Source organism: Salvia splendens, chromosome 4 (assembly GCF_004379255.2).
Source record: "Salvia splendens isolate huo1 chromosome 4, SspV2, whole genome shotgun sequence".
Classification (NCBI taxonomy): Eukaryota; Viridiplantae; Streptophyta; class Magnoliopsida; order Lamiales; family Lamiaceae; genus Salvia; species Salvia splendens.
Window position 1 is genome coordinate 31,393,014 of NC_056035.1, and position 72,089 is coordinate 31,465,102.

General features: G+C 37.1%; 5 protein-coding genes and 2 long non-coding RNA genes across 9 annotated transcripts; 3 read left to right on the plus strand and 4 right to left on the minus strand.

The window, feature by feature from the left end:
• Positions 1-851: 851 nt before the first annotated feature.
• LOC121799444 (RING-H2 finger protein ATL43) lies at positions 852-2,418 on the plus strand. Its single transcript, XM_042198812.1, has one exon. The coding sequence runs from the start codon at positions 1,279-1,281 to the stop codon at positions 2,275-2,277; it is 999 nt and encodes a 332-aa protein (XP_042054746.1). The 5' UTR covers positions 852-1,278; the 3' UTR covers positions 2,278-2,418.
• Positions 2,419-2,848: 430 nt separating this feature from the next.
• On the minus strand, positions 2,849-6,415 carry LOC121799445 (protein LSD1-like). 2 transcript variants are annotated; one of them, XM_042198813.1, is made up of 7 exons: positions 6,176-6,415; positions 5,964-6,084; positions 4,435-4,545; positions 3,725-3,834; positions 3,456-3,536; positions 3,241-3,312; positions 2,849-3,154 (listed from the first exon to the last, which is right to left on the minus strand). In XM_042198813.1, the coding sequence occupies exons 2-7, from the start codon at positions 6,073-6,075 to the stop codon at positions 3,113-3,115; spliced, it is 528 nt and encodes a 175-aa protein (XP_042054747.1). In that variant the 5' UTR covers positions 6,076-6,084; positions 6,176-6,415; the 3' UTR covers positions 2,849-3,112. The 2 variants fall into 2 exon arrangements, with proteins under 2 accessions (XP_042054747.1, XP_042054748.1); XM_042198814.1 differs by having other exon boundaries at positions 5,964-6,079; positions 6,176-6,414.
• A 10,911-nt stretch (positions 6,416-17,326) lies between these two features.
• Positions 17,327-20,442, minus strand: LOC121800086. Its single transcript, XR_006050428.1, has 4 exons — positions 19,930-20,442; positions 19,497-19,856; positions 18,154-18,566; positions 17,327-18,011 (listed from the first exon to the last, which is right to left on the minus strand). It is a non-coding gene; the product is annotated as an uncharacterized LOC121800086 (long non-coding RNA).
• LOC121800085 lies at positions 19,533-21,174 on the plus strand. The gene is made up of 4 exons (XR_006050427.1): positions 19,533-19,668; positions 19,737-19,796; positions 20,477-20,548; positions 21,023-21,174. It is a non-coding gene; the product is annotated as an uncharacterized LOC121800085 (long non-coding RNA).
• Positions 21,175-24,846: 3,672 nt separating this feature from the next.
• On the minus strand, positions 24,847-29,828 carry LOC121799835 (villin-4-like). Its single transcript, XM_042199337.1, has 22 exons — positions 29,761-29,828; positions 29,409-29,500; positions 29,141-29,240; positions 29,002-29,070; positions 28,670-28,906; positions 28,415-28,592; positions 28,201-28,330; positions 27,941-28,103; positions 27,711-27,855; positions 27,354-27,619; positions 27,209-27,277; positions 27,050-27,118; positions 26,833-26,970; positions 26,621-26,749; positions 26,390-26,540; positions 26,280-26,290; positions 26,048-26,188; positions 25,840-25,965; positions 25,697-25,762; positions 25,283-25,601; positions 25,026-25,198; positions 24,847-24,960 (listed from the first exon to the last, which is right to left on the minus strand). The coding sequence occupies exons 2-22, from the start codon at positions 29,462-29,464 to the stop codon at positions 24,847-24,849; spliced, it is 2,850 nt and encodes a 949-aa protein (XP_042055271.1). The 5' UTR covers positions 29,465-29,500; positions 29,761-29,828.
• A 4,026-nt stretch (positions 29,829-33,854) lies between these two features.
• Positions 33,855-35,508, minus strand: LOC121797927. Of its 2 annotated transcripts, none has more exons than XM_042196710.1 (4): positions 35,357-35,508; positions 35,000-35,249; positions 34,845-34,900; positions 33,855-34,190 (listed from the first exon to the last, which is right to left on the minus strand). In XM_042196710.1, the coding sequence occupies exons 1-4, from the start codon at positions 35,408-35,410 to the stop codon at positions 34,020-34,022; spliced, it is 531 nt and encodes a 176-aa protein (XP_042052644.1). In that variant the 5' UTR covers positions 35,411-35,508; the 3' UTR covers positions 33,855-34,019. The 2 variants fall into 2 exon arrangements, with proteins under 2 accessions (XP_042052644.1, XP_042052643.1); XM_042196709.1 differs by having other exon boundaries at positions 34,845-34,924.
• A 2,410-nt stretch (positions 35,509-37,918) lies between these two features.
• LOC121798700 (transcription factor MYB60-like) lies at positions 37,919-39,317 on the plus strand. The gene is made up of 3 exons (XM_042197831.1): positions 37,919-38,250; positions 38,323-38,452; positions 38,543-39,317. Exons 1-3 carry the CDS (start codon positions 38,049-38,051, stop codon positions 39,072-39,074), a joined length of 864 nt encoding a protein of 287 aa, XP_042053765.1. The 5' UTR covers positions 37,919-38,048; the 3' UTR covers positions 39,075-39,317.
• Positions 39,318-72,089: the final 32,772 nt, after the last annotated feature.

Below are 72,089 nucleotides of genomic sequence, written 5' to 3' on the forward strand. Positions count from 1 at the left end.
AACGAAACAACTCACTTTTTTTCTTGTAGTAGTAGTAATATTTTTCATGGAACAACTTTTATATTTTTAATAATAAAATCTATAAATTTAATTAATAAAATAACTAACTAAAAGGATTAGCAAAAACATTTTAATATACGGAGGAAAATATAACAAAGGAAATCCTATGAATTATACAGTACGCATCTTTATCTTTATGCATGTAAAATCAAAATGTATATCTATGAGTTAAAGAATAAATTTGCATGGGCGGTGGGGAATTAAATAATTAGTAGTGAATCAAATGGATTAAGGGAATAGTATATAAAATGTTTGTTGCCGTTTAATGCATAAACATCTGCGTTTTGGCACACAGCATGTGGTGCTGTGATTTTCACCACCGCATAGGATCCTTCCCCGATTAAGAATATTATGTTAAGTGATTTTTTATCAAGAGTAGTCAATTAATATAATATTAAAACTTTCTAAAATAGATAAATAACTCAACCAATATGAAAAAGATGGAATAGTATATTACACTCGTTTTCTCGATGCAAACTTCATACTTAGTTGTTTCCAAGTTCTCTATCTCATTGAACGTTTCAAGATAATAAAAAAAAATGAATACCAAGAAAGAAAAAAAAAGTTTGAGCCCTCATTAGTATTGGAATGATAAGAGTACATATAATATTTTATCATAAATTTTGACAAAGTTGTAAACAGTACTCCCTCCCAAAAAATACCTATGAATGAATAAAATAGAGATAAAAGGGTGTAATTTTTAAAAATGGAGTAAAATAAATTGAAAAGGAAAATAAGTCATCTTCGATGTGATGAAAGGAGTAATAAAACTTAAATGAAAGGAACACAATAAAAATTGGAATACCCATTTAGAGGAAAAAACAGTAATTGAAATATAATGAGTAACAAACTAGTAGAGCCTAGTTTGCATACCTGGTAGTCGATACACCTAGAATATCCCACCATAACAGTGCCAAGAAAACTACTAAACATGGGAAAGACCAATTCCAACCCTGTCTCACATGTTAGCCTACTCTACTTATTACATACACCTTCTATTATACATTCATTCACACCACCTCTTCTTCTTCTCCATTTTCATCTCATCTCATCTCTAATCAAACACACATGAAAGAAGGTGATCCATCACAAAAACCCACCCCCTACTAGATCCATTCTGCTAGATGCCTTTGTCCTTTTGTTGTTTGTATTTTGGTACTAGAATCTCCTCCTCTTCTCTTCTCTGCTCTGCTCTGCTCTGTTCCTCAACCAACTAACATGCCACTCACTTTTCTCATTCTCTTCATTCTCTCCGATCATTCTTTCCTCACCACCGCCTCCGACGGGAACTCGCCCCCGCCCCTGCCAATGCCGAGGGCGCCTGCGTTGAAGCCGGGGATCGCAGCGGCGCTGGGGGTACTCACCACTATTTTCTCAATTACATTCTTGCTACTTCTATATGTGAGGCATTGCAAAGGGAGCAGCTACGCCAGTGCCTCCCGAGGCTACCCGGCGTCGACGAGGGACTCCGGGATCAATCGGAAGGTCATCGAATCCCTCCCCATGTTCCGCTTCTCGTCGCTGCGCGGCCACAAGGATGGCCTCGAATGCGCCGTGTGCCTGAACAAGTTCGAGCCCGAGGAGGTCCTGCGCCTCCTCCCCAAGTGCAAGCACGCCTTCCACGTCGAGTGCGTTGACACCTGGCTCGACGCCCACTCCACGTGCCCGCTATGTCGCTACCGCGTCGACCCTGAGGACGTCCTGCTGCACACCCCTCTGCCCACGCCGCGCAGCAGCGCTGCCCCCGTCCCGCCCCCCAGGGTCTCGGGGCGGCATTCCTCCGCGGGAGAGAGGGGCGCCGCCGCCGACAGTGATCTCCTCCGGGGGCGGGGCTCCCTGGACAGCTGGAATTCCCGCCGGAAAACTGCTAGGAAGGACGGGCAGCTGCTGGTGCAGGGAGACCGGCATCGGCTAGAGCACCGGATCATAATATCCGGCGGCGGGGAGGAGGAGGAGGAGAGGCTGCGTCGGTGGAGCGACGTGCAAGCGGCAGAGTCGCTGTACCTGAAATCGGAGATGCTGTTGGAAAGGGAGAGTGGCAGCGCCGTAATAAATGGGAGAAGTGTGTCGGAAATAACAGGGATGAGTAGGTACAGGGGCAATAATGGAGGGAAGGGGAAGGAGGAGAGAGAGAGGGTTGTAAAGAGGTGGTTGGCCTGGATTTCACAGTCCCAACACCCAGCTGTACAATCTCCTCCTCCTCCTTTACCCATTTAATACTCTGTTTTTCATACACATTCATATCTCCCATGTATTGCATTTGCATGCACACAAACATTATCCATTTCACATTATTAGTTAGGTACCCTGTCACTCTTTTCTACCAGTACTATAAATATCAATATTTTACATACTAAATTCTGGTATGTAATCAAACAAACCACAATGCACTAGCATCATCATTTACCTTGGGCGTCAAAAGACTTCAAAATCTTGTTTTTTTAACACATCTCTGTCAACACACTCAGCGACAATTTTATTGCAGCTTGGAATTTCGATGCACACACACACATGAAAAATTAGTAAACAAATCAGTCTTTACAATTAGAGTAAAATACAGTGTTGGAGACATCAAATCCCATGAAAGAGAGATTAGATGAGAAAAGTCACTCTCAAGCAGCCTGTTGCATTTGGTGCCTTGGCTATCATCTGACAACCATCTGTTCAAATCATTAGCATGAAAAAATAAAGACACACGCTGTGACTTAGAGGGAAGAAAAAAATACAAAACAAGAAAAAATGTTGTTTATCTTTAGACCATAATATATACTCAATAACTCAAATATGATAATGAAAAATTAATCCTTTTGATCTCTCCAATGGAGGTGTATCCACACAAAAGATGAAATAGATTGCTGTCTACATACACACTATATCTGCACATACGTTATCTTAATAGTACAGAGGCACCCGACTGCGAAGCAGCAACGCCATTAACATACAATCCCGCCAAATATGCACACTCTTCAACATTACCCAAAATGCCAACAATGTGAAAGGACTCCCTGGTTAGTGACATAGTTCAGTGGTCCAGCCAAGGTTTCTTGCAGCCTCACTTTTTGTCCGTTGTTACGCCAACAACAACATTGCTTACCTGCACATTTTACTTTATTCTCAGAATAGTGGTTTTGGATCCAAGAGTTGAACACGATAACAACAAAAGCCAAACGATGGATGTACCAGTTTCCCGCTCTTGTCAACAGACATAGGATTTTCCACAACAACAGTTTGGCTCTGGGGATTGGGTAATGGCTGCATTGAGCCATAATTAGAAAAACTAAGATAAGACGGAAAGGAAATCAATGTTAAAAAATACCATCATAATTAATTTTCACTAGTTAAGCATGCCTAACCACTCAGGTTCTAGGAAGACATGATCAAATATCAGGACTAACCGCTGAACCAGAAGGCATCGGTGCTGGAGAGGCAGGACCGACTGGCCTATGCATGGGAAGTGGGACCCTAACATTTCCCATCTGCCAGCATGAATCAATGAGATAATAGCACAACAAAGGACTGACACTAAGTGGTCTATCGATAAGACCCACAATGAATGCTTAAATATATGAATAGCTGCATTGGGTGGTTCTGTGTATGACTAGAACAAGGATAATAATAGAAGAGGTGACTTTCAATAAATACATAATCATGGCAGTATACTTACATTGACATTCGTGATATATTGACAAACGGCACATTTGATAGATGGAGCACCGTAAGGATACATGAGTGTTGTATGACAGTTTCCACAGTTGATGTGAGCGATATTAGGTGCTAACCAAAAGACAGTCAAAACCCAAACAAATATATATATGAAAATGCACATTCAAGGCTCAAGAAGATGTGAAATTAGACTTGTAATGTTAAAATTGTAACATTATCATGTACTGCCGTTACTGAAATGTTAAATAATGCATTCTGACAATTCCTCCATTATATTCTTTCCTGCTTATGGGACCGCAGGTGTGTTTGAAACTTTGAAAGCAATGTAAAATTGTAGCAGTATATACACACTAAAATTTTAGCAGTATATACATTCCTGATGAATACCCTAAGATACAATTCCAAGGCCATACATATAATCTAACTAGGATATAAGTAAATGAAAGACATAAAAAAGATAAGCTACCGAGATAAATCATACTCTCTTTTTTTTTGTTGGGGGTGTTTGTGGTTTCCTGATAATGGGTAACTGGGTTGAAAGAAAGAAGAAAAATATCATATTTACTAAATAATTAATAACCTCTTGATCAGCAAGTATATAAAAAAGCAACATGCACTCAAAAACAATAACTTTCTCATAGCAAGTACCACAACGATACTGACCTACAAACCTGACAAGTGACAACTATCATATTAACATATTTGTTTTACCTGGTGCTAGGTTTACTGTGTGGCAGCAAGAACATCTCACACTGGTAGCACCCCGTGTATACATCAATAACGTACTGCAGCCTCCACATATCAGTTGGGCCATTTCCATTCCTGAGTATGAGGTAGATGAGTAGCAAATATCCCAAACAATATCCAAATTTGAATATACAACATTGTAAAGTTCATCACGACTAAGCATCTTAGTTATTTGCTACAACAGGAATCATGAAACCACCATCGAGTCACCAGAATAGTATTATAGTAACCACATACTGAAATTGAAATCTAAGAATCATGGTGTTTCCTAAAACGAATATGGGTACACAAGCTAGAGAAATTGGATCATAGACTGCTCTTATAATATTCTAACATCAAACATATGGTTTTGAAAAATACAATGTTCGTAGCAAGGAATTGAAGTCTCATTTAAAACTTAGAAGCACCAATATGAAACTCAGCCTTTTATGAAATCCTAAACAAAGTCAAATTGAAAGTGTAAAGTCCAGGTTAGGCTGTGCACTTTAAGTTCATCTGAAAAGGAACAGGCCAATAAGACACTTCAAATCAACAAAAGCCAATCCCACAAAAAAAGAGTAGCAGCCAGATCAGATATTTTGTTGAATATTTTAACATGCATGAATCATGATGAGTATTGTTGTTACATAAGAACCAGCAAAGGCAACTGCAATTCCATCTTGATCATTGCCTTGCCTTTGAGTAACGACAACCAAAGTGGTAAAGAAAACATCATCATTCCAATATAATTATTTAGATGTTCTCATTTTTTTGCATCTAACTTTACACTTGTGGTAAAGAAAACATCATTATTCCAATATAATTGTTTAGATGTTCTCATATTTATTTGCATCTATCTTTACACTTGAAATGGTGGAGACCACATCCAACACCACATAACTAATGGTTAAATACTCAGCTAAGGTTTTTTCCAATCATAAGGAAAGAGGAGCTCCAATAAGACGGCATCAATATTCTACATAACTTTTGTTATTTCAGAGCTAACTAGAATCGAGATAAATAAAAATTGGAAGGCAAAAGAAGACCAGGCCAGGTTTCGAGGCAAGATAAAAGAAGCACATACTCCATGTATCACAAGATGATAAAATCTTGATAACTAGAAAACTATGAACTACAGGCTATTCGTTGCAGCTGTATGCCACATATTCGGCATTGCATACTCTCTCTTGCTGAATGTATGGTTTCTGCAATCTAAGACAAACCATATTCTCCGTAATAAGTACTCCAGTAATGATGGACATTCCAGTTGTAACATCCTCAATAAGCTAAAATCATTTTCCATTTATACACTTGGACGAAAATGAGATTCAAGACCACAATTCGTAAAATCGGAGAGAAGCATTATCGTATATAATGAAAATCTAGGATCAATTACAATTTACAAATTAGTTCATGATTAGGTTGTTCAGTTATCTTACCCATTACACACACACACACACACATCCAAGCTCCAACAACAGAATTGGATACTAAATTGGAAATCCAGAAATAACCTTGAGGAGGGATGGTGGTGACGGAATTACAAACGGCGCAACACACATTGGTGGCCCCACTCGGGTACATGAGAAGACTCCGGCACCCGCTACAAACTACCTGGCTCTGCATTCCTCTTCTCTTGGCATCGGAAAATAGTGAAATCAGTAGCATGAAAACTTACTCAGAAAAACAAAAAATCCAAAAACAAAGAAAGGTAGGTAAGAGTCACCAGTAAAACAGTAGAGAGTAAAATGAGGTGGACAAATTGAGGCCGGTGGATTCAGAATTCATCGGCGAAGGGTGAACTGAGGGTAGGAATTGGGATAATCCGAAGGGAATCGGAAGTTTAACAAGGAGATGGCGAGAGTGTTGACATTCAGATGGTCCCTTTCATCATTTGTTGGAATAATCAATATAAACATTTTATTTACTGTATATAAACATCATTCTCCTCTTACAGTGCGATCGGGGGTCTGATCAGCACCTGCTGCAAAAAAAAAAAAAAAGAAGCGTCGATTGCTGCCCAACTCACTATATTCGGTCGGCGGTCGATTAGCAGGCCGAATTCCACGAAACGACCTCATGGGAGGTAGTATCCGCCATTTGTACCCGCCAAAAAAAAGTTTCCAGAGAGGGGAAAGACGCGAGAGGTTCTCGCGTGTATCAAATGAAACACGCGTTTCGTTCATGCGTGTTTTAACTAAACACGCGAGAGGAATTAGCGTGTTTTAAATTATACACGCGAGAGGCATTAGCGTGTATCACTTGATACACGCGAGAGCAATTCGCGTGTTTCACTTGAATAACGCGAGAGCAATTACGAGGCAGAAGCCCCTCTTCCTCACTCCCAGCATTCTGCCTCTTCCTCACTCCCAGGCGCGACCTCTCTCTGCACCACCATAAGCTGCGAAATCCTCATCTACCCGACGAAAATCGAAGTGAATCCGACATATAGCTGCTCCCATTCATCTTTTAACTCTCATTAGGTAAAATTTTAACCTTAATTTCGATTTTAGTTGGTTATTATAGATTTAGGGTTCATAGTGTTAATTTAGGGTTAATGGTGTTAAATTTTTTTGTTGAATTTGGTTGAGAGTATATGATGTTTATCGTACTTATTTTGCAGGTTTGATGGTGTTTGTGAGTTTATATTGGGATGGGAAAATTACTCAGCTCCCAGGTTTGGGTGTTGCTTATGAGACCATCCGCAGCGGTGAGCAGCATGCTCACCGCCGTCCTTGCCGCTGGCAAGGACAGAGCTCGTCCGTTGATGCGCCCTGCCGCTGGCAGGGTGGTGCTCTTAGCTAAGAGCACGTCCGTGCCAGCGGCAAGAGCACGAGGTGGCGACGTGGCAGCTTCTGATTGGCCCGTTGATTTATCATTTTTTATTATTATTTTTTTAATAAAATCGAAAAAATCTGAAAAATTCAAAATTAATAAAAAAAATATTTTCTCACTTCCTTATAATATATATCCATTTTTTCCACACTTTTAATTTATTTTTTTTTCATTATTTTTACCCCAAAATTCATACTTTCATCTATAAATACTCTCATTTCAAACACAAAAAATGACACTATACTAAACAACTCTCTAAATCTCAATTTTTATGAGTTTAATTATGTAATTTTTAATTTTTAGGAGTTTAATTATGTAATTTTTAATTTTTAGGATTTTAATTATGTAATTTTTAATTTTTAGGATTTTAATTATGTAATTTTTAATTTTATTTGTAATTTGTAATATTTATTGTGGTTTTTAAATGAATTTTAATATTATGGAAATGTTTTTGTTTAATTGAATTTTATATTAATTGTGCTCGTCCTTGCGGAAGAGCACAGTTGTGGGTATTGTGCTCTTGCCAGAGAGCAGGCATGAATAGTACCGCCCGGGCCCACAACCGTGCCGCTGGCAAGAGCACGGTTGTGGATGCTCTGAGCCCCCTCGTGCAAACTCATTTATTATATTGAGTGAAAATATATCTTATTATCAGCTAGTTTCAATGATATGTGAAAAAATTGGAATTGATTTAGAGGCACATACGATTGATTTAACATGGAGGCATCCTGTAGTTTTTAGTGGAGTGGTGAATTATATAGCTACACCAATGAATGAAAATTTGTTGGAGTATATGTTTGCCGAAAATCCACGACAAATTGAACTTTTTATTGAATATACTCCTGTGACTACTGCGTTGCAATTTGAACCACCTATCAATCAGCATGATGTTGGAACGTCTAGGAGAGATGATTATCATAGTTTTGATGTCGGGACATCTAGGAGGGATGATGAATATCATAACACTGAATTCAACACATTTGGGAGGGAGGTTGATGAACAACTAGATGTACCAAATGTGCCATGTGATGTTTATGATGGTGCAGATGGTTTAGATAATTGTGATGGTTCAGATGGTTCAGATATTTGTGCTGGTTTAGATGGTTCTGAGAACTGTGCTGGTATAGATGGTTCTGATTGTGATGGTTCCGATGGTTCTAGTCAAAGTGATCGTGAGTATAGTGCAGAATCATGTGAAGATTCTACAGACGACGAGACACTTCAAATGATGGGGGAGAAATGTGTACAACCAGCTGTTCGTGGGGAGCAACCTGTTCCCGACTATGTGACTGAAGGGTTACCATTTTTTCGATCATTACCATGTGAAGGCAGCCGAGGTTACGTTTCAGAAGACCATGGAGTGGGTGAAGAAGATATGTGGTATTGGGATGAGGATAATCCGAGACATATAGATGTGGGAACGAAATTTGATAGCAAATTGCAGTTGAAAACTGCTGTGACATTATGGCATGTAGGAACAGGTCGTATGTATGAGGTTATGGATAGTAAATCAAGAAGATGGCATGCAGTTTGTAGGGACCCATTTGGTCCGAAGAGAAAAGGCGAGGACCTTGGGCAACGATACCCATGTAATTGGGAGGTTAAAGCAACGTTTAAGAAACGTGATGGTAGCTGGTCTATCAACTCATGGGTTGATCGTCATTGTTGTATGGGAGATCACGATCCAAGTGAACATGTTAATCTCACATCATCCATGATTGCTCTCTGTATTCGAAGTCAAATTGAAAATGATGTTGAATTCAAGCCTTCTGCGGTACGAACATATATCAAAGATAAATTTCACGTGAAAATCAGCTACAAGAAAGCATGGTATGCTCGCAGAAAAGCTATTGAGCTTGTATATGGAGGGTGGGAGGGATCATTCAGACAACTCCCCAGCTACCTGTTTGAGTTGCAAAGTCAAAATCCAGGGACAATCGTTGAGTGGTTGCATGACCCTATATTGAGTCAAGGTACTAAGAAGGTGTTCCGGTACGTATTTTGGGCATTTGGTCCAGCAATAGAGGCGTTCCAACTAGCAAAGCCGGTCTTATCAGTTGATGGGACTCACCTGCGTGGAAGACTGAAAGGTAAAATACTTACTGCAGTAGGGTACGATTCAAATAAGAACTGTTTGCCTGTTGCTTTTGCTATTGTTGATGAAGAAACAAATGAGAGTTGGAGTTGGTTTTTGAATCTTGTCCGAGTGCATATTATAAAGCCGGTCTTATCAATCAACCTGTACTAAATAGACAATACATCTCATGATAACATTCTACTTAAAGGACGATCGTGTATATTTACTCGGGCCTTTTCCTCTGTTGTCACGGCTAGACCTTCTACGGGGGAACATCCCCAAAATTGTCTGTGACAAACTTGTTCTGGCGCGTTCCTTATCGGGCCGGGATGAATGTGAACTACTACTAGGCCGATCAAGTTGGACACTACTCCTAGGAGGGTCAATATGTTCTCTCCTCGTTGGACGCTCTATGTAGGCACTACTCTTAGGAGCAACATCAGCATCGGCTTCATCATCACCACCATCATCATCACCACCATCATCAGCATCATCATCATCAGCATCATCAGCATCATCATTTGTTGGAGAGTGCACGATATGTACATCTGAGAAGAATGAATCTTGTGTAGTAGGCTGCCATGAGAGCCCAACTCTATCAAATGGAGTCACCCAACTAGATTGTGGCGCGTCCGACCAGGTAGGAAACCAACTAGAGGGATCTGGTGCTGGTGGATTTTGCAATTCGGGCGCAGCAGCAAAATTGTCGATTATTGCATCCAAATCTATGTTGTCATCTGAATTAACATTTTTTTCATGTCCGGCTTGTGATGACCCTGGCATGTCTTGGGACATTCTGGAATGCCGTGAATAACCATGGCCGCCTGTTCGGATACCTCTCTGACCAACTCCACGAGCTCTTCGGATAAAACCCCGGGACATATCTACATCAGTGCGCTGTGTTGCAGGAATGACCGTGCGTTCACTCTCACCGCAATCGGTGAGGCAGTTAAGAGCAAGACTGTTAATCTCATGCAACAAACGTACGGCGTCTTCTGGGTCAAAACCGCGCGACAAATGAAATACACGTGCCAATGTCTCGGCCTGTGACAAATAAAGCGTACATATTTAATAACATACATACTTTTAAAATGGTACAACAACTATAAAAATACAATACTTACTTGGAGTGTAGACGATGATGCAACAGTGTTCATCCCTACTCCTGGAAGCCTACCGGGCTGCGTGATATATGTAATGGTAATTTTAAAATACCACTCCATGTATTGTCGAATTCTAATCACCTGCTCGTGGTCTGCAAGAGGCTCCATGTAATGATTAGTAACATACTCCGACCTTCTCTCCCAATGTTGGATGTAGGTCTTGTTCTGCACAGCCCAGTTCGTCTTAGCTTTACCACGACGATTGGTTTTGAAATGAGTTTCATTGAAACCCCAATCACGCAATTCCGGGATGAACGGCGTGCCTCCAGATTGTCTAACAACGCGCTCAGGCTCATGTGCTTCGACAATAGCCCAACAAACCATGTACGTCACAGATCTCCAACTATTGTTCATCTCGAGGCAGGAGTCTGGCAATTGACGGTCCACATAGGGCATCCAAATAAACTACAATAACAAGTTTACATTAAAAGTACACAAATATAGATCAAAACATTATTCAGATTACCTGGCTATTTTGAAGTAATGATAACTGTTCACGATAATGTCGAACAGAATGTTTGGGGGCTCTGTTTATCATATATGAGCCAGTCCACCTACAATAACAAAAGTTGCCAATTTAATACGTTGTCATTAAATACACAAAAGAGAGGAAACATCAAACTTACATTAATGCACATGGAGTGTTGTTTGTATGTATACGTGATGTCACAAAATCTGGTCTCAAAGTGGGCATTCTCTCCCACACCCACAGCTGTAGGAGCACTGCCGGACCTCCAATGTCTGTCCTTTTGCCCATAGACGCCTCACAAAGATTATGGTATAATGTAGCAAGTGCAGCACTCGCCCAACTAATCATAGAGGCAGCCTCTACATCTCGAAGTTGGGTCAACCACATGAGAGGTATCTTACACCCTGAGCCGTCGGGTAAGATCAACCCTCCCAATAGCACAAGCACAATCATACGTGCCCGTTGAATGTAGGCTTCGTCTTCCAGACCATCTTCTAACGGTTCAATCATCATCCTATGTACTAGCGCGGATGCCAAAATACCGTTTTCCTTCATCTCGCTTTGTAGGGGATAGAAGCCCAAGAGCTCTTCACATAAACCCCTCCACCCAGATTCACAATACCCATTTCCTGTGAATGGTACTCCATCTACACGTAGAGCCCATAATACTTGAACGTCCTGTAATGTAATCGTAGTTTCCCCTACGGGAAGATGGAATGTATGGGTCTCTGGCCTCCAACGCTCAACCAAAGCTGTGATCATAGCATGATCTACATCCAGAGCCTTACCACAGAAAAGAACGCAACCTAAACCAAATCTGCAGACATAATCAATCACGCGTCTGTGATGATTATCGATTTCCCAGAAATGTCCCTCAAAGCGCCGAATATTGAAAGAGTTTGTTTCCTCGCCTGCCCACGCCTTGCGTGATATATGAGTGTGCTGATAATGCAATACAGAAGGATCTTCTGGTCCATATCGCAACATCCTAATATAATCAAAATTAAACATGTTTACTTATAAACAAAATTCAATAATTCAACCAAAATTCAATAATTCAACCAAAATTCAATAATTCAACCAAAATTCAACAATTTAACAACAAATTCAACAAATTAACACCAAATTCAACCATGTTCAATAATTCAAAACCAAATTCAATAATTCAAAACCAAAATATCAACCATTCAACAAATCAACACCACATTCAACAAATGAACACCACATTCAATCATGTTCAATAATTCAACAATGATTCAACCAATTTCAATAATTCAAAACCTAACTCAATAATTAAACAAAATATCAATCACATTCAACAAATTAACACCAAATTCAACAAATTAACACCAAATTCAACAAAGTAGCACCTTATTCAACCGTATTCAATACTAGATTGAAACATCAACCAAATTGAACAATTCAACATCAAATACAAACAATTTCAACATAAATTCAACCAAACTGAATATTTCAACACCAAATTCAACCAATTTCCACAAAATAATTTCTAACCCATGAACCCTAACTCTTATACCCAACTAAAATATACCAACTAAAATCGAAAGTAAGGGCAGAAATTTACCTAACAACACTTCAAATTCGAATGGGAGAGCTAAATATCGGATTAGGCTTCGAAATTCGTTGCTTCTGTGAGAAAATCGGAAGAATTTCGCGTGTTCTGTGAGAGAAACGCCTCTGGACTGCTTCTGTTATTCAAGTGAAACACGCGAATTGCTCTCGCGTGTATCAAGTGAAACACGCGAATTGCTCTCGCGTGTATCAAGTGATACACGCTAATGCCTCTCGCGTGTATAATTTAAAACACGCTAATTCCTCTCGCGTGTTTAGTTAAAACACGCATGAACGAAACGCGTGTTTCATTTGATACACGCGAGAACCTCTCGCGTCTTTCCCCTCTCTGGAAACTTTTTTTTGGCGGGTACAAATGGCGGATACTACCTCCCATGAGGTCGTTTCGTGGAATTCGGCCCCGATTAGCACCCAACCGCAGATCTCGTGCCGATCAAAATTTAAATTTAAATTTTAATTTTAATTTAATTTAATTTTAATTTTAATTTTAATTTTAATTTTAATTTTAATTTTAATTTTAATTTTAATTTTAATTTAATTTTAATTTTAATTTTAATTTTAATTTTAATTTTAATTTACTCTCTTTATATATACCCCTTAACCCATTATTTTTACCTCACCCTTCTCCATTTTCTCATCTACAATTTCTTTGTTTCTCTCTCTAGCTTTAAACAATTAGTCCCGATGACAGTCAATCGAATTTTAGCATGTTTTAATTTTTTTAATTAAGTGTGTTTTGTTTTTGTCTTCAATTCATTTTATTTTATTTTATTTTATTTTATTTGACTCCAACAATTAAAAATAAAATATAGACTAATGCTGATATTGAAATGGGAATAAGTTGTAACATTGCAGAAAGATGTGTTGGATGATAAAATGGTGATGTGGCAGAAGAAAAATGTAGATAGGTTATAGGATGAGCTCTTAGCATTATGAATGCTCTTATGACACGCGCGACATTCATAATGAATGAACTCTCTCCAAGCCGGAACATTAATTTGCAGTTTGCACTATTCACTTTTTACCAATAAATAACTTACTTCATAGATAATAAAATAAAATCACAAATCCTAAAATTAAAATATTAAAATGCTAAAAATTAAAAATGACAAATACTAAGAAAAATCTACGAATAATGTCGTTCGATTTTCTTAGTGAGTACGCAGATCATGAGGTTGTGCATTCAGAACTGCACGGGGGCCATCTCCAAAGTATCCTTGGCGACTAGACATTCCATATGTTGGGGGGTTCACATTAAGACCGATGTTGTCAAGAGTCATGGAACGCCATCAAGAGATGGATTGGGTGAGGGTGGCGCAACGCTCTCACTTTCTGAGGAGGATGCCTTCCCCTTCCCTTTTCTCTTCGATGCTTTACTCCCCGGCAGACTACTTTGGGTGTCATTTAGATAGATAGATAGATATTTTAAGGGAAAATTTGTAAGCCTTCTATTATGTTCGGACAACTCTGGATGCCTTACTCTCCATTGGACAACTCTGGAACATTCCTTATTCTTCTTATGGAGTACTTTATTCTCTCTCCATTGAACGCACAAAACAACACAGCATAAAATCTTATGTCGGATAAAAAATACTTTATTTAGAATGGGACGATGGCAGTGCGAGTTAATAAAATATAGAATCTATTTACCAAAAAATAATAAAATATGTGTAATGTAATAGTGAATATCCTGAAAGTTAGAAATATAATAAGAGACAAAATAATTATTCATTTTTTAGACGACACGAGTTTTAACGTGAAATTAGTAAAATATTAGAGATATATAAAAAAATTAATGAAGTATAGTTAATAGAAAATAACTCACTTCATAGACACGAGTTTTAATGTGAAATTAGTCAAATATTAGAGATATGTAAAAAATATGATTGAAGTATAGTTAATAGAAAATAAGACTCACGGGAGATAAACTTGCTAAAATGAAAGTGAAATAATTATAATGCATATTAATTTATATACATGCCCATGTTATGTAATTATAAAAAATAAGAAAGTAAATGCAGAGAAAGAAGATTAAGTGCAGTCCCATAAATTGAGTGAAGAAACAAAGCATATATTTGTATTCTGCAATGTCTTGACATTGATATTACTTATCATATTATGTTTCATACAGAATTATCTTAAAATATCTATCTATCTATGATAGAATATTCTTAGATGCTTTTCTATTAAGTTTGTTCTCTAATGAACTCTTCTTAAATGAGTAGAATTAGAAAATTCCTTAACTCCTTCACAGTTTCAATTAAATGTTCATAAAGAGTTAAAGACACACGCCTATAATTATAAATACAATTATTGAGTACAGATCGGTGATAAATGAAAATGTAACAGTACGAATCATACAAAGGTTTTGAAAATATGTAAAATAACCCCACCGATCGCAATGTTTGCCAATGGTACACTTTGGAGGTCGGTGGAAAATAAGCTGGCTATTAGATTCAAATAATGGAGTACATTTTTGAACTTATGATAATATCACTATAAATTTCAAAAAAAATTACCACCATTAAGTTTCTGAAAAGTTATTACTCCCTCCGTCCATTTTTAGAGTAAGATTTAGTTATGGCACTGATTTTAAGAAATTGGTGGAGTGTGTAATAAATGAAGTGAGGTAGTGGTTGTTAGTGTGTAATAATTGAAGTGAGATAGTTTACTACTTACGCCGTCCCCGATTAATTGTCACTCTTTGACCCGGTACGGATTTTAAGAAATGTAAAGAAAAGTTGGTTGAAAAAGTTAGTAAAATGTGAGACCCACTTTTTAATATTGATTTTATAATAAAATGTGAGTGAAGTGAGTTAGTAGAATGTGAGACCTACTTACCATTTACGGTAAAAATGAAGTGTGACAATTATTGAGGGACAGACCGAAATGGAAAAGAGTGACAATTAATCGGGGCCGGAGGGAGTATATTATTATTAATTTATTATTTAAAAATTAATTCCTTTTTATGGATTTGATTTTAGTAATACAATTATTCTATATACTACGTTTCATAAAAATATATGCACTTTTTATTTTTGTTTGTCCCATAAAAATAAAAATATTTCCATTAATGGAAAGTTGTCCTTAAAGGTGCACACGGTTGAAAAACCGTCAGTTCCAAACTCTTTCCGTCTCATAAAAATATGTGCACTTTTTATTTTCGTCTGTCCCATAAAATATACAATTTGCATTCATGGAAAGTTGTCCCTAGAGGTGCACACAGTTCAAAAACCGCGGGTCCTGACTGGAGCCGGCAGTTCACGGTTCATGAAATCATTGAACCTGGACCGGCCCAGATTGGTATTTGGTTGTTCCGGTTCACGACATGAAACTGTCGGTTCATGTGGCTGTTCCGGCCGGTTCGGCGGATTATTTTATGTTTTGTCTTTTTAGTCTTTGTTTATTTATAAAATGTGCATAAATAAATTTCAAACAATAAGGATGAAAATTGTAATTTTATTGATATAAATTTCAAAGAGACTAAAAGTTACAACTTACAACTTATAACTATTACAATTTGCTTATATAATCAATTGGTCATACGTAAAGTTAGACTTTTTGAGTTTTGAAATTGCAACACTTAATATTGGACTTGAGCTTTTGAGTTGGAAAATAGTGTATTAGATTATTCTCTTTTAATGGCAACACTTAATGTTTGACTTCGGCTGACCCAGTCAGACGAAACATCACGCAATTCATACGTCCACGATCAATACATTGCAAAAATACGCTCCAAAGCGCGAATTCATGTCTCAGCTTCGATGGATCACCCAATCTATTATACACACAAGGGTTCTGGCGTAGGAACACTTCTTCTATGTGACGCTTGGGTTGTGCTCCATTTCCTCCACCGTTCCTAGGTCCATTACCACGTCTCGGATGCATTCTATTCAATCACTATACATGTTTTTCTCGCGTCCTTTCGTACTCCTCGTAAGAGTACCATAGCGACAGAGACGAGGCATCGGCATATTGATAGGTTCTATGCCTGCCGAAGGACACCGGGGGAGGACATAGTTGAGTTTGTGACACGTTTTTGGTCTTGTTGGCGCCATGCTCATCACTACGGAGTGGGAAGAGACGGTATTGTGCTACTGATGGACACTCTACCCAAGGAGTGGAGTGAGTGGGCTTAGGTTACGGCCAAGTGATTTTTCAGATGTAACCCACCATCAGTTCCGTTGGATGGAGACATGCATGGGTCCGTGAAGGCCATGTTTGAGGTATTGGTGGATCATCCCGAGAGACCACCACCTACTTCTACGGTGGAGCCACCCACCAGACAAATGGATCTACCCCTTTGGACATTTCCCGAGCGAGAGGATGACAAGTCCTCCCGATCATCGAGGGCTTAAAGGGTCCACACCGAGGATGGAGACCGCTATGACTCCGAGGAGGGGGATTCTAATGAGGATTATGACCATGAGTTGGACACCAGCAAGGAGAAAGAGTTAGAGCACGCAGAGGATATTTGGAAGGCGGTGATAGAAGAATGGGACCTAGATGATGATGAGGACCCCAAGGAGGGACCTTACACCGAGACTTCGGTCGTAGAGGATGCCAAGTTTATTCCCCCACCTCCACTCGAGCCACTACCTGTGATTCCACCTCCCTCATATGAGGCCGCGTACGAGTACCTTCCGCCAAGTGGTCCATTTTATCCATGGGATATGAATGTTCCATTATCCATACACTATCTGAAATAAACTCGTGTGGAATCACAAGTAGTGGCTTGAGTGGAGGTGGGGAATAAACTTGGCATCCTATATGCCCGAAGTCTCATTGTAAGGTCTCTCCTCGGGGTCCTCCTCATCATCTGGGTCCCCTTCCTCTATCACCGCCTTCCCCTTCCAAATATCCTCTGCGTGCTATAACTCTTTCTCATTTCCAGCGTATAACTCGTGGTCATCATCCTCCTTATCCGACCCCCCTTCTCAGAGTCATAGCAGTCTCGATCCTCGGTGCGGACCCTCTTGGCCCTCGATGATCGGGAGGACTCGCCCTTCTCTAGCCCGGGAATAGTCCAAAGAGATAGATCGAATCGTGTGGTGGGTGGCTCCACCTTAGAAGCAAGTGGCGGTCTCTCCGGATGGTCCACCAATACATCAAATATGGCCTTCACGAACTCATGTATGTCTCCATCCAACGCAACTAATGGTGGGTTGCATCTGAAAAACCGCTTGGCAGTAGCCTGAGGCCACTCACTCTACTCCTTGGGTAGAGTGTCCACTAGTAGTACAATACCGTCGTATCCTCCCACTATGTAGGGATGAGCGCGACGCCAACAAGACAAAAAACGTGTCACAAACTCAACTATGTCCTCCCCCGCCATCCTTCGGCAGGCATAGAACCTATCAATATGGCGACGCCTCGTCTCTGTAGCTATGGTACTCTTACGAGGAGCATGAGCAGTACGCATCATCTACAGAAAAATGATAAGGTCTCTCAGTAACGCTCAAGAATAGGTAGAGTATAATAAAAGAATGCGGTATGTGATATGTGTGTATGAAAGGATGCGAGAAAAACGTGTAAAGTGATATCAAGTTTTCATTGTAAATCTTCACCATTCTAAGGATAGAATTTCGTTATCCTCATTCGATTTCGTATGGTGATACCCCAAAGAAACGCCCAACATGCGGCTTCATCAAACAAGAGGGTATGGAAGGTAGATGTCGCGACGCATTCGCCTCCATCCAACGCTCGACTTCCCTTTCCTCGTATGTTTTGCAAATTAGGGGTTCCACAAAAATCCAGGCAACAGCAAAAAGCCAGGCAGATAGGTATTCCACAAAAATACAAAATACGGCATGACAATCTATCCTTTCACGTCAAAGTATTTGGTATCATTGGGAACAAAGCCCAAAATTTTTATGAACGGTACTTTCTTAAATTAAAAGAAAACTCACCTTGTTCGCTTAAAAGGTATCGCAACTTGAGTATTTCCTCGTTCCGAATTTAGAGTCTCACGGACAATTTCCTTTATAGAAACAAAAATAATAACACGACAATTAGCACGAGAAAACTACTAATCAGAATGCATGCATCCTAATTAAAGTCTTTTATCTCGTTTCTTGATTTTCGCATATTTTCGATTATTCGACGGCCGCTTGCGCCCATAAACTCCTCCTTTAACTCCTCGTATTTTCCTCCAAGATGTAGAAATTAATCCCAAAATTTAATTAAGCGCGTATAATTAAATTCCCGCAAATTATTTCTGTTCGAATTAATTATTTCCGACTTGGGATAAAGTTATTCACTCTTTGAATTATTCCGAAAATTAATTAAATATTCCTCACCATTAAATTTATTCATCGGCCCAACGATTAATTAATTAAACTCAGCCCAACTGAATTTTATTCTCAGCCCAACTAATAATTTAGTAGTTGGCCCAACCTTTTTCCTCCCATTTAATTTAGGGCCCAAAACCAAAATCAAAGGAGGCCCAACTATACTCCCTCTTTACTCTTTACCATTGGTATTCACCACTCCCATCTCTCATTTCTATTTTCCCCCCAAATCCGTCACCTCTTCCAATCTCACCAACCCATATTTCTTTTTGGAACATTTCTAATAATTTCGTTTCAGTTCTCAATTAAACTGCTAGGGGTGTGTTTGATTGATTTTGTAATGGCCCACTTTTTGAACCCTAATTTTCGAACCCTAAAGTACTTGCATTTAATGCTTTTAATGTCGCGAAGTCCGTGGATTAATTGTCGAGCGAAATTGTTGTTGGATAATTTAAATAAAATACAAAGGACCGTAAATAAAACTAATTTAATTAGTTACTCATTATCCACCTCTTTCCCACGTTCAAAAACCGTATCTCACTCTCCGTGAATCTCTTCCAAATCTAAACCATCAATAAGGCTATAATTCCAATTATTATAGAATCATTTATCACAATTACCTCTGCAAGACACGGTATTTCTACCCCATTCTGCTCCTCCAGCCGCCTCCTCTCTATAATACTCCTTTCACAAATCAAATTTCACCCCACCCATTTTCGCTTCTCTGCAAATCTGCAAGAACTCACAAGAACAAAACCAATTCTTCTCAACTTCTACTCAATCGAACTCAAGGTAATCTTGCAGAATTTCCCCTCTATTCTACATGTTTTGAAACCAACTCATTTAACTCTTTCCGGCAGAAACCGAGAACCAAACTCCAGAGAGGGAGTTATCGTTTGTTCCTTCAAAATCTGTTCAAGGTATATCCCTCCCGACAACCAATCCTCTTTCCTTTTCATGTGTTTTGCATTTCATGAAATCTGAAATCAATCTCTAATCGGAAAACCGAAGCAACCGAATTAAGAACTGGACTTAAATAAATCAAGATCGCACCTTTAATGGGGAAAACATGGCTAATCAGAGTGGATCGAGGTCGCCAAGTGAGCCGACGACGGAAGCCGCGGCGGTGACCGGTCGATTGGTGCGGGCGGCAGAGCTCTAATTTCTTTGTTTTTTTTGAGAGGGCCGACGGATTTCTTTGTTTGAATTCAATTGGGTGTATTCTTGAAAAAAAAGTGAGAGAGAGGGGAAGAAGCAGTAGACGTGAGTAATTCTGGGAAAGGGAATTTTGGCTGCTTGTTTTATTTTGTTTCATGCCTTTGTGTTTTGATGGTTTCAAAATGGAGGTGGAAAGGGGATATGTGCAACTTTGGAACGGCAGATGTGCCCATTTGTTTCATATTTCAAATTTAACTACTATCTCTTTAATATTATTTAAATATTTGACTCTTTTAAAGAATATGCAGTTATATACGTGTGTGTATTTTAATATGGATAGGTAGAAATTGTAACCTTACCAATAAAAAATAATTGAAGCCTTAGGATGCATGCATCTTAATTGTTGTTTGATTTCTTGTGTTGATCTATGTGTTATTTAAAGGTTAAAGGCGATTCCTTGCAAGCAAGATGTGATATCAAAGGAAAGAATATATTTGTGGATTAAGCACTCGAGGTGGGCTTTCTTTTAAATAAGGACAATGTCCTAAATATTTTATCGATGGGAATGAAACTATGTTTATCATGCCGTGATTTGATTTTAACGTGCCTATCTGATGTGGTTTTTTCCATTATTATTTAAATCGAATTCGGGTCCTCGTAGGGCCGCACACCCTACTTGGATTAGTGTACACCTATGGTAGACTGTGTGCTAGCGTATGGGTTGGCCGGTCTAGTGACTTGGTTTGTGGCCACATTCCATGTCATGTATGTCAATGTGCAGATATGGTTAACGTCTATGGGAAATTGACTGATCAGTCGACTTTTTACAATGAGAATGATTTTGAGTGCCTCAGGTCTTTCTAAAGCTAAACCCCGATGGTTACTTATGGATGTCATGATAAATATTATTTTGATAACTTGTTTTCGGCATAAGTCCACTGAGTATTTTTATAGTACTCAACTATGCATGTGTTTTCCTTATGTGCAGGTTGAGCGGCGACGAGCAATTGGTGGTGAGGAGCTTTTAAAATTGAAGTATTATTTGGCTTTCTTTGAACTACAAGTGTCGTTGTGTCTCCACACATGACGTTACTCTTTCTCTTGAACGCTTCCGCTGAGACATTGTTTTTACTCATCATTTATTTAGCTTTGAACCTAATTATTTGGATATTTGAAAACTTGATATCTTTTGGATAATGTCAAACTCTTGCCCCCTATTTTTTAAATATTAACTATCGGTCAAACTCTTTATTGAAATCCTAGTTTTCTACGTCTGTTTAGTAAGTTCTTTTAATCACGATTGTCCGGATTTATTAACCCTAAAGTGCGGTCGTGACAGTTTGGTATCAAAGCCTCAGTTCTTTCCGATCTGGACCCAAGAGTCTTTTTGAGTTAAAATCTATTCTTGTATTAATTGGCTAAAGTGTTAAACATCGAAGGCTCAACACCACAACTCGTCACGCCCAACCACGAAAAAAGAGGTAAAAGTATTTTGGTGACTATTGGTTTGGATTATTGAATATTGAAAGTTGCAATGGGAAATTTTACTTTTGGAGATTGATGTCAATACTATGGTCTTGAAAAAATATATATATATAAGAATGTTCGAGAAATGTTCTCCCATAACATTCTATTCCATGACTATCGTCTTTAAATTTCTCCCTCATCTTTCTCCTCATCCTTTTCGGTCTCGCCAACACTCTCCATATTTGGGTTCCATTCTTCCTCGAGGGGTTTCTCCTCCTCCTCCTCCTCCTCATCTTCTTCTTCGGCACGCACGGGTGAAGGGATCGGCATGAGTATCCTCTCGACCTCCCTGTCTATTCTTGGAGAGGCCGAAGTGCGCATCCCGAGCCTTGCTCTTTTGGGAGCGCTTGAGACATGTGGCTCCTTGTCATAATGATATTTTTTTAAGAAAGCTTGGTCAGGCGGAAAAATTTGCGGAGGTGGGTAACGTGGTGGTCCAACGGATGCAGCCACTAAGGCCGGAAGTAGTACCCCTAAAAGACCGAGCAAGTCCCCTCGCGGTACGTACTCGGGCGGGCTATATCATGTGAATGAATCTGCCGCCTGGGCGACCCACTGGCTCCCAGGAGCGGTAGGGTGTGGATAAGCTTTGCGATTCCCGCATGATGGGTGGCTCCCCCATACGCGTAGGCGTCCATCAATCGATCGTAAAACTCGGAAACATAAACCATAAGGTAGATCTTTCCATCCCACTCGTATTCTCTGTAGCTCTCAACAGAGAAATTTTTATTTCTGGCGTTGCGATTGCGCATCGGAGCATATAATACGATCTTGCCATCTACATAGATGAAAATCTCAACATCAACTCAATGATAGAAAGAAATAAGGAAGATATATGGCTCAAAATGATGTTGAGAGTATGATGTGGATGCATACAGATATGTATACAAGATAGAGGTATGATAGTTGTATCACATCAGGAATAAAACTTTTGCCCTCAAGGTAAATGGTTCGCTCATTTTGTTTGATTTTGTATTTCTTCAAATCGCAGTACGTCGACTTCTAGATCTCCATAGGCTACTTGCCTCGTATTAGACATTTCACACCTCCTCGTTTATTATTGTAACATACTTATTTATCGCGTATTTTATAGGTACGTACGGTTACAACCAAAAACTTCAACACCATAGGAGTTGTATTTCATACACTATACATTTGTATCTATCAAAATCAACATGCATCGTACTTTGCACAACTTCCAAAACCATGTAAATCCCACCATATATGGACAAAATGAAAATTAGATTTTCCAAACACTTCTGGAAGTTCAACATACATTCACATATTTTCCTCATCAAGAAAGATACAATTTCACATGTTTGACAATATTCATCATATTTGACATCATACTTCACAATCAAGTAAGGGCAATCTTATATATATCATCTCACATTTCGAAATATATATATAGAGGGGTGCGTTAAAAATGATAACCATATTTATGGTGATAACCTAATAACCTATCATTTTATGGGTCAAAAATATCATTTTTACTAAAAATGATATTTATACACTATAAAATGATATTTTTTCAGCATTCATAGAATGATACTTTCAATTCACGGACTTCGCGACATTAAAAGCATTAAATGCAAGTACTTTAGGGTTCGAAAATTAGGGTTCAAAAAGTGGGGCGTTACAGATATGGTTGTTGATTTAATTCCGAGTTCAGCGTGAGAGTGATGTATGACGATATGCTGTGGAGGGTATACTAAAAGTTCATGACTTGAAATTGGGAAGGGATTTTACCTCGATAACATGATATTGGTTGTGAAATTGTAGGACCGAAAGGAGTAGCCCATTGGACTTTGCAGATTCAGTTTCTGTCACAATTTCGCATACGTTTGATTTCTGAAAGAAGTGCAAAATTGTGCTATGAACGGAGGAATACGGATTACCTGTAATTCAATTGATTGTTGGACGATAACTAGGGCAGTCCTTAGAAGCTCTCGGTTTCTGCCATGAATTGGAAACCAGAGGCCTTCTACTTTCTTTCTCTCTAGGCTCTCTCTCTTTTTGGTTTTTGCTACGGATGCAGATTGTGAAAGTGATTAGCGAGGGAGTAAAATCTAGGAGTTAGTTGGGTGATTTATTGCTAATTAGGATTTAATTGGGTGTTTTTATTGTGTAGGAAGCTGAACAATTTCTGAAATATTTTTGCTGAAGAGAAATTAGCCGTGAAGAGTAGAGTTAAGGGAGGATTGGGCTCAAAGATATCTCCCATTTATTTATTTATTTGTTTGTTTTAATTGATAGGCCCAAAGCTAATTTTGTAAGTAATAAACATTGGGCTCTATTATTTATTCGAGAAGCCCAAATATACTGTTTTATATCTCACATTTCCTTTTTATTAATTAAAGTCACGGAAAATTTTAATTAAATCTCGTTATCCGGTTCCAACAAAATTCGCCCAACACAAGCCAATTAACATTTGGTGTTGTTCCAAATATTAATTCCACAATCACCTACGGTTCCAACCACATCGTACTACGCATAGCACTTTAAATAAAATCCCACAAAAAGAAATTATTTCTCTCAACAAAATATAATTCATACTACTACGTAAGTACGAATATTAAATCAAAGTACTCACTTCTCTTAGCACTATGCAAAATAATTAGTCCATTGGTGTTATGCCAAGTACAATAACAACTCCTCAACTCATCCACTTGATTAATCAACCAAAATTTGTATTTCATAAAGTTCATAAAAGAACTAAAAGACTTTGTCTGTCCAAAAAATATTATTTGCGTATCTCCAAAATTTCATTTTAAATCACCATATCGCATTCAATAAAAAAAATTATTATCTGAAAATTGCGGGTGTTACACTAATTTAACTATCATTCACCGCATTTTTCTTAATTTACTAATTGTGTATTAATTCATGTGTCATTTTAAATACATACTACTATGATTCTTAATTATATAGACTTAATTTAGAGTTCTGTTTAATTATATGTGTTGAATCAATCTAAGACATGTAAGATACATTTAAATCTTTGAAAGTATAAATTTAAATAGCAGCAAAATTAAAAAAGTTTATTAAGTAGCCAAATAAATGATTATGAGTGGTTTTATACATTCCTGTTCTGTACACACTTGACGCCCTAAAAATTGTATATTCTCTGCTGAGCCAAAACAGATGACTTGCTGCTAAGGCTAAAAATGAAAAATAAAATAAAATAAAATAAAAAGCAGGCTATATATCAAGAAATCTATCTTAGAATCTAAAACAAAAGAGATTCCTAAGCTGTTTGAGCATGCACACTCTTCTTAAATCTGCTCAGAACAATTCTAGAGCTGTCTTTATCTTATCCTGTTTCCATTTAGGGAACCTGTAGAAAGCACTCTTGTTCATCCCGAATTTCGCCTTGAAATCTTCTGATGACAAATATGCCTGCACACATAAACAACCATTTTAATTTAAATTCAATTCAATCAACATGGCTGCTGCATACATACCTCTCGCTTAGTGACATCAATGTCTGGAGCCGGATCGGTTGAATCTGTTATAAGGCGTTCATACGGATGCGTTGTGAGCCCTTCGTCGTCATCTGCCTCGTCTTCCTGCCCATCTTCCTGTATCGTCTCTGGCTTCGGCTCCTCCCCTCTAGTCTTTGGGACGTCACGCCCTGCTCCAATACACGCATGAATTGTTATCAAACAGTTGTTGATGTACGAGTAGGAAAAACTAAATTTAGAAAAACAAAAAAACAAACCTCTAATAGAGCACGGGAAGATAAGCTGGCGAGCCGGTCCTGGTTGCTCAAGGCCTTTGGTCAGGGCTGCTATGGCTGCTGATCTCTCTTTAGTTGCATCCTGAATATCCAACGACTTCGGGTACAGATTAGGTGGAGGAGTTGACAGGTTCCTCGCATTAGGACTCTCGAAGGCTGATGCTAGCGCGTTGAATGCTGGAGACCTTCCTCGTATGCGGTTTCTATCAGGGGCCACAGACAGACTTCTTGAACGTTGCTGCGTTTTTTCTGGTGCACCCGATCTCCCAGCAAGCGCTATAGGTATTCTCCTTCTCCGCTTCTGCCATTTACACGTACAGAGCATATAACAAGACTAGCAAGTTATGTAATGTGATAAAACAAGAAGAATGGTATAATATAACCAAGGCTACTTACTTCAAGCTTTGGTGTACCGCCGTGTTTGACAATAGCCAGTTTTCGTTGGAAAGAGTTACCATGCATCTGCAGACACGAGAGTAAATGAGCGTTCACGCGTAAAATCCAAAAGGCCGGTGAGATTTCACAGAGGGCACACTCACTGCGAATTTTCTAGTGTCCCAAGTGAAGAAACGGGTGAAAAATGCAGGCTCGTTCCCTTCTGTAACTACGTATATTGGGGCGTGCTTGGATATTTTTTCACCAAGAACGTCGCGCTCCAGAAATTTCTGTACAAGGAAACGAGACGTTACAAAATGCTTTTCACATGTAACTAGTCCTCAAGAATGCAAAACAAGGCTAAAAACATACATCTCCTAGATTTAAGGCATTCATCTTGTTTTTGCTTTGGACCATTTGCCCGATCCAGACATAAATGTCGGAGTGGCAATCAACGATGAATATGTCTTCGGTCATTAGATCATCCTGGTCGAAGTTGTACACCTCATCAAACTGCAAAAGGAAATCACATCTCAAAATTTTCAGAAAACTATGAGAAATAAGGTGGAATGAATTCAGAGAATGTGTCCAAGTAAATAAATACCTGGAGATCTCCTGAAAAGGTACAAGAATTATGAAAGAAACCAGTTAGTTGGATTTACAAAAAGAATGAACAGAAATGATCAAATTATAAGGAAAAAAATGATGACATGCCCTTAGATATAGTGCATGAGAACAGATGAGGGTCTCCTTCAGCCACTCTTTTGATTTTCTGCTTCGCGTACTCAGATTTTCTGCCTCCGATTAAACCCCAAAACACCTCGGATTCCGCACCCTCCTTTTGATATCTAGACTGCACATCTGGCTGCAAATACAAATGGTATGATTTAATATGGACTATTGTTATTATAGAATACTATAGCATTTCATCAATTGGTATCAGACCTTCAAAATATCGAGCCACCTCTCCGCGAGCTCCTGCTCTTCCGTTGTTGTGGAGCTTCCCAGCCAGATGAAAGCAGATGTACCACTGTGTAGTATGTAACAGTACGAGGAGTTCAAAGACGAGCTCACCTGAATCAATCACAGAATACAAGTGAAGGCGTAGTTTTACACGAATCAACACAGAATTGGAAAAACAAAAAACAAGGACTTACAGGTTCTACTTGTATTGCTTGCATATTTTCAGGTCCCGTCCCCTGAATCCGGAACAATGCAAGCCCATCCTCAGAGTACGTGTCGTCTGCAAGTCCTTTCTTGGCAAGGTTATTCTTATATCCCATGCTAAGACCGCCCTGGCGACGTGCAGGTTTTTACAACAAGAGCCATTGAGAGAAATTCGAAAGTGCTTTTTATATCTGTTTTAAAATGAACCTTAAACACGTTGAAACTCTGGAAAATGGCAAAGAACTGAGCTGGCTCGAATCCTTCATAAATACGAGCCTGGAAAAGAACAGAACAAATGCAATTGTGAGTAACGAGGCTGAAGTTAGCGTTAGATGATATCGCAACGAATTTGTCAAGGTAACATGCCTGAGCAGGGAAGTATTTCATATTCTCAACCATCTTGCTAGCCTGTGTAGTTGCTTCTACCCTGTCTTCCTATAGAGAATGAATAGCATGGTCAATTATCCCATCAACATGTATACTAAGATTGCTTTAGTAAATTGAAGATCACCTCAACACTTTGCTTTCCAAACCATGTTCCTACAAGATATTCCTCTCTATCTTCGCCACGATAAGAGTATTGGAAGATGTAGCAATCCCCACTGTAAAACTTCGACTGAGAAGGGCCTTCGAGAATCGCCTTCTGGTTACCATTAACGCGCCAAACCTGTAGATCGCCTGTGCAATCTATATGAGTGTGAGGTTCTTCTTCTTCTTCTTGAGGAGCTTCTGCTTTCACGAGACCCCTCACGTTAACTCCTTGCTGCTTTAGAAGTGCTAAAACCATCAAAATCTTGATTAGAAAAGGCTAAAATACATAGTTACATGTAATGAAGAATGTTATAATCCACTGGATGGGATCACTGACCTGCAATCTTTCCTTTAGTATCCTGCTTCGCGGGGGCGGGTACATCCGACCATGAATCAAACTTTCCCTTGAACATCACTGTCTCAAAGCCCTCCATCAAGCGGATTATATGAAAGTCGGACCGGTTTAGTTTTTGCACTATTTCCTATAACATGAAACACAGCATTGAGGCACTACCACAGTAACAGCTTTAAAATCAAGAAGAGGAAGCCTTAGGCAGTCAGATTTACATGAACCGTGCTGCTCAGAGTTTTCCGTTCCTTAAGAGAAGTATTTTTCCCCACCCAAACAAAGACTTCCATCCCGCAATCGAGAATATAACATTTATTTGAGTTCAACAACTCCCTTGCCAACGAATTAGCCTCAACAGGTACTGCCTCGCCCTTCTCGATGCTTAAACATTAGAGACTATATCAGCTTACGTATTCAAATCATCGCAGATCAAATTGTTATGCATTATTTGGAGGAAAGTTGAGGAAAAAATACATACCACGAAAGCTTAGGCTGAACAATACGAGGGCTCTTGGGTACGGAATATACTTTCCTTGGAAGTGGAGCAAAGCCACCAAAGATACTCCAAAATTCTCCGGCCGCAGCATCAGCCATTAGTTTTCCATCATCTGCAGGTAAAAACACAAGGCATGTGTTGGCAAACTCGGCCAAGCAATGCTAGAGAAAAAGAATGCAAGTAGTAGCATAGTTACCAACAGCTGCTATTTCACATTTCCCATCATGATAAGTGTCTTTAATGTACTGAACAACTTCCAGTGCTTTAGCCCTTTCTTGAATCGAAGAGTTGGAGCCGTTAAACTGAAATATTTTAGACTTTGTATCTAAAACGAATATGTCATCATGATTTAATGATGACCGCGCAAAAGGCACCTGTTCTAGGATAAGGGGTGATGTGAGACGAAGGAATTTATACTAGAACCATGAATCATCCGGAGAGTTGTACTTGCCTCATTCACATTGACAACATGTTTCCCTTTACATACGTACAAGCGGTTCGGGTGCTCTCCATCCTCAACATGCTTAAAACCCGAGGAGAATCCACCTTGTTGAGGTATTATACATGGCTTGAAATAGGAAAGGAACTTCTCCGACTCTTGGCCTTGTACTTCACGGTACTGAGCAGCACGCCCACCAAGTGATGCATCTAGCTCTACCGCCTTGATGGCTGCCGCACCAGCTTCATCCTAAATAGCACAATATTTCAACAGACAGAAATCAGGGAATGATTGGTAACAGACAAGGTGGATTTATGGATGAATGATAAAACTAAAATAGTTACCTGGCTAGTATCTTTACCTAGCCAGTAGTGAACATCATGACAAAGGGCTCCACTCTTCGAGGCAGTGGTCTACAGAAAGGATACAGAGTTAGGAACAAACAAATTTCTCCATTATGATCACATAGAAATGAGAACTTACCTTTAGAATCACATAGGAATCACCACTGAAGAATTTTCCATGTGAAGGTTGTGGGACTGCAACAGGTTTAAAATCTTCGATTCGCCAAATCTCAATCCCGCTGTATGAAGTCAAGGAGAATAGAAACAGTATACACGTGCTAAAAGGAATATAATCCCTGAAATCATTGTAAATGGCAGAATTTTACTCATGCAGTGTAAACTGCAAACATTCGATCACAATTTCATGGCGATGTTCGAGAAAGTTTTATTTTTTAGAATGAGGATACGCTTTCTGTCCTGCCCCGTGTAGAGCAGGATCCAAATCCTTGAGTGAAATTGACATGGTGACCTCCTCTAAAACTCAGTTGTGGAAGTCTTCCTGATAAGATAACGACGCAGATTCACTAGTCGTTAGTGTCATACTGGTTGATGCAATCCATTTCATGCAACTAAACACAAATTTCCATTGACTATGAAACTGTTTACCTCTAAGCACTAAAGGTAGAAACCAAATCACCTAACAACTGATGCCATAAATAACAGACCAGAAACACACAAAAAAAAAAAAGACTAATACAGTGCCACAATTACAAAAAGAAATACTGTTAGAGCTTATGACTTTCTTAATCATGTCATAACCTCCATCTTTTGTTTCTTGGAGAAAGGCTTTATTTATCCTTCTTGGTCTGTAGGTATGCCCCTAAAATGGTTAACTCCACTGGCTCAATTTGAACAAAGAAAAAGACATAATTAGTAAAAAATACCCCTTAGAGTTGTTAGAGTACATAACAACTTCCTCAAAAATACCAAATTTGGTAGTATTCCTCAACAAAAAAAAACTAAACTTTTAACTTTATGGTGATTGAGAAATCCTCTTTACCAATTAGGAACCTCTTTTGTAAGCCATAAAATGATCATATAATATACCAAATGCTTAGATAGACACATACATTTTTTTAAAAATTCTCCATGCATTTGTGTTATTTCTTTCCTTGATGATCAATGTTTCTGTAGTTAAAGCATGCATAGCATTTGAGGCCAAATCACATACATGTTGTTAAAGAGAGGAGAAATAAAGGAATGCAGTTATGGTAATCACCTTATAGCCAACTTGAAAATGAATCAAACATAAGATGGAGAGAGGGGAAAATGAAATGATCTGGAAATATGAAAGTATTTCCTGATGGGAGGGAAGAAGTATGCGTGTTTTTTGGAAGAATGATGATCATGGGAACGACACCTAAAAATAGAACCCCAATTCAATGGAATGGGAGAACAAATTATAGTAATACTAGTAAATGGTATTGCTATCAAAATAAATTTGGTGCTTTGTGTTTTACCACATTATAGTAATAAACTTGATTTTGAGCACAAAATAGTATATTAGTTTTGAAAAAAATAAGCTTAAGCTTAGAATTTGGGTCCTAAATCTAAAAATCTTATTCTAAGTATATTGTTAGTTGATTGTTCATATAAAATATATAGATATTGTGGTACAAAATCATAATTGGCTAATAGGTAGCATTAAATCAAATTTGTCTTTGACAGATTTCGATCAATAGTTTAAGTGATTTAATAAAAGTGCTTCTTAGGCCTCATTTTACAATAAGGCAAAAAGAAAATCTAAAGCCACAATACTGTAAATTGTTTTTGCTATAATAAAAATAGAATAGATTTAGTAAATCACTTCGGTGTTGTCAATAACTATTAAGTGAAACTCTTGCTTGGTATTAATAATTTGAATTATAAACTTAGCATAAACATATGTGAAAAATGCAAGGTAAGAATTCAAAGGAGCAAAAATGTCATTTCCTTCTTTTTCAATAGTTCGATGTACAGCTTTAAGTATTATGAAGGGCAATTTAGTTGATTACATTTAAGGTCCATTTAGTGTCTATGTTTCGCTTTTATCTGAATTCTATTTGCTCTTTTTTATATTCGATTTAATTTAACTCAGTGGTATGTGTTAACCTCCCGACTTGGTTAGCCCTTCGGCCATGTTTGGTTGACGGGAAAGTAAAGTTGGCAAGGAAAATAATTCATAGAAAATGATTCACAGGAATATGATTCATAATAACTTTACTTTCTTGTGTTTGGAAAATATCAAGATTTTAAATTTTATATTTGATTTAAAAACCAAACTAAAATTATGCTCCTACTTATTACTCCCTCCGTCCCATAAAAATATGGGTGGATGCAGTGGCGGATCCAGGAACTAAATATCGTGGGGTCGAACGAAATAATAATAGTACTGTTTAAAATAATTATTTAAATTATTATTTTTATAAATATATATTTTAATTTATATAATTATTCTGAGTACCGATAGTATGCAAACAACATCTATAATTTTTTTGGGATATTGGCTCCTAATATTACAAAAAATTTCAAAAAATTATTTTTCCCACGAACTTTGAACTTGACATATTATAATATCACAAATTTAAATAGTTGTCGAATTTTTCTCACCGGCGACAAAATCTAATTACTCCTACATTAAAATGAGATGAATAACCAATCTGGCATCTAGAGATTTTGTAATCACACACCACTATTATTTTTAAGTGGTAATCATATCTTATGTGATGTAATAACAAATGAAATGTAGCCGGGTTTTTTAGTTGGTGGAAAAAATTCAACAACTATTTAAATTTGTGATATTATATGCCAAGTTTAATATTTGTAGAAAAAACAAATTTTTGGGAAATTTCAAAATACTTAGGTACCAATATCCCAATTTTTTTTGTAACATCCTAAGTTTTACAAATGTAAAAATAATTTGAATATGAATATGAATATTAATATTGAAAATTTTAATTATAAAATCAAAATTAGAAGAAATTAAGAAGTATTTATTTTATATTTATTGAAGTATGTGTTTAAGTTAAATAAAATGATATATTGATATATAAAAAATAAATTTAACCTTAAATGTAATTATTAGATAGAGACATATTTTCTAAAGAACTAATACAAATAAAGAAAGAAAAATTCAAAGCCTATTTTACAATCAAATACACATAATTCAAGATATTTAATCTAGTAGTATGAGTATTAATTTTAATCAAATACACGTAATTCTATATGCTATAGTATTCAATTATAGCTTGCTTGGAGTAAATAATAATACAAGGAATAGAAATCAATAATGATCAGAAAGACTTTTTGTATTCACCATCTTCAACTTGTCTCCTCAACCACTGCGCAAAACCCATTTCCGTTTCACTTTCTCAAACCTCTCCATCTCTTCATTCTCGGCAACCGCCTCCCACTGCCTCACTTCTTTTCTCTATGCTAGTCTCCTCATAATCTCACTGCGTTGGGTCGGAGGCTGATGAAAGGAGCTTTCCAGCGGAACTCCGAGGCCGATGGTGGGGTCGGCCGACCCCGCCCGACCCCACCTGGATCCGCCGATGGGTGGATGAGATGGCACAAGAATTAAGAAAAAAATGGTAAAGTAAGAGAGATGAGGAGAGTGGTAGTTAAAATAGAGTTAGTGGATAGTGAGACCTACAATATTAAATTGATATAACTTTCCAAAAATAGAATGCATATATTTTTATGAGACGGACGAAAATGGAAAGTGCACATATTTTTATGGGACGGGGGGAGTATTATTTTTATTTATAAAAAAATAATATTAAATTTTTAATAAATTATTAATTACAATTGATAATAATTATATTATTATATTTATTAATTAAATATGGATTATCCATCATAATATATAATAATATAATTGTAATTATAGTTACATGGAGTATTATAATTATATTATAATAATAAATATGATTATTATAATTATAGTTGTAATATTTATGGATAATATAATTGAATAAATTTAGAATTTGAAATTTCACTATGGCTTTATTGATTAATTATAATTTATAAAATAATAATAATTATTATTATTTATTACTCCATTCGTCCCCAAAGAATATGCACTTTGGGGTCGGCATGGATTTTAATGTAAAATTGGTGAAATAAGAGAGAGGTAGAGAGAAAAAAAATAATTAAAGTATTGTTAGAATGGGTCCCACCTCATTATAGAGAAATGACTTTTCAAAATTAAAAAGTGTATATTCTTGTGGGGCGGACTAAAAAGAAAAGAGTGCATATTCTTGTGGGATGGAGGGAGTATTAGATAATTTATATTATATTATTATATTTTAATTATTTAATAAATTATTAATTATTATGAAATAAAATATATATAAATATTAATATAGTTATAATTATGTTAATATTGATTATAGTTATTTATTATACCGTAATTCAGTATGGTTTATAATTTTAAATTATTTTTAATGCATTGTAATTAATAATAATAATAATAATAATAATAATAATAATAATAATAATAATAATAATAATAGTAATAATAAAGTATACTTATATTGCATTAAATATGTAATAATCCTAAAACTAGAAAAAAGAATACCTAAAAAAGTTAGGATTCAGAATCCTGGAAAGTTGTACTAACTTTCCTTCTCGGGATTCTGATTACTTTCCCAGTTTAATTAAAAACCGAAACAAACACAAGATTTTACAATTTAAGGAATTAGATTACTTTCTCAGATAGAATCTCGACAACCAAACATGGCATGTTTTCACAGGGAATTTACAGTTTTAGTAACTCAATTGGAATTCGATTTCTGTCAAACGACTCGGGATCTATTGAGAATGTAAAGAAAGCGTCCTCGTGTGTTATGAGGCGTTGAGAAGAGATGTGGTTGTGGAGAAGAAAAATAACATACTTCGACGTTATCACAAAATTATCAAGATCGTAGCCATAAAGTCTTTCCATGAACAATCTAGATAAGTACTTCGATAGTCGTGGAACCATTCATACGTCGGGTGGTCAAGCTAAAATAACTTACATTTGAGTCGAGTTCTAATCAGGTTGACGAGTTGATGTACAAGATTAACTGAGGCAGGTTTTCCAGAAACAGAGTGAATACTGCACCAATCACGAATAACAGAAGAAACGCAAACAATATCTTTCCGATGTACACAAAACTGATGGGCGAAGACCGTTTTTCTGTCATTGGATGAGAACCATCTACACCCTGCAAAAGCATGACACCAATGTTCAATTTGTTTCTGGAAATGTTTATAGTCATATAGTCATCACCTCAAACAAAAAGAGCCACAACAATGTTTTCTAAATCCTTTACCAGTTTGTGTCTTGTGCTTAGGCTCGTTAGAGTTCTCAGAGGCAATTACAATATAACTGTAATATGATAACATTTTCAGAAACAACATATGAAATACAGATATTCTGCTCCATGCAATTCACAGTTTATTAGTCTCATCTCATGACAAATGCTCATCATACAAGGATTACAACTCTAAAGGTATCTATTCAGTTCTTTTCTTGCCATGATACCTATAACCTAGGTTTATGGTGGGGTTTCAGTGCTTAAGCCCCCCCAGCTCCGCCTCTGCCTATAACATAACACCATCATCACGGGTTCACAACTACATCCTTCGTATACTTCAGATAGCTATCTCCTTAAGCACGTGTATAGGAAATCACAAACAAGTGCATGTAAAGCTCAAAACTGATTTCAATATCATGAATAGCATAACCTACGAAACACCGCATTCAAAACCACACACAATAGCATAACCTATTGATTCAATCCCGAAATCATCACAACTATACATACATACTCATCAACCGGAAATCAAAAAAATCGACAACCGAAAAAACCTCATACATGAGCATAAGCTTTGGGCACTCTCTCCCTGACAATGTGGACCTTTCCTTTATAACCTATCAAAAGAAACAAGCAAAGGCCTAAAATATCATTCACAGAGTCAGAAATCAATACGAGCAAATTCTGTCCCCAAATTCTAAAAAAGTACTATTCACCATTAGAATCAACCACAGTTTGCAACTTCCAATCCGATCCATAATTCACAAGCAGAGAAGTAGGGCCAAAGCTAACAGGCTCTTCTTCCCCTTCCTTAACGGCATCAATGTGTGTTGCCAGCAAACGATTCGCTCCACCACCGCCGTCGGAAAGCAGCTTCTGGTTTATCAAATTAACCGCGAAAGCCGCGTCGGTTCCGGCGGCAAAACGCCTAATTTTTCCGGAACTCTTGCACAGCACCTCTATAAACTACATCCGAAAACACATACTCTAACCTAATTAGAACAATACTTCGATATAAATGATGGATAAATTAAGATCAGAAAAAAGTTGTTTTTATCAACATGAAAGCTTACAGGTAGAGGTTGGTGGTGGTGAATGGCTTCTGAATCCTCCTTGCCCTCGGCCATGATTGGGGGAATCAGAAAATTATCCTTGCACAATTGAAATATGAAGAATTTTGTGGTGGCGGCGCTGCATTGACTTTTGGGAGACTTGTTTAATCGCTGAATTATAGACTTCTAATACTTACGGTCTTCCCCGTTAGCACAACACTCACGTTCATGCTCTTCTGCAAGGACATGGACAAATGTCTCATCATTCTATTATTCAATTTAAATAAAAATATTTCCACCATATTAAAATACATTAAAAATACTCAAAATACTATTACTAATTACTAAAAAATTAAAAATTACATAATTAAAATCCTAAAAATTAAAAATTACATAATTAAAATCCTAAAAATTAAAAATTTCATAATTAAAGTCTTAAAAATTAAAAATTACATAGTTTATATCCTAAAAATTTAAAATTATATAATTAAATTTATAAAAATAAAAAATCCACTACTCGTGGCCGAATTTCGCCCAAATGGATAATGAATGTGTGTATTTATAGATGATTTTGGGATTAAATTTTTTTTTTAAAAATCCAAAAAAAAATTTAAAAAACGGTAATAAAACGACTATATTTTTGAGAATCTGAAAATATATTTATTTTTTATTTTGGTATTATTTTCGATTTAAAAAAAATGCCAACGACCAATAGAAACGCATCACATCGCCTTGCTCAGCGGCACGGACGTGCTCTATGTATCGAGCAGAGCTGTGCCGTTGGCAAGAGCACAGGGGTGGACAGGGGCGTGTCGTTCCAGCGGCACGGACGCCGTCCTCCGCAGCGACCGCTGCGGATGCTCTTAAGAACAGATGTGATTAAAATACTTTGATTTAAGAATTTTTTATATATTTATTTTAATTTAGTTAAATTTGTATTTAATGAATTTTAAAATTTAACTAACCTTTTTGTATTAAATAAATTTATTTCTCATATTTATTTTAGATTAATTCAGTTGCAATATCAACTCAATAATTATCAACAAAATAAAAATTTATTGATTTGTTCGTTATTAATTTATAATTTATCATTTTTCAATGATTATTGAGTTATTATTAGAACTGAATTAATTTCAAAATAAATAAATTTAACTAAGATAAAAAAAAGTTAATTAAACTTTGAAGTCTATTAAATTAATATTCAACCAAGGAATCTCTTCAATCAAAATGAATTAGTATAAGGACCTAATAAAATACTCCCTCCGTTCCATAGTAGTGGAATCATTTTGTCATTTTGGTACGTTCCATATTAGTTTAGTCATTTCTCTTTTTAGAAAAAGTCTACACATTTCTTCTAACTTATTTTACTATCTCATACTTTATCTTTTCTTCATCTCTCTACCCTTTTCATTTCCTACTTTATTCTTCTTTTACTTAACTCACTTAACATAATTTCCTTAATTTTCGTGGCGAAAAGAAATGCTTCCACTACAATGGAGGGAGTATAAAAATATAAAAGAATTTAATGAACAAAATAAAATGGTACAAGGATCTAACTATGAAACAAAAATTTGAACAAAATCCTAATGAAATAAAATGTACTCCCTTCGTCTCACAATAAGTGACACACTTTGTCATTTTGGTCTGTCCTACATTAAGATTTTTATCATAAATATTAAGTAGGTCACACATTCTACTAACTCACTTTACTCACATTTTATTATAAAAAATAAAAATAAAAAAGTAGCTCTCATATTGCACTAACTTTTCTAACTCACTATTCTTTATACTCCCTCCGTTCTATAGTATCGGAGACGTTTCTTTTCGGCACGAAGATTAACAAAAAGGTGTGTAATGTATTAAATAAAAAGATAATAAAGTATGACATGAAAAACTAGAGAGAAGGAAGTAAGAGAGAAGGAAAAGTAAGTGAGAATAAATGTGTTGATATTTACAAAAAAATGGAAATGACTCCACTACTATGGAACGTACTAAAATGACAAAATAACTCTACTACTATGAAATTGAGGGAGTATTGAGTGACTCCTATTGTGGGACAGGGGAATACTTAAAAAACCTTGTTTTGTCTATAAACCTATTAGAGGTTAGATTTCATAAATGTCTATTGAATTAGTATTATGTTTTAATCAAATTAATTATTAAAGTTTATATTTTTAAAAAAATAAAACTTATATTTTAGTAAGTATATTGTCTGTAGTTTAATTTAGCTTAATCACCAATTTGTGGTTTGGTGATTTGATAGACATTCAAAACTCAGTATGTCAAGTCAGTGAGGAGTTCCATATAGTTTAGAGAGGTAGTATAGTTTATTAATTTGACGTAAACAGTATTGTAGGGACCTTTTTATACTGTGGCATTTTAATTACTACGTACCATGTAAAATAAAATAATTAAATAATTTCATTAGCGTCACATCCACGGCTTAGCTATACTAGGAAGGACATATTACATACATTATGTAAGGATTGTGTCGGGAGGCCGCTTTTCCTTGTCTAAAAATTAACAAAAAAAACAAAGACATAAATGTTCATCAATTATACACATAATAATCAAGCTTACACAATTAAAAGCACATGCAAAGTTTTAAATTAGGGTTAACACCAAAATAAAAGAAGTGCCGTGTGATCCCAATGATTTATTTTGATTTCCTCAAGATTTAAAAGGGGCGGCAGTAGAGCAACACTGCAATGCAATGCCCCTTTTTTGTTGGCACCTTATCTTATTATATATCTCCTTCCTCTCTTCACGCATATTCACAAAAATGGGAAGGCCTCCATGCTGTGACAAAGTTGGAATCAAGAAAGGTCCTTGGACTCCTGAAGAAGACATAATTTTGGTCTCCTATATTCAACAACATGGTCCTGGCAATTGGAGGGCAGTACCTACTAACACCGGTATAATTTTCACTACTATTTATTTTTGTTTCATCTTAATGTGATTTTGGATGATTCGTTTGGTTTAATTAGGACTGATGAGATGCAGCAAGAGCTGCAGGCTTAGGTGGACCAACTACCTAAGGCCAGGGATCAAGAGGGGCAGCTTCACCCCTCATGAACAAGGGATGATAATCCATCTACAAGCTTTATTAGGCAACAAGTAATTCATCTTTTTTTTTATTACTATTACTATTATTATTTTAATTTTATTATGTGTATTGATATAATTAAGGACATGATTGATGATTAGATGGGCCGTCATAGCCACGTACCTCCCGCATAGGACAGACAACGACATCAAGAACTACTGGAACACGCACCTGAAGAAGAAGAAGCTCAAGAAGATCCAATCCGGCCTCCAGCCCCAAATGCCATCCCATCCCACGACGTCGTATCATCACATGGCGTCGTCCGAGAATTCATCCGTGTATGCTTCAAGCGCAGAGAACATCTCGAGGCTTCTGCAGGGATGGATGCGGTCGTCTCCTAGCAACGCGGATTTTGGGAAAACGGTCCCGAGCCACGAAAGCCAGTGGCAGAAGATCGAGGAAGGGATGGCTAATGGTCATGATTTGGAAAGGATGTTGGTGTTTGAGCATCAATCCTCGAATGCCGCCGTGGCGTGTGATAAATTGTCGTGCTATTCGAGCCAGAAGGGCTCGGACAGCAGCGTCTGCAAGATCGATAACGGCAATCCGCCGTTGTCGTTTCTTGAAAAATGGTTGTTGGATGAGAGTGCAACTCAAGTTGAAGGAGCTATGGAATTGCCCCCCATATTTTAACTATATGCTTAATTAATTTCTATTATATTTGCATATTGAGCTTAATTAATTGAATATTAGCAGGAGTAATTAACGAGCATCTGAAATTTTTTTAATTTCAGAAACTTATCTTCGTTCCAAAAAGTTGGATAACTCTATGCTGCTGCACCCCCTTTTTTTCATTTTTACTTAGTGTTCAATTTTAATTTGTAATTTAACATCTGTTACTTGAATTAATCAGTATTTTTTTCATGTACTATTAAATGAATTATCTAATTTGAGTGAACCAATCTTGAAATTGCAAGTGTAGGCATATTTATTAGGGAGACGGTAGAGATGGCGACTTCAAATAACAACATTTATTAATCGGAAAGCTCTATAATAAATCTAAGGCCAACCAAAGGGGGACAATCAATTTGCTGAATTATTTTCTTTTATTCTCGCTTAGGTGAGCAAATAAAAACCAAATTCAATTACGCTATGATCAGTAAATACAAATTTGGAGGCCAACTTTTAATTAAAATTGCATCCAACAATAGAAACTAATCGTAAAGTTCACGTGCATGTAATTTCACATCAATCTAGAAATTAATCAATAGCTAGGTTTGGTTTGGCACCACAAGATATATACTAGAGTAGTATTATATATCAAAGTCAAGAATTAAATAATTAAGAGATGATGTTAATCGTAATTATATTTTATTATTGTAGCTAGGGTTTGCATGCCGAAGTATTGAATGGCCGATTTAGAAAAATATAATTAGGTTGTCACAAAAAGGATGTTTGGACAGCACAGTGTCACGAAATTCTTGACAATCAATATTCAATATGGTAAATAAATCCGTGTTTATTTCCTTATTTATCCCTTCCCCTAACCAAGAGGGAAACATGTGAATTTCCTTCACCTTTCGCCCTACGAAATCGATTATTTCTAGATATTATATTCAAGATATTTTCCTTTATATATAAATGGAATTAATCAAATTTTAAGTCTGTCAGAAAAAAGGAGGCATTAATGATCATTAATCTACATTTGAACGCACTAATTCGGCTCCCGAATTATGTTTAAGTTTGTATCGTTTTCGGTTTAATTGAATTGCATAGAGATTTAATTTTGTAATGAATAAATAAAGATTAGTTGCAATTTATGGCCGGAATTTTAAAGTTATTTGGAAAAAAAAATAACATTAACTTTAAAAAATACAAAAAAACTTATTTTTAAAATAATATAAAAAAATAGCCTTATTTTTCACGAAAGTTGGAGAAAATATTATAAACCTTAAAGTATAAAAATTTTCATAATTAGGTTAGAATATTCACATGGAGGACCCTCTCAAATTTGATCGATCATGACTGAAAAAACATAATGTTTTGACGGAAAAGTTGGAGTATGATATAGGTCGAGACAGTGCAATGAATATTATACATGTTTGGAAGAGGTACCCCTAAAATATTTGTTTGCATTCATTAATTAAAGTACTCAATTTTTTAATTATTATGAAAGTCTAAGGTCATTTTTTGCACTTTTTAAAATTTATATAATTATAAATATAATGATGGAATAATTACATGATATTTTAATCATTAAAGTATTGGGAATTCCTCGCAAAGATTTCACTTGACTTTCATAAAATATCTGTATATGTTATTGGACATGTTTTGAATATGGATCGATTTTCGACATAACTAAGATGCATAGGGCACTCATTTGACCATCAATAACATTAATGCAACTTCAATGAGATAATTAAGTAAATTAAAGAAGTTTTGATAAACTTAATTAAAGAAATACTCCTATAATAATAGGCTTGGACCATCACCATATTTGTGCTGAGACGGTAATTCCTGTTCGAATATATATGTATAAAGGAAAATCAGAGTAGAAGTAAACTCTCTAGTCAAGGAAGTATTTGTTTTATTCTTTCTATAGAATCATTTGGAGAACAAAAAGGGCTAAGAAATGGATGCAGCATGCACATACTGAGTAAAAACTAAAAACCAATAGTATTTGATTTGGACATACTATGAAATATTCAGAAAACCTTAGGTATAGGGTTGAAAAGATTAAAAAAATGGTTATGAACTCTCTCATCAACCACAAACTCAACGGTGAATTAGGAATTGTTAAACATGGATAAACCAAATCAATGTCAAACATATTTCAAAGGAGAAGGCTTATGTTTTTTCTTATCTTACATAATAGTATATGTACAGGTCTTGTTAGATTACTAACTTTTTAAAATCGTTAAGACCATCAGCAGTGGCGCGAAATTCCCGGCGGAATTCCCCCGCGGAATTCCCAAAAACACCTTCTGCCACGTCATACGGACTTTCCACTACACAGTGGCGGAATTCCCCTGCGGAATTCCCACATTGAAAAAAATTCACAAATTCACATATTAAACAATTTCCGGAATTAAACAATTTACGGAAGTAAGAAATTTACAGAATTAAATAGTCGACACGAATACGGAGAAAATGCAACCACTTTATTTAAAAAAAACATACTTCATTATAAAAAAAATACATAATTACTAAAAAAAATTACATTAATAAAATAAAAACCGGCTTCTCACTCATCGGATTCCCCGTCGCCGTCCCCGCCGCCACCATCCCCCCGCCGTGGCCACCCCCTCGCCGTCACCGTCCGACATGTCTCCGAACCCCAAATCGCGCCGCATACTGTTGATGAGGGGTTTAAGAGACCGCTTGTAATGGGGGTCGGTCGATTGGCGCCATTCAACCATTGCACGTAACAAGGTTTCATGTGCCGCGATGCGGGTGAATGAGGGGTTCTCGGGATCGTTTTGGGCGGGTGCTGCCGATTGGGCCTCGGCGGATCCGCTGGTGCTTCCCCTCGCCATCCGTGCCGTGGACTTTTTCCCAACCGGGCGACGGCGGTGGGCCGACGATGTGGGTGTGGGGAACTCTGACTCGGGAGGGGGGAGTTTCGCAGAACCAACACTGCTACTGTACTCTCCGGAGGCGCTGATCTTTGTCCGCTTCGGCCAGCCAGATTCAACACCCGCAGTGAACTTGGGCGAACACTGCACCACAAGATACACCGGCCAATACTTGAATTCCCCGAAGCCCTTGTCAGCGTCGGGGAACTGCTGATGAGCCAGCAGCTTCACATCCATGGCAGACATGCCGCTGGTTGCCGAGCGGAAGTTGTTTGTGTAAATGCCGGCAAATCGACTTAGCTGCCTCTTCAACCGATCTCACTGTTTCCGGCATTGCACTGTGTTGTAAGGCTTCCCCCTGGCGGTTTGAACTGGAGGTAGCATTGACTAATGCGCCACCACATCCGGTCGATGTGCTGGTTCGCCCCGACGTATGGATCCTCCACTACACTGATCCACGCCTTCGCCAGCGCGACACACTCGTCCATGATCCAGACGGTCCTCCTGTTCTCGCTGGATCCCTCCCCCACCTCAGCAGCCCCCACCTCACCACCGTACACCGGGATGCCCCGTTCTCTGCCCCTCCCTCACCCGGTCCTCCCCCTTCTCACTGTCGCCGATGATGCGTCGGTGGGAGAATCCCGGATCGGAGAAAGCCCCAACATCTCGAGCGAGAACGTGTCATTGCCAGTGAACTGAGTCTCGAGAGGAGAACTCGTCGGGTTTTCCGTCGACAGTAGGTCCATATAGGGCCGATAGACGTTGTCCACCGGCGATTGGGGGACCCCCTGCCTACTCCCCCGCAGCGACAGGCGATCCATGCATCATCCCGGGCATCATCATCCCCGACATCTGGGGCATCATTCTGGTACTCGCCCCGGGCATCTGGGGCATCATCTCATACCACTACGGGTACATGTTATAGTAATGGGGCATCATACCCGGTGGCATTTGAGATTGGGGCATCATCCCCGGCATTTGAGACATCGCAGTGGACATCGGCGTACTCCCGCCCAAGGGAAAATGCGGCGCCGGTGACTCGCTCGAGGCAGGGGAATCGCTATCGTGGTGCTCCATTGTTCTTCGAAAGAAATGTATTTTTAGATAGAGATACTCGTTAATACAAGTGGTGCGAATGAAATGAAGTTCAACGGGATGTATATATAGGAACCAAAAAAATCCATTTAATGCAATATACGGGAATTCCGCGCGAACGTCCGTGCTAGTCAACGCAATGGCAGACGTCCGCACGGAATTCCCCGCGGAACGTCGCGGAACTGCGAATTCCTCGACAGAATTCCGTATCCGTGTATGCCACGCACAATGGAGGACGTCCGCCACGGAATTCCGTATCTGTGTATGCCACGCACAATGGAGGACGTCCGCCACGGAATTCCCGCACGCCCGTGGGAATTCCGCGTTGACGTCTGCCACTGCTGATGCTCTAACTGCTAGCTATGTCAACATTCTGTATTATAGAGGTTAACACAAAGACATTTAATTTGTACATCAACTTATAGATGTCGATACGAAGATATTTATATGTCAACTAAATTTGTCGACATACAAATGTTTTCGTGTTGATTGCATAGTTAGCAGTTAACAGTTGAGATACAAATGTCTTCTTGTTGACATCTATAACATAAGCTTATGGCAAAATTAGCCGTTAACAATTAACAAATAGTAAGCAATTGATTATATCCTTAATTAAATCTATAATGCATCTATGAGTATCTTGGTTAATGTGATTATGTGAACCTTTTAAACTTGAAATAGTAACTTTTTTATATTGCCAAAGCTACCTAACCACAATCATGGGCGGGCAATGCATGTGATATAAGATATATGATGGTTATGATGAACTTATGATCCTCATGAATTGCAATGGCCTGTCTTTTTCTCTCACATTAATCCACTATTATTTGATCTAGGGACCACTTAAAGTAGGCATGCACAAACCGAACCGGACTGCCGGTTCACAAACCAGAACCGGCGCCGGCGGTTCGGCTGTTCAAGCGGGCCGATTCAGGTTCAAAAAAGCGTGAACCGTAACCGGCGGATCAAAATCGCCGGTTCACCGGTTTGAACCGGTGGTTCAGCGGTTCCAACGGTAGGATTCCAGCTAGGGCGTAGGTTTTCAGGCTAGGTGTGCAGAAAAACCCACGGTTTACGATGGTTCCGGAACTTTTCAGGTGGCAGCGTATAGGTGGCAGTGTATATGCCTAAAAAACGGTTAGAAACAGCTGGTTTTCGGCCAGAAACCGTGGACTGAACCGCCGGTTCTGGAGGTAAACCGGCCGAAATTTGAATATTTTTTTATTATTTCTTCCAATTTTACTCCTATAAATACTCAACTTCCCCCATCATTTTTACTCACTTCATTCTTGTGTTAACAAGGATTTCATTCTCAATCTCAATTTCTCTATTCTCTATCCTCATTCTCTCTAATTGCTCAAGTTTTTAACTACTATATTGGTTGTTGTGTTTGTAATTTACCATTTATTCAATACTCCATATTCCATACTACTTTCATTTTGCATTATGTCTTCTTCTCGTGGTGGACCGGGACGTGGTGATCGGGGCAAATGAATTGCCCAAGATCAAAGTAGTCGTCCCCAAAGATCAAAGCGACCTAGTCGTCGAGAAGTTATGGAAGAGGTTTCCCGAGTGGCGGCTGAACGCATGCAATTAAGTTCTAATAAATAAAATTATTTTTACAATTCATAATTTCATAAGATTGAGTTTTTTAATTTTTTTTTTGTGTTCCTAATTAAAACTTCAACTTATATAATATTTATAGATAGAAGAAAATCATAGGACCGCCATGCTACTCGCTGAAATGCATCAAGGTGGGGGGAGGGGCGGTGGTAGTTCCCAACAACAAGATGACGAGTACGACGTGTCTATATTGTCGGACTCGGACAACAATGATGATAGATCACATTCTCGTATTCCGTCTAGCACCGGCGGAAATGAGGACATGCCTCCTCCCCCTCCACCCACTAAAAAAGCATTGAAATCTAATATTTTTGTTCAACACTACAAAAAGGTCCCGGTGGTAATTCCAAGTCCTAATGATCCGCTCTCTCAAGAAGAGACATCGGCGTTTCATGCATATTGTAATTATTGTGATAAAGTCTACAAATTTGCGAGTGGTGGGGGATATGGCACCCTCCGTCGTCATTTGGTGACAAAGCATCCGGTAGAATGTGGCATTGCCTCTACCCAAACCCAACTAAACTTCCAACCCGGTGGCTCAGGTTCGTCAGGTACGCCTCTTTTTAAATATGATCCTAAAAATTTTGCTGACGTTATGACTAGATGGGCTGCAATGAAACATTTTCCTTTTAATGTTTATGATGACAAAAAATTTGAGGTTACTATGCAAAGTGGTTTGAACGTATCTGTCAAAAGAGTAGGTCGAATGACCGTTCAACGATCTACCATTCGATAATGTTTGGAGGAAAAGTTGAATTATCACGTTATTTACTCAACTTGGGACACAAAGTTAACATTTGCTCAGATATATGAACTGATTGTTTTAATAGACATTCATACATGGGCATTATGGTTCACTTTGTGGACAATAGTTGGACTTTGAACAAACGTTTGATTGGTTTTAGACAATTTGAGACACCACACACTGCACCCGAAATTACTTATTTAATTATTCAAGTTTTGAATGAATTTCAATTATGCAATAAGATATTTTCTGTTGGTTTTGATAATGCAACTGCTAACACTGGAAGTATTAATGACTTGATTGCGGCTTGTGCTCCGGTTATTGGTGGTAAGTATTTTCATCAAAGATGCACATGTCATATTTTGAATTTATGTGTACAAGATGCGCTTGAATTATGTCAAAAGCATGTTAGTCCTATTAGAACTGCAGTTAGATTAATCCATCAAAAGCCGCCTATTGGCAAAGCTTGGAAGAAGTATTGCCATCAAAAGAAGGTAAGATATACGAATTTTACCATGGATGTGTCTCATAGATGGAATTCGACATATGATTGTCTGAATTCTACTTTGACGCATAAAGATTCTTTGTGTGATTTTTTTAGAACCTATCCCGTTTCTGATTTATATATGTCGCATAGTTGTTGGGATCATAGCGTGAGTTTATTTAAATTGTTCAAATATTTCAAAAATGCGACTGTTGAATTATCGGGTGTTTATTATTGCACTGTTGTTCGTGTTTTAGAGCATTGCATGTATATATCACTTGGTTTTAAAACTGTGATGAAAAATGTTTCATCTTCTCCTAAATTGATGTGTGTTTTATATTATATGATTGAAAAATGGCTTAAGTATTTCAGTGAGATTCCAACGGTGTTTTTGATTGCAAAGGTCTTGGATCCAAAATGGAAATTAGCCGGTACCTCCAGGATTTTAGATTTTTATTATAACAATTTGAGTTCTATTGATCTTGGTCCACTTCAAGCATTGCAAGCGGATACCAATTACCAATGGGGAGTAAACCTAACCGAAACATTTCAAATAAACCTCCCGAACCGGTCAATTGTCCAACACACCTTCGAGTTTAACTTGCGCGCTCTCTACACCGAATATGAAACCAAGTATAACAGTACCCAGCAAATCAGAAGACCTACCCCTCCTCAACAACATAATTTTGGCTTCGCATTTCAAACTGATTATGATGACCCCGAAGCGCAATCCCAATTAGCCGACCTATACAGCTACAACACCGGCGGAAGGTCGACCTCAGGTATAATAAGTGAGTGAGATTTATATTTCGATTCACTCTTTTCCTTTGGTGATGAAGGTCCTACTCCTCCCTCCCAAATCGACGTCCTCGATTGGTGGGGAACACACGAGAAAGATTTTCTCATACTTGCATCAATGGCCAAGGAGATTTTTTCAGTTCCGGCTTCCACTGTCGTCGTCGAGTCCGCTTTCAGTGTTGGATCACGTGTGTTGGATGAATCAAGAAGTAAGCTCTCCGCGAAAAATATGGAAGCCGTGATGTTACTTGATGATTGGGCCAAAGCTGACGTCAGAGAACAAGAAAATGATTGGGATGATCGTCAGGAGGAATCACAAGAAGAATTCACCGGGGATGAATCGTAGGCCAACCGTCAACCGCCGGCCAAGTAAGCCAAATAAGTAAGAAAGGTAAGAGAACTACGTGGGCTTTGATTCCCTAATGCAAATGAGCATTGGGGATACGTAGGCACCTCAACTTAAATTTTAAATTTAAGTTGAGCTCAAGTCCTTTTTCATTTATTTCTTTTTTTTCCATTTGTTTCTACTTTAAAAATATGCAAATACAATTAAATAATTGTATTTGTATAGTCGGTTAAGTAGATTTCTTTATAAGGCTAAATCCGAGAAACTTTTGACAATTCTACTATAATTGTTGATTGTTAGACTAAACTCAACATTTAAGGTTGAATTGCCAAATGTGTCCTCAATTTAGTTATGTAAAAACATCTCCTTCGCCGATTAAGAGTATATATATACTTATAAATTTATTATTCAGAACTTCAAGTCTTTTTTGTAATTTGTAATTAGCTTCGTTGTAGACTAGTAGTTTCGTTGAATTTAAATTTTTTGTTTAAAACTTCAAGTTTTTTATGATTTGTAATTATTGTAACTTGTAATCTCAATAAAATTGCAATTTTCATCGTGACTTTTTGAATTTTATTTACGCACATTTCATAGATAAATAAATAAGAAAAATTTTTAAAAAAATTACAAACCGTCGAACCGTCCAGGAACCGGTGGTTTTGAACCGCCCCATGAACCGGCGATTTTTTGAACCGGAACCGGAACTGTCGGAACCCTTGGCGGGCCGGTTCCGGTTCATGAAAATGTTGAACCGTGAACCGCGGGTCCGAACCGGAACCGGCAGTTTTTGAACCGTGTGCATGCCTAACTTAAATTCGGAACCAACGGTTTTTAAACTGTGTGCATGCCTAACTTAAGGTCGAGAAATCTTCGGTTTGAATTCACAAATACTACTCCTACTATATTTACTTAGAATATAAACGTGGCATACACTTAAAGGGCCGCGTCATCAAGAGGAGTGCCCCTCTAATTCTTTAAGCGCAATACTTAACTATTTAGAGAAACTAAAATACTCCTACTATATTTTTGAAGGACAGTGATAAATGAACATAAATCTACATAATTGGACATTTAAGTATTTAATGGTATAAAATATCACCATAAATATTATTAATTTAAAGTAAATTAATACTACTCCCTCCGTTCCATAGTAGTAGAGTTATTTTGTCATTTTGGTACGTTCCATAGTAGTGGAGTCATTTCCCTTTTTAATAAAAGTCAACACATTTCTTCTCACTTGCTTTTCCCTCCCTCTTATTTTCTCCTCTCTACTTTTTTCTCTCTCATACTTTATTAGTACTTATCTTTTTATTTAATACTACACATTAATTACACACTTTTTTTCTTAATCTCCATGCAGTAAAGAACTACTCACACTGCTATGGAACGGAAGGAGTATTATATATTAATCCTTCTATAATTATTTAATAAAAATTAACTTTTTTTTAAATTGAATTAATAAATTTAAGAAAATATTCACTTTTTGTTAGATAATTGATACTACGATTACATAATTATTTTCAAATCAAACTTAAAATCACATGTGAATTTGTCATAAAATTTTTATTCATCTATTTTTCATTATTATAAAATAATATAGTCCTATTCTGCTATAAGTAAGAGTACAAGTCATTTATAATTGGTACGCGATTTAAAAATATGATGTTTAGAGGATTATATGGAGATGGAATAGAGTAAGATGGATAATAAAGTAGAAAGGTTGCACCATCAAGAGCACAACTACATGTTTGGTTCGTTATGCAGGGGTGACTCATGACAAAGGACATGCTACTCAGATTTGGCTCTTCTGAATTGAAGATGATCGATGCACTTTTTGCAAGGAGGAGCCAGAGACCTTAGAACACATTTTCTTCAGCTGCAGAGTCTCTAGTAGCCTATGGTACTACTGCTGCAACAGGTGGAATTTATCCTTTTGCTTACCCAAAGAACCAGTAGCATGCTTCCTCTCTTGGTTGGGAACTCCTTTCCGCAAGTTTGACAGAAAGTTGTGGATCTCTTTGTTTTACGTAATATCATGGTCGATTTGGTTTATTCGGAATAAAATAATATTTCAAGGTTTTGAACCAAATTGGGACTTCGAGAAGAAAATGTTAATCTTGCGCCTTCACTCGTGGATTAGGAGTTGGTGCCCAAGGTTTGCACTCTCACTCACCTCATCAACAGAAGATTTGAGAAATATCAGAGGTTGGAACGGTGATTAAAAGTAGTACGTTTGTTGCTTGGTGAAGCTCGGGGTTTGACTTTTCTATCTCTTCTTCTCTCTTTGGCTGCGTCTTTGGGGTGTTATTGCTTGGTTGCTTTGGTTCTTGTTTGTGGTTTGTAGGCCTTCTTGTGTTAGTTGTTACTCTGTTGTTTTTGCTTGCTTTTGAATCTCCTGTGTACATTGGACCTCTACTCGCTTTTTACGGTTTTGAGTTTTTCTCAATGCATCAAAAAAGTAATATATGGAGATAGAATAAAGTAAAAAAGAGTAATTATATCACATTTTGCTCAAAAATAAAAATGACTCATTTTAGCCGGGGACTTCCCAAGAAAAATACGAGTCATTTATAGTGAGACGGGCGGTGTACTTAATAATAAATTAATTTATATAAATTTAATTTCAAATATACGAGGACGGTTTCACTGAAAACTTTTTTTAAAATTGAGAACTTTGAGAACTGAAAATCATATACTAGTATAACTTCTCTAATACATTGATATCTGTTAGCATAAAAAAACATATCATTTCTTATATTGAATCAGAAATTGATATTGCATCAGGAACTAATATTCATAAATCAGTAAAATGATATTGAGTTAGAAATTGATATATTTGCAAACTATTATAATTCTATGTTCTAACTATAAGAAAAATTCTGAAATGACTTTCCTAACTAAGTTCGATAACAATTTAATAGTATTAGTTCTTAATTACTACCACAGTCCACCAATAAGTGTCTCATTTTTTTTATTTTCGTCCGTACAACAATAAATGTTCCAATGCTATTTCACTACTTTTGGCAATGGACCTCACATTCCACCAACTTTATTTCACTCACATTTCAATATAAAACTAATTTTTCTACCAACTTTATTTGTTAAGTTTGAAGTTCTTAGAGCATCCACAACCCCGACCCGGATTGAGGCCCCAAGTCCCCTGCACGTCTTCATTCCCCTAAATTTTTTGGTCAGGCCACAACTTCTCTAACCCCGCAGGCCCCAATTCGCAACTACAACATATTTTACTCGTAAAATAGAAAATATTGAACAATTAAAACACGGAAAATTGATTGTTCAGTCAAAAATAAAAAATTACAAACACTAGAAATTAAAAATTACAAATCCTAGAAATAAAAATTACAAGTCCTATAAATTAAAATATAAAGTCCTAAATAGTAATTCACATAAAAATGTCCGACAAATTGCATATAAATAGGTAAAATTTTGAAATAAAAAAAATTGAGTTCGGGTTTCGGGTCCGGCCCGAACACCCCATAACCCTGGGCTGGACCACAATCAGGCCGGCCCGGGAGCCTCCAACGTCGGGACGTCCGCAACCAAGCGCGGCTCAGGACGCGTCTCGTCTTCCTCCAATGCGCCAGGCTGCAGTTCAGCCCGCGGCGTTGTAGATGCTCTTAAAAAAATCTAATTTTTTAACGTATCGTGATATTAAGCGCCAATAACCCATCTTTTATTTATATTAGTAATGAAAGAAACAATGACCTCTCCTAAAAACAATATTTGACCAATCAAGAAACATAATAGAAATCCACCTTTTAAATGTCAATATATATTCTATTTAAAACAAAATATTCCATTATTGGTAAATATTTAGGTGTACATTGTAAACATATTATGACGAAAATGAGTAGTAAAATAAATAAATAAATAATTACTGTACTTTTTTATATAATAAAAGCCCGCCCCAAATACTTGAGCAACCTCTAAATTCGGTCTGATCTCAAATTATTGAATGTATGTATCTATCATACCATTATAATGTTCATTTATGTTGATTAATTATAGCCATAAACATAGGGTAAGGTCTATAGAAGAAAACAAAGAAAAATCCATAGGAGGAGTATGATTATATACACACAACGAAACCGACCTCACCTTCAAATACCCATGTGTTATACTATATATAATTATATATAGCTAGCGACCAAGAAACACATATTCATTGGCGGACTCTATTAATTTCTGATTTATTTCGGAAAGCAACACCACCAGACTTATCAATTTTAATCCAGTTTTGACGATATTGTGGGGGCTCATCCTCATCTTTTTATATTTATTTTCCATTATCATAAATCGGATATAAAAATTAACTATTAATTATATCCAAACATTTTAAATGTATTGCATATGGGATTCCATTACCAATTAATTAAAGCTTGATTTAAGCCGGCGTTTTGAATCTTGGTCACTTAGTAATTAACGCTAACATGAGTATATAGTTAGCCACCATTTGGTGAGAAAAAATTAATTGGGCCAAGTATACCATAGTGGAAATCCTATGTGGTATGTCTCATCAATTATATTTTGACATAAATAAATGGGCTCCACCTCCAGCGAGAAGCACAGGCACATTTGCAAGATGGAAATTTCGCATGTCTATATATAATGCATATATACAGCCATACACACATTTATACGGATTAATAACTATCCTATTATGTAACGGCTCAAATTGGATTTGATATTGGAATTTTGCGTCTCATATGTATAATTTATAAAACCACATTTTAAAATAGAGTTTCAAATGACTTTTAAGTTTAAACTATTATTTATTTCTTTTAAAGAAAACATTTTATATACTAACTATTGAGTAGTATTTTTTATGATTAAACTTTATAATTGGTGATCAGTTTGAGTATTGTAAAACAGTTTTATTTTTTTTATTTTTTTTAATTCATATTAATTGTGACAATCATTTACTGTATTTTGTTTCTAGAGTTTTTTCATGGTATATTGACAAAGAGTTAATATAATAAAATCATTTTTTGGAACATGTTATTAATATTAACTATCTTTATATTTTTAAATAGAATATAAATACTATCAAATTAACGACTATTGAAAAATAAAATAAGATTCATATTACTATATAATCATTCATATAGATTTATTGTGTTCAATGCTAGCAAAAATGCAAAAACAGTTTATTAAATATTATGTGAAATACTAATAAAAAAATATAACTAAGCAATCCCTTGTAAAAAGGTGATGATTCTTGCGTGTATAATTTATACTTCACAATAGCAGCTGTATATAGGGGGGTTCGGTTGACAAGATTAAATCTCATGATTAAATATGTATCATGTTTGGTTCATAAGATTGAACCCTTCAACTTAATCCTAGATGAATAGTCTCATGATAATTAGTCATAGCCTCCCCCCTCCAACTAAAATAATCCCACAACTTAATCCTAGATGGATAGTCTCATGATATTAGTCATGGCAACCGAACGCCACCATACTGTACATATGCATTATGTATGAATATGCGAAATTTCCATCTTTATGTGTGCCTACGTGTGCTTCTTGATGGAAGTGGAGCCCATATATTTACCTATTTGTTAAAATATAATTGGTGGGATATACCACGTAGGATTTTCATTGTGGTATACTTGGACCACTGAATTTTTTCTGCCATTTGGTAGCTATGTTACAGATAGATAATAGGACCTATTTGGGTTTAGCTGTGTGTTTGGTAGCTATGTTACAAATCTGCATGATCTGTGTTTTGTATTCAGCCCAGACAAAGCCCACTTAAAAGTCTATGTTTCAAGCAACAATATAACTACTCATTTGCCTAAATTACATGTTGTGACAGAATAGGGCAATTGTATAATCGACAAACGAAAGAACGTAAAGAGACACAGAATTTACGTGGTTCGTCAATTGGCTACATCCACGGGCAGAAACGGAGAACAAATTTTATTCAGAGTGTTTTCAGATTATGGCTATAGATATCAGATTGGATCTAAGATCACAGAATTATGTGCTCTACTCCCATATAAATAGGCACACATGGGATCCTATCCTAATTCGTAAACATAATTCTATCCCAATTAGGAAACATGATCTGGACAGATTCAAGGTATACTAACAAATCTCCACCTTAACTTGAATTCTCCCTTGCAGATGCATCATTACAATGCCAGACGAACAAACTTCTTCATTCTTGCTCAAATTCGCCCTAGTCCGAAAATCAGACTTCTCCCTTCTTGCCTCAGATTTGCCCTAGTCCGACAACCAGACACTCTCAGTGAATTTGTCGACCTTCACGTTCAGAGCAGACATCTTGATCGATTAACACAGAAACCCTAACAGATGCGGAATTCAAAACCCTAGTCCGAAAACCAGGCTCTGATACCAGTTTGTTGTGACAGAATAGGGCAATTGTGTAATTGACAAACGAAAGAACGTAAAGAGACACGAAATTCACGTGGTTCGCCAATTGGCTACATCTACGGCCAGGAACGGAGAACAAATTTTATTCATAGTGTTTTCAAATTATGGCTACAAATTTTAGATTGGATCTAAGATCACAGAATTATGTGCTTTACCCTCATATAAATAGGCACACATGAGATCCTATCCTAATTAGGAAACATGATCTGAACAGATTCAAGGCATGCTAACATTACATATCTAGTCTACTTAGTTAGTTTTAGGAAAATATAATTTTACGCATCAATTTTATAAATGCCATATTTATATATACATCATATTTTATACACATGCATACTTATAATTATATGTCAATATACCAAATAATAATTAATTTAATTAATAATGTGCAATAATATAATAAAACATATAATTATTCATATAATTAATGTACAATGAGTAATACTAAGTTATGGTATGCTTGAGTATTTTGAATATACATAAAATATGTAATAAAAATAAAAATAACAAATATAGTTATGATCATATTTATTTAATTTCTCATTTTTATTATTTTTATATAATAAGAAATGGTATGTTTGGATATTCTTCATATAAATAAAATTATATAATAAAAATAAAATTAACTAATTTAAGTTATGATCATATTTATTATGTACTCCATTTTTAGCATTTTATACAACAAGAGATAGTATACTTGGGTATTTTTCATCGTTAACAAATTGTCAAAACTATCCAAAATTAAGGCAACATGAGGATAGTTTAATCATTAAGCTAAATTAATGAGGATGATTTTGACAACCTAAATTTTATCTTTAGTTGTAACTTGTTGTACCAAACATCTAAACAAAAATAACTCACGATTGTTCTTAGCTTCCAAACACCCAATCAGGATAAATTAACTAATCGAAATTATAATAACTATCACTATTTGTATCATGCATAGTCCAAACATAACGTAGTTACGAAATGATGTCTTGATATATGGAAAACGTAAGAGCATGATGTTGAAATGGAGTTCAATTGATAAGAGATGATGAAGGTTAAAATATAGTAGTACTTAATTAGTAAAATTTTCAATTCCCCAGCTATATTTTTCTTTTTAAATTTTCATAAATAGACAAATGAATACTGCACATGGCCTACTACTATAATCTTGTCACCATTTAATCTCCGAAGTGGAAATGCACCTTTTTATCGTACATTTCATAGCAGTAATAGAGCTCGGTGGGTTTAATCAAAATTTATAATTTATTAGTTTATACAATAAGAAAGAAACATAACGATTAAATTGCAATATAATTAGTAGAAGACGCTTCTATTTCGTTCATTGGGTCAGATGTTAATCTGATAATTGTGAAACTATTATTGAATATGCAAAGAGGCACTCGACCTCTTATTTATGTATTGGTTGTGAAAATGACTAAATGAGGCACATTTCTTTGTATCAGCTATAGCATATTTAAGTTTTAATTGTTGATTGATAGTAAATTCTAAATATATAGTCTCATTGTAAATTATATCGTGCAAACTATCCAATTCTACACAATTTAAATTACTATGAATCCATTTTTTTTACGAAAAAGAAAAAAAAACCTCGTATCTCTTACCTCGTTAATCCTTACCTTCCCATATATTTACATACATATAATTTCCATAATATACCAATGGACTCAAATATGAGCAAAATTAAGCTCTTTTGAGTTATCCAATCATAATGAACCTAATTAAACTGATTGCCAAATATCTTGCACCTACCTGTCAATTATGTGACTGAATAGCTTGAATATCTAAAATGAGTGTAGAGACTATAAAATTAAATAGCAATTATTAGGGGTCTTCCCAAATGTAGATGGATCATATTTCAATTCATCAGTTGTTGATCAAATAGCAATTAATACACTATATTTTAGAACGTCCGCAATAGAAAACACTTCCTATTAGGGCTGACAATTTTTGACACGACACGATAACACGACACGAACCGGTACGAAAATAATGGGTTTGGGTCAGAGCTTATTGGGTTCGTATCCTTATCGGGTCGACCCGTTAAGGACACGAAAATTTCGTGTCGTGTTCGTGTCGGGTTCGTGTTATCCGTTAACAATACGTGTTCGTGTCGTGTTCGTGTCGTGTTCGTGTTATCCGTTAACAAATAATATTTTAATATTATTAATTCTTATTATATTTATTTTTAATAGGTTTAACCGTTATCAGGTCGTGTTGTTATCGTGTCGTTATCGTGTCATCTCGTATACGTGTTGTTATCGTGTCGTGTTGACCCGAATTGGTTCGTGTCGTTAATGGGTTCGTGTCGTGTTCGTGTCTGAGGATTTCGTGTCGTGTTCGTGTTCGTGTTTGAGGTTTTCTTAACGGGTCGTGTTCGTGTTTGTTGTTATCGTGTTCGTGTCGTTATCGTATCGACACGATAATGACCCGACACGCACGATTTGCCACCCCTACTTCCTATCCTTTTAGCCGCATTTTTTTAATCTGTCCACAACTCTCACAAAATTTCATAATAGTTTGTAAAAATTTTGGCAGTTAATAACTCTTTTACAATATTAGTTACCTATCACTTATGAAAGTTATTGTGTTTATTATAAATTTGAATTTAAAGTTTTACGGTATATATCATTTAGTTTATTTATTTTGGTTACAACTGAACCACTATTAGACTGAGTCGATATCCATTTAATTGGACATTAAATCACAGTATTTTAATTGGACCATTAGAAGTTCATTCAGCTCCCATTTTTGTAAAAAAAGGTTCTGATAACTGATGTTTATTTTTATTTCTATCGATTCTTATTTAATAAAAAGTGAACTGCACCAAAAGGCTCTGACTTTTCGCCTTGTAACATCAGAGGCCCTTAACTTTTAAAAATACCACCACAGGGATCTGACAAAACATATAATCACAAATCGTGTATATTTTGCCATTTTTCGGACGAAAATGCCCAAATGGGGTGAAGGGCAGTTTAGACCTTTTGATTGCATTAGGCTGCACCCCTATGACTGCATTTGCAGGTGCGGTCTTGTCAAGCACCTGTGTAATCATAATTCCATTTATATTTTTCAATTCTGTTTTATTATTTCTTCCCTCCATTTTCGTTTCATCTACCCCTTTCAAGTTCTACTCAAATTCTTCTTTCTCTCTCAAAACAGTATACGCGATTTTACCTTCTTCGGCATCGGGCAATTTAGGGGATTTCATATCTTCGCCAGCCGTTCGGGATCTCGAATTTAGTGGATTTCATCTGGATATTGCTGAATTTAGGGTATCAAAGAGGGTTTTAGGCGATTTCCGTTGGAATTTTATTTTGCAATTGTTGGTTGATTTTTTTTGGTTGTATGGTTACTGTCGGGCATTTGAAAATTATTTTTGCAATTCTTGGTCGATTTGATTTTTGTATTGTCAAACTGAATTGAATTCAGGTCGTTACGCAATGTCTTCTTCTTCTTCTTCTTCTTCTTCTCTATCGTTCGGCTCAAGCTTCAATTGGAATTGGCCTCGTCCAGAAATTGTGAAGTGTAATCACGATCTTGAGGCCGAGCTCGTTACATCTAGGACGGCTGCTAACCCGGGTAGACGTTACTATCGCTGCCCTATATGGAAGGTTAAAACCATGTATTTTGATCGTGTTGTCCATTAATTTTGTTGGCATAAAGATTAATGAGAAATTATTATGCAGGACGATGACTGCAAGTTTTTTCGATGGTTTGATGCGAGTCTATCCCCAAGTCAAGACAGTTATTTTCAGAGAGTGAAACTTGAGCGAGACCAATTCGAAGCTGAACTTCGAAGCAAATCTCTACTCGAAGGTGTGCTGCACGAGAAATTGCGCTTGAAAACCGTGGAGTTTGAAGACTTGAAGCTACAACTGGGTATGAAAACTGAAGAGTGTGACGCATTGGCGGTGAAAATTGGTCAGATGGCAACAACTCTCCGACGCTTAAAAATCACAATCTTGTTCTTATGTATTGTAATTTTTCTACTGTTATAACAATGCTATGTCGTGTTCACTCCGTGGTTCATTTCTGAAATCACAAACTGAAATCCTGATCGACTACGCTTTGCTTTGTTGCTATTCATTTATGTCTGAAAGCCACGAATGAGGTTACACAACTATGACTGAAATCACAAATCATGTACACAAATAAATACTACCAAACTGAAATCACAATTGAAGTTACTCAAATATGATTGAAATCACAAACCATGTACACAAATGAATACTACCAAACTGAAATCACAAATGAAGTTACGCAAATATGATTGAAATCACAAACCATGTACACAAATGAATACTACCAAACTATCACTGAAATCACAAATGAAGTTACTCAAATATGATTGAAATCACAAAGCGATGTACGCTATCCATAAAAATATCACTACCAAAATTTTTCCACAGAACTTTACTTCCACCAAAATACTAGTCTGTTACAAAATAGTCTGTACCATACAAATCATACTATTCATATCATCACTGACACAAATTGTTCAACCCATCCGAAACAAACCAACGTTAATAAGTAAAGGCCATCAATCTTGATCACCGCGACGGCCGCATCTCTGAGGATGAGTCCTTGTCCGACTGCTTGGTCTCGGATTCGAAACATTAGGCTGCAACAATTAATAGTGTAGTAAGTATACATGCTTAAGCACTGTGTACAATTACATAATATAGTTGCATATGCTTACTGCATAGTACCTCTTGGCGTTGGGGATTGTTTGACGATTCAGGTAAAGTACTGTCACCATGTTCACGCGAAGTCTCCCCAACCTGAGAACGGGCATCTGTCCGAGGATCATTGCTGCATGTCCTCCTATTATGACCTTCTAGACCGCACCGACGACATTTCATCATGAAGGTGCGACGCAATGACTCACCTCCATCTGCATGAAGACGAATCTGGGGCTCCTCACGTCTCAGTTTCTTCGGCCTACCACGCTGTCGCTTTGACCTCGGGGGCGCCATTTCCACTGAACCATCCGCAGTACTCTTCGGCCAACTGGCTACCCCATTGATGGGGTAGAGGACATTCCCGTACAGCATGATCATTGTTGACTTCAAATAGTATCGGGAAACGAATCGCGTCACGTCGTCGCCATTCTTGTTGATAGTTGCGATAGCATGCGTGCACGGGATTCCGGTTAGCTGCCACAATCTGCAAGAACAAGTAAAATCGCGCATGTTGACAACATATTGGCCAGACGGCCCAGACACTTGGTACGAAGACTGTCCGTTCCATGTAGCCCTCCACGATGAAGCCCTCGCGAACCACTTATCAACAAGCTCCTTGATAACAGGCGGGACTGCGTGCTCGTAGCTTTTGATCCATTGGCCTCTGATCTGAATTCTTTCCATTTGACTTGTTCGAATGTCCTCCAACATGCTGATAATTGCTTTCTCGCGAGCCAATGCAATCTTCGAATTGAACGTCTCACAGATGTTGTTCAGGATCACATCACAACAGGTGTGTGGAGAGAAAAAGGCATTGACCCACTTTTCTTTGGGAGCTACTCCAGAAAGCCACTGGTGTGCACTGGGATATTCGATTTGCAAAGCATCCATCAAAGCCACATACTGTTCGAGGGTGGTACTCGAGGCAATCTCCCACAACCGGTCTTTGAAATCTTCACCAACAAATCTCTTCTTAAAATTGTTGTATATGTGCTGAACACAAAAGCGATGCTCGCTTTGTGGGAATTCCTCAGCAAGCAACTTTGCAAGGCCCTGATGCAACACAACAATACATTACCACAAAATCACAGTTCAGTACATAATTTATTAAACAAATTACAAATAAAAGTAAATCACATATCACGTACATGATAAAATATTGGAATAATGGATGGCCTACCTTTTGTTGGTCAGACATGAACACATAACGTGGCCCATTTGCATGCAAGTTTAGGTCATCGACCAAGTACTCCACGAACCACTTCCACTGGACATAACTCTCGGCCTCAGTCACCGCCCAAGCAATCGGCCACCAGCCATTGTTGGGATCAATCCCTATTGCTGTCATTAGCTGGCCTTTGTACATCCCTCGCAAGAAACAAGCATCGAAGAAGATAATCGGGCGACATAACTCCTTCCATCCTTTTTTCAGTGGCCCTAGACAGCAGTAAAACCTCATGAATCTCGGTCCAACGGCACCAGATTCCCTCATATTCTCATAATGTATATGAATGCTGGATTCAGGGTGCGTCCGCTCCAATTCGGCTTTATAGTAGAACAAGTGTCTGTATTGGGACGCCGCAGAGCCGAAAATGCCGTCCACTGCGTGCTCTCTGGCCCGATATGCCTTCATCCTACCTATCTTCAGGCCAAAATCTTCTTCGATGCATTGCCGTATAGCTGCAAGCGGAATATGAGGGTTAGCTTTGATCTTTTCCATATAACGCTCCCCTAGCCACTTGGCCGTCAGCCACTTCGAATCCAATACTTGAGAGCATGTATGCGCGTGATCGCGTTGCATATTCAACACTACATAATCATGACCATTGTGTATTTCGTGCTTCCTCAAGTACACATACCAATCACATCCTTGCCCTTTACAAATCGCACGAATTTTGTCGCCGTCGTTTCTTTTCACGTGCACCCGCCTTCTTGACATTATTGCGTACTGCCTCAACACGTCATAAAAGAAATCTCTGTGCTTAAAAACATCACCAGGCTTGCACACGGGAAGCTCATTTCTGACGAACTTGAACGGGGTAAACTTTATGCCATTCTTCTTCAATGCCTCCAAACCCTCCAAATCCTGAAGGTCATCAACATCTTGTAGCTCGTCCGCAAGTTCTTCCTCGAAAAGTGGGTTGTTTGTCATGGTCCTCTTGTCCACATAGGGCGAAAACTTCCTCCGTCGTTTTTCCCCTGACCCCCCTGACCCATGCTCACCCGGTTGGGTTTCGCCTTCAGGATAGACTTCGCCATCACCCGGCTGCTGTACATTCTCTGGGTTCTGTCTCGCTTCTTGTTGTTGGAAAATGGATTCGTAATATGAGGTGAAAAGCTGCTCATCTCGGCACATGTTTGCCAATGAGATAAAATTTTCCAACTCATCATCTTCATTATCAGTCGGCGGTCCCTCATTATGTAGATGGCAGCCATCCGGAATGTACTCAAACGGCGGCTCCTGAGGTTCTACTCCAAGACCATCATGTACTTCCGGTCCACCCTGCACTTCAGGCACAACATGCACTTCGGGACCATCATGCACTTCCTGTCCACCGTGTTCCATGGATGGAGGTTCAAGTCCGGACATTATCAATTCATCTGGAATCTCCTCGATAATGGGTGCTTACGACTGCACTTGACGTTGAGCTTCGGCTGAAAAATCCAGGGTCGGTTTGTACAGATTATCGTCAACATGTTGAACATCTTCACTATGAGAAGATTGTCCCATCTGCTTTAACATAAATTCACAAATTAACACCATGCATACAATCATAAATCACAACTCAATTACAATAGGTTAGGTATGCACTAACCTCAGCCACGCTATCAACAGGGTCTACAATTGCATCGGTTTCATGATGCCCAATCTAAACAAATTATGAAATCACATATGAATACCAAACATAAACAACAAATCACAAACATGTACCACCGTCGTGTACTAACATCTGCATGGCTAACCTGTTCACAAGTGTCTACAACCTCAGCCTCAGGTTGTATACCGTGTTCACCATGGCTAACCTGTTCATTAACGTCTTCAACCTCAACCTCAACTCCACATTCGCATTCATGGACATCTCCTTGTCCAACAACACCAACCACTGGTTCATTCCCTTCAACATCAAACACAACAGCTTCTGCTTGCTCTGCACTACGTGATGCAAATGCATCCATCAAATTCTTACGGGCAGCCTCCTCTTGCCTCTTCCATTCGCGATGTTTGTCTTCTAAACTCGTGGTCAAATACTCTTCAAACTCAAGATCCCTAGGGTACCACTCAAGCAACAGTAATGGTGCCGATGGTTTCCTCTGCTCCTCCTGGTGTTGTTTCTTCCTTTTCGGTTTACTCTTCGGCACAATTGGGTTCGGTTCGTCAAGTTCTTCAATGACCACAGTGGGTTTTTTACTAGCATTCACAAATTTTAGCAACTCCTCCGCTTCTTCTTTTCGCTTCTTCAGCAAGGCGGCCGCCTGTGTTATCTCGACAACATATATGTGAACTAGCTTTGTGCTAGTAGCCGCGACTTTGAGAAAAGGACCCAGATGTGCATCGTCAATTATGGGCAGCAATGGGCCTCCTATTTCCACGCCACTACAACCAGCACTGTACGTTGGATGAACGTAATAGTACTCACATATGAGCTTCCTATTGTAACCCAACCGCACTACCATGTCTGCCAGATCTACGAAATCGAACTGACGAATCCAGCAATAGTAAAAGAATGTCAATTGCCCCCCAACATACTTCTTCTTTCCATTGATTTCGAAGATTGACCCTCCGTGATGAAAACCGACGGAAAACATCCCGGGATGGTCCCCTGTTATGGTTTGTACAGAGTTAGCAAACGTCCAAATTTAAACCAACTTTTTTCACATATAAAGTCCTAAATCACAGTCCAAACAATTTCCCAAACGAGGACATCAAAACAGTTTCACAAATCAACCAATTTTCGGAGCCATAAATCACAATCAAAAACCTTGAAACCAATTTTAAATTTGAACTTACTATATTCTTCTTCCGGATAGAAGAAATCAAGCAGAGGATCGCGAATGCTCCACGTTTCTGGGTCTACGTCGATTATCTCCGGTCCCCGACCCCTTCTACTGTGTCTAGGTGATGCCGGAGGTGATTGTGACGAAGACGATGGAGTCGCCGGCTTCTTTTTTCGCCTAGAAGAACTACGAGCGGAGGACGCTCCAGCAGCACTTCGTCTCCGTTTTGGAGCCATTGATGAAAAGGATTAAAATGGCGTGAAAGGCAGAGGTGATAGGCAGAGGCTAATTATTTTGGCGAAATGGCAAATTGATGAAGTGAAGGTGGAATTGGAGGGAAAAAATATAGAGAAGTCTGGCGAAATGTTTTGGAATGGCAAAAATTTGTGAAATTTCAATGCAGGTCCGATTGCAATTCATGCGTGTGAAAATAATAGGGGACAACAAGCAATGCAACCTGTCACACCAATTGCAATTCGATGTCCCGTCAACAGTGCTGCAGCTGACACAGCACTGACGGCCATGCAAAAGCCCGATTTTGCCCTTACAGGCCCTGAGGGTCTAATGGTCCGAAAAAACACGATTTGTGATTATATGTTTTGTCAGATCCCTGTGGTGGTATTTTTAAAAGTTAGGGGCCTCTGATGTTACAAGGCGAAAAGTCAGGGCCCTTTGGTGCAGTTCACTCTTTAATAAATACACCTTTGATAAGTGGTAAGTCACTTGAAAAAAGAATTTATAACTTTAATTTAAACATTGAATATTCGCTCACACTCATTACTCCATCAACTTACCTTATAAACTTGTTAGGGACTGAAAATAGATGACACAAGATTATGGAGTAACTTGTTTTTCATATTTCATCGTAATTTCAAAAAAAGTTTGCTACAACATTTTAGTCACTAGTGTTATCACCCGTGCTATGAAGCGGATATAAAATTTTTAAATAGTGAAAATAAATTCTAAGATAAATAGATTAAAATATATATATAAAAAAAGATAAAGCGAATATAATTATGTTTATCACTCGTGCACGAGTTTTAATACAAAATTGATAAATTAAAAGAAAGATAGAAAGAAAAGTGCATTATTGAAAAATGGATCTCATCTCATTAGAGAGAAAAAACAATTTCTGAAAAAAATTTTATATTTTAAGGCCAGACCAAAAATGAGAGAATTTTTATTTTAAAAGGGTAAATGGAGTATTAAAAATGATGTCAACCTCTTCATCTATTCCCTCCGTCCCATAAAAATATGTGCACTTTCCATTTTCATTCGTCCCACAAAAATATATGCATCCATTTTTAGAAAGTTATATCAATTTAATAATGTAAATCTCACTATCATCCACTACCACTATTTTAATTACAATTTTCATCATCTCTTACTTTACTAATTTTATCTTAATCAGACTCCACAATAAATTGTGTCTTCAAACCAAATTAGTTGATTGATTTCATTGAGACTGTTCGAAATAGAATGAATAATCAAGATCACTAAATTGCCTCAATATTTAATTATTATTTGATAACAGTATTCTCTACGTCTTATTAAATTAAGAACATTTGTATTTTGAGACGTCCAATAAAAATATTTATTTTTATTTTTAATAATTTTTTTCTTTAATAAGTTGAGCCTTATTCTTCGCTAACAATACTATAATTATTTTTTTTTCTATTTACCAATTGTGGATTAATTTCCATGCCGTCCAAATGCACATATTTTTGTGGGACGAATTGAGTACTATATACTCACACTGTCCACCATTTATTAAACCATATTGCTACTTTGGGTTGTCCACGATTTATAAGACCATTTATTTTATCCCTCTTTTTGTATGTAGACTCAACATTCAACTAACTCTTTACACTCATACTCGTTCCGTCCCAATTAAGTTGAGACAAAACTTTTGGGCACGAAAATTAAGAAATTGTGTTGAAATGTAAGAGAGATGAATAAGTGAGAAATATAAAGTGGTGGAATAAAGTAAGAGTGATTGGATGTTTTATTTTTTGTTAAAGAAAAGGAAATGACTCAACTTAGTTGAGACATCCCAAAGAGGAATACGACTCAACTTATTTGGGATGGAGGGAGTAATTCATTGTAAAACTAATATTAAAAATAGGTCACACATTCCACTCACTTTTTCACTTCACTTTCATTTACAAAATCAAATATTTTATTAAAATCTGTGTTGAATGAAAAGAGTTTTTTAAATGGTGGACGGAGTGAGTAATATTTATTGTGCACATATAAAATCATGTCTCATAGTTGGATTGAGAATTTAAAATGTCCGTTTCTATTGTTAGCTGCTTTTTAATTAATAATATGATCATATAAAAGAAATTATTCTACATTAGGGTTTATTAAGCTCATTTCAATAAGTTTTACTTTACTTATTTCACTTTATTTTTATTTTCAATTTAAATTATATATCTGCATTTACTGGTCTGGCATCAATGTTACAGCATTTAGAATATTCGAAAATTAATTGTTATACAATATAACATCTTAATCTATGAACTAAGCAAATTTAGACATGCAGTTTTTTAGTTAGGTCTGAAGATATTCCCAACTTATATTTTCATTCACATTTCACCATGTCTCATGTGTTTAATAGTAGTACTTCATAAACTATTGAATGACTTAGGAATTCATAAAAAAGAGTAGGAGTATTTTATTAGTTTAGTTTAGACTTGGTTAACAGCGCCTTCAATATAATTGGGGTGTTCGGTTGGCAAGATTAAATCTCATGATTAAATATGTATCATGTTTGGTTCATAAGATTGAACCCTTCAACTTAATCATAGATGGATAGGCTCATGATAATTAGTCATAGCCTCCCCCTCCAACTAAAATAATCCCACAACTTAATCCTAGATGGATAGTCTCATGATATTAGTCATGGCAACCGAACGCCACCTATGTTGCATAAAACCGAATATAACGGAAGGATCATATAAAAATGGGCAAAGCTAGGGTTCGATAGAATCTAGCGACGCGACGCCCCAAAAGACGATCAGCCATTGCACCATGGAGCCACTACGCCGCCGGCCAAATTCCGCCTCCATTGATGTATATCTCTCAAGAAATCCTCAATTGATTTATATCTCCCGTCATGCTTCTTAACCTAATACTACAACAAATCTGCAAGTAAGTACGTCAAATTCACCAGCTTGTCCAAATTTCTAACATTTTGTACCATTTTGCAAATAATAAAAAATAAAGATAGATCTACACAATAAATATTTTTCATTACTTTCATACACAAATTTATTCTTACGCTGTGATGGACGATTGATTGAATTTCAAATGATTTTGTTATAAAAAATAATTTTAATTATATTTGGGTTAATGTTTAACATACCATTTGCAGGCTCATGATGATGACTATGTTTCTAACTGCAATCTTATACTTCTAGTCTTCTTCTTGTATTCTCATCTTCTTCTTCTTTACAGATTTCTGCAAAAGGTTATGAAGATGTGTAAAAGATTTGTTGGGACAGAAGACAATTTGATAGACATCAAAATCGGTTCACAAAAATTACTCTACCAATTAATGGTATTTGTAGAGTTTTGAAACTAATCTGATAAGCCACTATATATATCTATGCACTGCAATATTCATCAATGGTTATTAATTGCCAAATTTTTTAGAACAGCAGCCAATCACGCAAACACATTTTTTGTTAAACAATTAAACCATGAATCTTCCGGTATTTTACATTGCTCAAGAATTGGGCAACTTTGACTCTGCTCAAGTTTTTTACTTTTCAGCTTCTTTTCTACAAGACGTTTCAATCTATCAACATGTTTAAAGTTATTTTTTGTCATACTATAAACTTAAGGATAAAATGTGTATCTCGATTGTTTTTAATATTTTTAACATAAGATTTGAATTTTTTTTATAGACCTAATCTTAGAAATTATTACTCTAATATTTTATATTTGAATTCAGATTGTAGTATTAGACAATTAATTGTATAAAAGTAAGGGGTTTCAGATATTAGAGCATCCACAACCGTGCTCTCTTGCCAGCGAGCACAGTTGTGGGCCCGACCCCACTTTTTCTGCCTGCTCTCTGGCAAGAGCACAACACCCACAGCTGTGCTCTTCCGCAAGGACGAGCACAATTCAATTTAAAATTCAATTAAACAAAAACATTTCCATAATATTAAAATTCATTAAAAAACCACAATAAATATTACAAATTACAATTAAAATAAAAAAGACATAATAAAAATCCTAAAAATTAAAAATTACATAATTAAAATACTAAAAATTAAAAATTACATAATTAAAAGCTAAAAATACCCCCATGGACGACTACTCATCCGGCGGCACTACCCCTAATTGTCTTTGGAGGCCCAATATCATGGTCTCGTGCGATCGAAGTTGCGAGGGGGTCATAGTGGACCTATCAGCCATATTGAGTTGGGCCAAAAGCTGCCACAACGAGTTGGTGGGGGGTGGAGGTGGCGCATATGGAACGATTGTGAACCGAACCATTCGGGGTTCCAACCGTGGGAGGGCGGGGGGTCATCGCCTTGGCCGGACATTGTTATGATGTAGGAGTGGAAGAAAGATTGAGAATGGATATGAGAGAATGAAGATGAGAATGGATATGGGAGAATGAAGATGAGAATGAATATGGGAGAATGAAGATGAGATTTGTATAGTTTGGTGTGAATTTTTTGGTGTGAAAGTGAGGTATTTATAGATGAAAAATGTGTATTTTTGGGGGGAAAAATAAAAAAAATTAAAAAGTGGAAAAAATGGTAAAAAATGGATAAATTTTTTTTGGGAAGTGAAAAAATATTTTTTTTTATTTTTAATCGGTTTTTTTAATTAAAAACTGATTTTTAATTAAAAAAAATTCAAAGGCAGCGGCTATGCTGTTGCCCAATCGCTGCTCGCCACGTCGCCTACTCGCTGGCACGGACGTGCTCGATGCAGCGAGCAGCGCCGTGCCAGCGGCGCGAGCGCAGCGCCGGCAGACCTCGTTCTTGCCAGCGGCATGGACGGACGGACGTCGTCCGTCCACCGTTGTGCATGCTCTTAAGTTAATGTCTGGTTTCAAATTTTAAAATAGTTAAATTAATACAGGAATACTGTCCTTATGCCAACTTTTCAGATGTTAACTTTTTAGCTGCAGCGGATCCTTTGCTGTGGGGTTAAAACCACATCACCCTATGCTGTGCTACAAAATGATGAAGTTTTCTAAGAGCATCAGCAATGACACTCGTCCCAGCGGAATTTCGACCGACGTACCAGAAGTTCGCGCGGGACGTCCGTCGTTGTGCAAATGAGGCACGAATACGGACATCCGCTGCGGACACCGGAGTTCCGCGGATATCCGTCGCGACATCCATGCGGACGTCCACCATTGCGTTGACTCTCACGGACGTCCGCGCGGACGTCCCGATTATTGCATTATTTTTTTTATTGTGGGAAGTCCGTCGGGATGTCCCTGGAGATGTCCGCCACTGTGCAATGGGATATCCGTATGATGTGGCATTCGCAGTGGAATGTGCGCATGACGTGGCAGAAAGTGTATGTTGTGGTTTAACAACACCAGCAAATTTTAATATTCATTTAATATTCATTTAATATTCAATCATCCCACTACCCCCACCCGGCCACCCCCTAACCCATACCCGGGATACCCCACGTTTTCTTATAAACATTGTCGTTTGGATGTATATTCATTTCATCTCTCACAAAGTTGACAAACAATTCTTTTAATCTCCACTTAACTTTATTCTTTTAATCATTTGGTAGGAAACTTGGCATCAACTATTTCTATTAATTCATTTATTTTTTTTAGGTAACAAATTGTATTGAATTCTTTTCATATTTTTATTTTTAATTATATTTCTTATTGAATTCATTCACATTAATTTAATTTTTGTTACATTAAAAATGCCATTGAATCCTTTGTAATCATTTTCTTAATATTTCGTATTCATTAATTATTTTTATAAATTTACTATACTATGCTTGAGTTTCAATAACATGCATTCGATTTAAAAGTAAGTAAACTTTTTGGCTAGACATTTTAATTTTTTCATTTTGATAATTAAATTTAAAGTGTTTTTTTATTAAATAAACAAATAAAAATATACCATAAAAAATAATAAAAGTATTAAGGAAAAGAAGTACATTTCTGTTAAACCACAACATACACTTTTTTTTCTTTTAATATTTTTTATGGAACATCTTTTATATTTTTAATAAAAAAATCTAATTTAAATATCAAAATGACTTATAAATAAAAAAATTAGAAAAAACAAAATACTACGGTATAACAAAGAAATCATGATACAGTATTAAAGAATTATGTATAATTAAAGAATTATGTATATATTCAAACAAAATAGATGACGTGGGGTATGGGTAGGTAGGGGGCCGGGCCGGGCCGATGGGTGGGGGGTGTCCACTATAGGAGGACAACCGTCTCCCACCGTCGCCCCCCTTCTCGCACAGCCGTTTCATAGCCGCGGCTCACCGTTTCCACGCAATAGGGCGCTGCGGCCCTCACCCCACCCCTTCTTCCTCAGCCGTGTCCTCGGCGACTCGGCACCGAACTCCCTTCTGCCCTCGATTTTTTGTCCACTTCGGGGCGGACGCCCCGCCCACTATAGACAGGCGCGGCTTAGCCGCTTTCGGGGGCGGCGTGCCGCCCCCTATAGTGGACACTTAATTGGATGATTGAATATTAAATGAATATTAAATTTTTCTGTTGCCGTTTCATTAGGAAACTTCTGTGTTTTGTGGCACAGCATGGGTTGCGGTGATTTTAACCACCGCAGAGGATCCTTCCCCTATTATATAGCACCAGTGCACCACACATCCTGTCATAAGCATTAAAGATTAAACTATGTCCTGATAATTGTTAATATATGAATGAAACTTTTTACAATATGCATGTCAAGACATTTCATTAAACCGAGCGAAAATTGACATGCCAAAACTGTAGCTATATATATATATATAGATTTGGGAAATTAATGGTAATACAATACTTATTGTGTTAGGCATTAAATATAAATAACGAGATTTAATAGCCACCAAACAATATCATAAACAAACTATCAATAATTTATAAAAATTGTTTATCTATTTCGAGTTTTTATGGTGTTTCCAGTTTCTGTTATTTTCATTAGTTACAAAAGAAAAAATGAAAAGAAAAGACACGGCACATATTTGTAATTAGTCCTCACATTTCTAGAATTTACTTTAATCATCACCGTACTTCCTCCGTTTCATGTTAATTGAGTATTTTTTCTATTTTGGGAAGTTTCAAGATAATTGAGTCATGTCGATTTTGTCAAAAAGTAATCATCTCTCTTACTTTATTGCAGCAAAAAGGCAATTCCGTCACCTTGGCGGCCCCCACACTCCGGCCCGACATCATGCGAGGGAGTTAAATCAGGATACGCAGTAGCCCGTTAAGGGGGGGGCTAACCCACTGGCTGCCAAAAGCCCATCTCCCAAAGCCTCACACTTGTGCCTGAAAGATGGAAGCAACTACACGACTGTAGTGGGATTCGAACCCAGGCTCATTGCAGCAAGATCTGCCTTCCGTTGCCAACTACGTTGCCCCTGCGGGCATCTCTCTTATTTTATTATTTATTTTCCTCTCTATTACTTTATTTATCATCCACTTAATACATTATTCTTAGTTTTTGTGAAAAAAAAAAGAAGAAAAGTTTCTCTATTAACAAGAAACCGAGAAGTATATTTGCTTAGTAGAAAATTCTGCCTGGTATACTTCCTGACCAAATGAGGAATTATACACTTGGGCATAGTAAATTTGACAAAAACCATATAATTATAAATTATGCCATCTTCTCTTAACCATTGGTCAATGTTTCGCCCGAAGTCCATTGATGGTGGATAGAGTTGTTATATCGGATCCATTGGCCCAGCCCGATCCAAACCCACCTTGGGCTCAGCCCAACCTAATTTGAACTCACTCGTTTAGGAAATGGATTGGACTGGACGACTATATTGTCAAAAAACTACTACTATTACTTTTTTTTCATGCTTGTATTGTAAATATAGCTCATATATATTTGTTGGATATTAAAATTACATGAAATATGAAATTATTATTTATTGAACAAATATGTATATTTAAGTTTAATTTATTGCAATGATTCTGTGTAAATACAAATATAAAGAAGACTTTTGACAAATTCCATACATTAATATAAAATTTTAAATAAATATAATTCAAATTATGTTAAAACTAGATGATCCTATGTTGTGCATCACTCCTCCTGAAAAAAAAATACTCCCTTCGTCCCACCACAAGTGATCAACTTTCTATTTTGAGTTGTCCCACCACAAGTGATCAATTTCCTTTTTTAGCTAAAACCAAAACTTCACCCATCTCTTACTAGAGGATCTTGTGTTGAAAGCATGTACATCACTCCTTGTTGTGCAAAAAAAAAATACATATATCTGTTTCATCTGTCCCATAAAAATATGTACACTTTCTATTTTCGTTCGTCCTATAAAAATATGTGCACTCCATTTTTGGAAAGTTATATCAATATAATAATATAGGTCCCTGATAAGGCTCATTTCATGTATTGGTTATGGGGTTAAATTCTGTAAATTCAGTGAACTAATAAGTGTTGTAAGTTCAGGTGCGTGTAAAATCTGTCGAACCCAGGAAGCGCATACAAATTACCAGGGGCAGAGGAAAAGGAGGAAAATGAAGTGAAAAACGCCAGCAATTTACCAGACCGAGGAAATAAAAAGAAACGCTGGCAGAATACAAAAAATGGAGCAAGGAGCAAGTATAAGGATCAAGGGCAAAAAAGACAAATTATGAAGGAGTGCCCTAGGGATCCATGCTTATATAAAGGGATGACCCCTTTTGAAGATCAGAATCTTTTTATCATTTTTTATCTTTCACTCTTAGTCTCCTTAGTTTCATTTTCTAGTCTTAGCTCACTTCACACACGCACTTGGCACCGATGGGAAATTCTGGGCAGGCTTGGCGATAGTTAGTTTCTGTGGTGTAACACCGTCCTCACGAGGGCCAAGATACAATCTGTTTATTTTATTTTATTTTATTTTCTGTCGTTTATTCTCGCCGTGAACTTCTTTGCCAAGAGCTCGGCGACTACTTTTGTGTTCTGGATCTTATTTCCATAGCTATGGCAATTTCTATTTTCTGTTTTACTTTGGTTTCTGATGTTGGTGTTGGTTTACTGATTTTTTGGATGCTTTTCGCAATTGACTGTTGAATTGGAGTTGAGATTGGTTGAATCTGGGTTTGTTTGTTGAGGAATTGTTTGAATCGGAGTTGAAGGAGATGGATCTGAATGTGGTTGAGATTGGATCGGTTGGATCTGGAGTAGATTGCGAGTTGGAGTTGTGGATCTGATACGTGGTGATTAGAATCTGCATGATTATGGCTATTTTTACTGTTGCTTTCGATTAATCGACCCAGTAGTTTTAGATCTGATGATTTTCTGTTTAATCGTAATGTTTGACGTCTGATTTGAATTTGCTCTGTTTTGATGCTCTGTTTCGTTCAAGTTCATGCTTATTTGCGGAAGAAGATGAAGATCGTTGGTAGTTAGAGTCCAGATTCGTCGTTTGTTTGCTTTTGCAGCTTTATTTGTCGCAGTAGCTAAATCGGGAATCTGTCCCACTGCTTTTTCATGCTCTTTTGTCTAACCATTTTGGGAAACGTTTTACTTGACCTAGTAGTTTGATAAACCGACTGTAGTCAATTTCAAATTCTCGGATCATGAACATGTTTGTGTTTCTTTGTTCTTAGGTCTAGTACTTGAAGTGTTTTTAATTCTCTTGACCCAGTAGTTTAAATTTCTCGACCCACTTGTTGCGTGGCAGCAGCCAACCCTTCCCAAAACCCTCCAAATGCTTGTTAACTCATCCGTCCTCGTGGGA

Bases quoted from the DNA above. Each gene is read 5' to 3' on its own strand.
- LOC121799444 (XM_042198812.1), top strand. From the start codon at position 1,279: ATGCCACTCACTTTTCTCATTCTCTTCATTCTCTCCGATCATTCTTTC.
- LOC121799445 (XM_042198813.1), bottom strand. From the start codon at position 6,075: ATGCAGAGCCAGGTAGTTTGTAGCGGGTGCCGGAGTCTTCTCATGTAC. The intron at 4,546-5,963 runs GTTATTTCTGGA...CCTCATACTCAG, and splicing joins CACCACCATCCCTCCTCAAG to GAATGGAAATGGCCCAACTG. The intron at 3,313-3,455 runs GTTAGTCCTGAT...GGCTCAATGCAG, and splicing joins CGATGCCTTCTGGTTCAGCG to CCATTACCCAATCCCCAGAG.
- LOC121799835 (XM_042199337.1), bottom strand. From the start codon at position 29,464: ATGTCAATTTCACTCAAGGATTTGGATCCTGCTCTACACGGGGCAGGA. The intron at 27,856-27,940 runs GTAAATCTGACT...TTCATGTTATAG, and splicing joins CTCTGAGCAGCACGGTTCAT to GAAATAGTGCAAAAACTAAA. The intron at 27,119-27,208 runs GCATGTTACCTT...GTTCTTTTCCAG, and splicing joins TGAAATACTTCCCTGCTCAG to GCTCGTATTTATGAAGGATT.
- LOC121797927 (XM_042196709.1), bottom strand. From the start codon at position 35,410: ATGGCCGAGGGCAAGGAGGATTCAGAAGCCATTCACCACCACCAACCT. The intron at 35,250-35,356 runs GTAAGCTTTCAT...TTTCGGATGTAG, and splicing joins ACCACCACCAACCTCTACCT to TTTATAGAGGTGCTGTGCAA. The intron at 34,191-34,844 runs GTATGAGGTTTT...ATGCTTTTGCAG, and splicing joins TGCCCAAAGCTTATGCTCAT to GGTGTAGATGGTTCTCATCC.
- LOC121798700 (XM_042197831.1), top strand. From the start codon at position 38,049: ATGCCCCTTTTTTGTTGGCACCTTATCTTATTATATATCTCCTTCCTC. The intron at 38,251-38,322 runs GTATAATTTTCA...TGGTTTAATTAG, and splicing joins GGCAGTACCTACTAACACCG to GACTGATGAGATGCAGCAAG. The intron at 38,453-38,542 runs GTAATTCATCTT...ATTGATGATTAG, and splicing joins CAAGCTTTATTAGGCAACAA to ATGGGCCGTCATAGCCACGT.